The following is a 72,089-nucleotide window of genomic DNA, read 5'->3' on the forward strand; positions in this document are numbered from 1 at the left end:
TCTTTTACAATTGACACCAGTGAAAGGTGAACCGATTTTTAAAACCTTAGGCCACAAACTCTGCCGGAAAACTGTTGGTAGCATAAGTAATGTTAACCTTTGGCAACATTTGCAATACAGAGAATTAACTGAGATCATGCAGCAATCTGCAGATCTCACTTATGCCAACATCTTTAAAAGTTTTAGAGTTGGTGTATTATCGCAAGAAGCACAAGTTGTATTGAAAAAACGGCATATACATGCACTTTATGGTGATAATGCATGTGCAACTGATGTTGTGGAACAAATAGAGCACAAAAATGTCAATTGTATGGCCTTAATGCCAACTCTTGCAAGCTGTTTCAAATTCAATGAAACAATGTTAAAGAAAGAAATGCAACCAATAATAGAAATTAGCGCCACAGACAAACTAGGCGTACATGGTATGACAGTACCCATGTGTGAGCAAGCCACAACAAGACTAAAGAGTTTAGAAAATTCAATCTCCAACACTGCTGGTTTGGAAAAAATATTGAAATTATCCTTAAATTGTAGAGTAATGCTTAAACGTAACCTTGACGTAGAGCAAGGGCTAGTTAATGGAGCACTGGGCACAGTTGTTGGCTTTCAATCATACCCACGTGATAGCAACATTCAGTTTGTAAATATTCGCTTTGATAAAGTTTCAGAAGTGAAAAGGATATGGTGCTCAATTGCTCGATTCCTTCTCTTCAAAGACATGTATGTACGTAGAGAGCAATTTTCTCTAACTCTTGCATATGCAGTTACCATTCATAAATCCCAAGGTTTTACCCTAGACAAATCATTGATAGATATAGGAAAAACAGTGTTTAAGGAAGGCATGAGCTACGTAGCATTATCATGCTTACGTACACTTGACGGTCTATTGCTAATAAACTTTGATTCAAGTAAAGTCAAAGCTGATATTCCTTGCATTCTAGAATACAATAGATTGCGTTCACTGTCCACCCCTCATCTGAAACAATACCCTGTTCCAGATAAAGTAAAACGTGATAAAAGAAAAGTAAATGAAACAGAAATGCAACAGAATTCAACAGCAAATTCCACAAAGAAAAGAAGCTAAAGTTTAATCAATTTCCGCAAACATAGAACAACCTATCAGGGAATGTAAACCAGGGACGTCAGCAAAGAAGCAACAGATAACCGAAAAATGCACTCAGATACAGAACTTGCTGGCCATTCAAATTTGCAAATGAAAGTGGGGTAAGTTGCTATTCAAATGTAGCAATGAATATTCTATTTCAATTGTCACCAAATGTTAATAATATTTACCTGCACAGTACAGACCAATTGTGTTTGCAAATGTTAGTGCTGCATAGAAATGAAACAAGCAATCCTGACAACACATACAGTGTTCATGGAGTAAGGCAACAATTGGACAACTGTGCTGGAATGGTGAGATTCACTATGAACTCACAAGAAGATCCACAAGAATTTCTAATGTACATACTATTAGTATTTGAAAACAAAAGCATACCTGTAAATGAAATCTTCCAAATTTCGTACATGTGGAAACATACATGCCCTCTCTGTAGCAAAGTGATACAGGAAGAAATCCCAAATGAGCGATTTGTGTATGTTTCCATACCAAATTGTGAGAGCATTTCATTTCAGCAACTTGTACAAAATGCAAACCATGGCAGATTATGTACTATTTGCAATTCAGACAATCACTCCACCTTACTGATACAATCACATAGTACCTACATAATACTTATGCTTATACATCATAAGGCAGATGGCACCAAAAACAACTGCAAACTGACTGGATTCACACACGGTCAAGTGTCACCTGGAAAGAAAACCTTTACAACAGTAGGTATAATCTACCGTGCAGGAGCTACAACCAATGCAGGTCACTACACTGCATATATTTAAAAAGAATTGTGGATGGTTCGAATGTAATGATAGCACCATTACTCTAAAGCAGAGATTGCCAGCTAATCTAACAAATGCGTATTTAATGTTCTTCAAGCCAAAATTTACTAAATAATGTTTACTTCAAGATTGTCAACAAATTATGTGAAAGACTACAAACAGTTAGAATACACCCACAGGTATCTAACTACCCAAGAGGATGGAAGAATGACACAAATAAATGACTATCACAGATCGTTGGAAACAAATGCACAGGTAGAATACGCCTACAGGTATCTAACTGTTGTTAAAAATCGGCACGAAGGCAACAAACATAACATTGATCAGAAAGGTGAAGGAAACATGCAAAGGAAACAAGGAAGTAGTTAGGACCATAGTAAACAAAGGTTTTTTTTAATCCGACAAGGATTTTTTTCCCCAGACCCAAAGATTAGAAAAGCAAACACAGAAACTGAGCGCAATGCACAGTACACTTGTTTGTAAACTAAATGTGAGGGTAAAAAAAAGGTAAACTGTCTATTATGCAAAGTATTACATTTTCAAAAAATGCAAACACTAACACACCTTTTTCTTTTATCACAGAAATGGAAAAAGGGGATATTTCCGCCAAGTACGATAGCCACTTAAAAATTGTATGTGGATTCTGAACAAAGTAATGAGTAAGTATATTGGCAGTCATTTTCTACACATGGGAATCTACACGTCTAATCTATGGTACTAATATGTTGCAGTGCCTGTAGGCTGGCCCTTGCATCTTCGGTGAGTAATGTACTACCTACGCCTTACGACCAATGTACAAGGAGTATAGTTCCTATACACAACCATTGCTGCAAATCAACACCACGGTCCTTGTAAATTAGCTCCTTATAAATGTACTTTTCGGACCATCGTCTGCAGCCATGAAGCTAAGAAACTAGGGCGTCAAAACAACTAGCGCATTACACCACACCCATATTGACTTGTAACTCCACTGCTTATGACTTTAGTCTTGGGTGCATGGCCTTTGGGCATGCTGTCAAGAGTCTTGGTCCTGGCCAGAAACACCACAGCATATCAGAACCATGGTGCCTTGTCATCTTACTATGTACACACTTGGTTTTGGGAGCATGGCCTTAGGCCATGCTCCCAAAACACTACGCCCTCCCCACAACCATCTTAATGATGTTGCATAGTACAAGTGTACCAATAGCTCTGATATGGTGCAGTAGTTTGTAGCCACTGGCTACAGAGGTGAGTTTGAGGCCATAGCATTATGAATGTGTGGGTATACAGTATTTGAAATGCTTAGTTACTTACAACTGCAGTGCTTATTACTTAGCTCAAGTACTCTGCATCCTGGCCACTACTAGTACACCATATGACATTCATTGTGGCATATAACTACACTACTACGAACAAATGCACTTTTGGGGGCTATGGCCTTGGGCCATGCACCCATGATTGTAGCCCCTCCCCACAGCCGACAGAGTGATGCACTACCACACCATATCATACCCACTGTACCTTTTAAGTACACTACATATAACTGTGCTGTTGGGTGCATGGCCTGCGGCCATGCACTCATGACTGCAGACTCTCCCCACAGCCACCTGACTGATGTTCAATGCCTCTGTAGGTCTGAAATGCTGCACTGTTTTTGGGCAGGGCCTAAAATTTTAGGTGTATTGCCATACATTTCCATATATGGTTGTGAAGTGGCTTATAACTCCAGTGCTTACCAGTTTCCTGTTGGGTGCATGCTTGGGTGTATGGCATACAGCCTGCAACCATGCACCCAAAAGTATACATCTTGTCCACAACCACCGCACTACATGAAACCCATGTGGGCTTGTAAGGGAAAAGGTTATAGCTTTGTTGTTGGGGGCATGGCCTTCAGCCTTGCACCCAAGAGTGCACACACTCCCCACAACCAGGCAATCGATAGGCATTAGTAAGAGGGTATCCATGGGTGTGACATGCTGAAGTATGTGTGGCCAGGGCCTAGAGTTTTGGAAGTAAGGCCTTCGGACGACGCCCATGCATCCAGGACTCTAAGCCCTGGCCATAACCACCGTAGCATGTGACACCCATGGCGGCGTACTAAAGAATATAATGATAGCCATAGGAAAAAGTAATGCAATCACGGCATGTTGTCAATTTTAATGTTTACTGCCACTACGCGGGTCCTTATAACAGTTACAAGTTCCCTGTGCACTGGACGGACTGAAATAGTGCCCTTATTGGACCCCTCATTTTCTGTGCGTACAAGGTGACCATAGGAAATACATCATATAGAGATTATAAATGTGTTATTTTGTGCATGCCCTTCGGCCCAAGAGTGCAGGGTCTCTCCACAACCACCTCAGTGATGTGTGGTAGTGTTATTTTTCTACAGGTGTGGTATCCTTCAGTGCTTCTGGCCAGAGGCTTCACTCCTAGCTGTATGTCCATAGATCTTACATGGGATGTGTGCGCAGTGGCTTCCACATCTAGTACTTATAACTTTGGTCTTGGGTGCATGGCCTTCAGCCATGCCCCTAAGACTGTACGCACTCCCCACAATTTGCCAATCGAAACACAATACTACGGGTGTATCCATTGATGTGACATGCTGCGGTGGTCGTGGCCAGGGACTACTGTCTTGGAAGGAAGGCCTTTGGCCTTCGGCTGACGGCCATTCATCCAAGACTCTAGGCCCTGGCCACAACCACTGTAGCATGTGACACCCAAGGCGGCGTACTAATGAATATAATAATAGACATCGTAAAAAGTAATGCAATCACAGTATGTTGTCAATTTCAATGTTGGCTACCACTACGCGTGTGTTTTCAACAGTTAGAAGTTTCCTGTCCACTGCATGGACTGAAGTGCTATCGCTATTACACCCCACATTTTCTGAGCGTACAAGGTGTCCGCTCAGAAAATACATCATGAAGTACATCATGAAGACGGACCACCAGAACAAATGCATTGATCACCCATGTCTTACTGTCTGAACATTTCTCAACCCTCTGTGACACAGCAAAAGAGTTTTATAAATAGAGCATGTGTACGCTGGTTGTTGCTCTGCTTTCAGCGGATCCAAGATGTCTGGCGCATCCAAACAATCTGATGCAGAACACGTCTCGCAGCAGCCAATGGGCAGCGACGTTGCATGTCCACGGTCATGACGCCAGCCCCTTAGCCAATCGGTATCTTGGCCGTGGACCGAACAGGGAAGTGTGACCGCAAAGCGGACATAGATATCAGTAATTTTTTCAGACCTACTTTTTGATAATTTCAAAGAAAAGTACTGCACTGAAGGTCACCAAATTTACAAAAGCACGCTTTCGGGACCAAGCCACTGCCCCTGCCGCAAATTTGGTGCAAATCCGTCCAGCGGTCTGAACTGTAGCCGTGCGCAAAGTTTTTCCCCCATTCAGTCTATGGGAAAAAATACATTTTGGGACCCGCCCTATAACTTTTGCCCCCCTGGAACAAGCATCTCCAAACTTTGCAAAAAAATTCAGAGTGGCCGATATACTCTTTTTGCAAAGCTTGGTGAGGATTCGTCCAGGTGGAGCAAAGTTATAAGCCGCCCAAAAAGTGCTCTTCCTATGGAAAAAGCAACTTAACAATAACTACACGGCCACTACCGTGGCCGTGTAATTTATGTAGGAAAGTTCATTTGAGCCAAGTCACACATTCCACAATGCCACCTAGTAGCCATCGCTGGAAGTTCACCCCCAGTTCTGAGCCACAACAGCGAGACATTGTGGGTATGACAAATTAACTCAAATACAAACATATATATATATATATATATATATATATTCAAATTATAGTGCAGCGGTCGTCAGTTGAGTATCAAGTTTCATAGGAAACCCGAAAAATGAATTGCTTATATCTTTTGACTCGTATGGCAGATTTGCCTAAAATTTTGCTAACAAAATTGTACTTACGCCCCCCTGTCCAACCCCGATCCATAAATTGTGCAGATTTAATGCAACAAAACACTTGAAATCCAGCGGTTATGGGAAGTCATGTACAGCTTAACTCAACGCTTTCCCGTTGCAAAGCCCAGGAGCAAATATATATTATAGGAGAAGGGATTCACAATGATGTACAAAATGCATTATGGGGGACATTGAATTATGGGGGACATCAAAAGGAACATGCTGAGTTAAGCTGGCCATGATTTCCCACATCCACTGAATTTCAAGGGTTTTGTTGCATTAAATCTGCACAACTTAACTGCACCGTAACTAAGATTTTTTTTGTGAAAAATATATTTATATATGTGTGGGTGTGTGTATTGAGGGGTAAGGGGAATTGTGGTGTGAACGGCTGGGGGCGGGGGGACCGTGGAAGGGAGCATGTGGGAACCCCCATTTAAAAAAGCACAAGTTATTTTGTCCTAAGTGATTAACCACAAAGTAATTCATTTCGGAAAAAAACACTGTAGAACGCCGTGCACAGCGCAGCGTGGTCTTCTTTATTCACCGTGCCAGGTGTCTCCCATCCACTGCGTATTACATGCACTGGCTGCTGTTATTTGATGCTTTGCAGGAGGAGGTGACCAAGATTGGACTGTGTGTATGTTTTGGACCTTACTTTGTGATGTCAGTGTTTTATTAGGTAATTGGTGTAGTTGCTGTGCATTATCCAAAGAGAGAAGCCCGCTTGCGGCTCCAAATGGGTAAGGGTCCTTGACCACCAAATAATACCTGTGGAGGCCCCAGAAGCCTTTTTACCACTCCAGCCACAATGAAATTAAAACCCTGCACCGGTGGGAAACAGGAGGGCAGGCTACAGGGCTTTTTAAAGAACTTGAGAGGGCAAATACTGTTACTCATCTCCTGCAACGGACCGAGACACACACACACACGCACCTCCCTAGGGAACTTTGACCCAGCACTGCGATTTTTGCTCCGGTGAGAAAATGGCGGCACTTCAAAAGGCATTGAAAAAAACGTATATTTCTACTGGCACTATTTTTGCACTGATGCAAAGACTGCGTGCTTCAGGTCAAAGGTTCCTGTAATATAGCGCAAGAGCAAACAAAAGGCCGATATTCCCACCCTAGAAAACCGGCCTCTCCACATTCTTTTCCTTTGTGACCGGGTTGCCGCTCTAGTCAGAAAATATTGTGTAAACTAGAAGTTTGCTTTGCCTCGCGCTAGTGAATGACGCCACGCATTCTTTCCACAGTGCCTGCTATACGAATACATTAGAATGCACACGTGCAACATCTTACCCCTGCTGCCAAAGCATTCCTCAAAGCAGCAATCTTTCAATCTGAACGCGCGCTACTATTTCAAACAGGACTCCTGTGGCCACTGAGGCAAACTTATGTAGAGACAAAAGAAGCTGCTTTATAAGAAAGTGTCAAGAATTGGAGGGATTTCTCTTAAATTGACTGTCTGTGACCTCACTCTGCACCGTATACCGTTGCTTTATGGAATTGAATTACTTTGTGGTAATTCACTTAGAATAAATAACCTTGTGGGGAAGTAAATATTATCAGGGGCAGACTGGCCTATCTGCCATTCTGCCACATGCAGAATCAAAATGGACTTTGAATGGCCCTGGGGCCGATCTTATAAGCCACTCAGGGGCCGATTTTATGAGCCACATTAATATCCATGGAGCTTGGCTGGATTTTTGTAACTGAAGTTGTAATTGTTATGTTGCCTCACATAGCCTGCTGCCAGATCACCGCACAGCGGCAAGCAGGTGTATTTATCATTAAAATGCACACAGTGTCAGTCGGAGAACATCATCAAGATAGTAAGTGTTAACTTTGCTTTGATGATCCACCAATAGCATGAATTGTGGGGCTGCCAGTGCCCCCGCCATCCATTGGCGTGGCGCCAGGCAGGCAGCTTCACGTTCCCTTCAAGAACACCAACAATTCCTGTCATGGGGGGTGGGATCTACATCAAGTTTGCTTTTGCTTGACTTGGGAGGGGGGCAGGAGCGAGGGTGACCCAGGGATGACTCTTGATCCTCGCCCTCTCAGGGCAAGGTCAGGGGGCCTGTTGATATGTAGCAGGCTGAGAGTGGCAGCCAATCATGCCCAAGACACCTGGGCCATCATGCGCACTGTGTGTTGCTGGGTGCCACACCCAGCACAATGCACAGATATTCGAAAGGAAGTGTTGATGACAGAGGAGGGAGCAGGCCTCAAGCAAAGCACACCCGAAAACTACGAGGGGCCTATTCCAGCTAACTGGCCCACCCGCAAACTGCAATATAGAGTCTCTGGAGACAGAATATGTGAACGTGGGTTACACACAGTAAGTAATGAAAACATAAAATTGAATGGGCCAGCGGGGGTCGGGAGTCAGAGAAGAGGCAGTCACTCTGAACAAGAACAGTCAAGTGAAGTGTTTGTAATCAATTGTTACTATCTCTGTTAGTCGAGAAAGGGCCAGAGCACTGCCACTCAGACAGTGTGTGTCACGACCCGTGCAATCATCGTGTCAGCATGACTAACAACACATGCAACTCAAACCAAAAGGGAATGTTTGAGCACAGACAAAAACTAATTTGAAAAAGAAAATCACATTTCCAATCAGACTAAACAAGTGTCTTTTGAATGTAAATCAGGTTTTCACAAACACCTGCTGCAGGCAGCAGCATCCCTCCCATTCATGACATATGGTGGTGGGAGCATGAGATGACTTCAACTCGATGCTGTTCCTGGCACTGTATCCGCAGCTGGTATAGAAGTGAGCTGTGTCGTGGTCTGCGTGGGTCATTGCTTGCAACACCTGGCTCAGTGTGGGCTAGACAGCGGTGGAGGGCCAGCCTCTGGGAACACTGAATCCTCAAACAACCTGTTTGTGTGTACATAAATGTGCATGTGCAGGATTACCAATATGAATGAATGCCAGAACCACACGCTTAAAGTAGTGTGGACTCGGCCCATATGGAAGAGCTTCCCTGGACAGACCGGGTGCAGGGAAAGGTGGAAGGTCCTGTCCTGGTGGTGCATGCAGGTATCCTGGCTGATGTGAAGTTTTTGTAAATAGTATTGTTGTGCAGTCTTTCATTCTACTAATTGAAGTGTCGACCTGCTCAAAATTCCCATTCCCATTTTACCTTTATCTTCCTGTCTCCACCCTCTATATTCGATCAAGCCTGGCCCCAAGTATTCAATCGAATCCGATTTCTCATAATGTGGGCCCAGGGAGTGTTAGGGACTTGGCTGTCCATGTTGCTTGTCTGTGCATAAGGCATTTATGGCGCAGCTCAGTTGGTTTGTTGGAGGCAGCCTGACTGATGCTCGCTAGTGGGCACTGGGTTTCCGGTCTCAAGTCCGGCACAGTCTGCACTTGTCTATGCATTTTAAGATAGCCCGGGACGGCCCGGGTCCTCACTTCTTTGGGGTGCTACTCGGTGGGAGGGCTCCACAAATGGAGGAGGTCCCACTACAGTTCAGGCGAATCAGGTGGGACTGGTTCTGTAGTGGTTATCTGCTGTGGCAACGTCAGGACAGGGTTAACAAATGTTCAGACTAATGTATAAAACATTGCTGCTCTGTGATGCTACTTAGCGAAAGAGAGGTTTACGCTGCTGTCAAAGGTGCTACGCTCCTGTCAGTGCTGCTTTGTGTTAAAGGCATGTGAACATGAGGATGTTCTGTGGTGAAAACACTCATTGCTGCCCAGTGGTAAAGACATTTGATGCTACTCAGTGTGTCAGTGTTAAAAAAGCACTGTGAAGGTTGGTTAATTGTAAAGGGTTAAATTGGGTGGGCATGGGAGGGAGTGATGATGATACAGTATTTAGGTGGCTCCAGTGTCACAATAAATATGTGCAGGAAGCTCTATGTTTTGACCTGGGCTGCTCTGGGTCTATGTTATCGTACCTTCTGGCTCCTTCAAGCAGTTAGATTGTATGTATGTATGTCACACTTATCAGGTCATGATCGAGCCTCTCTGAAAGCTCTCTAAAACGGAAAATGAACTGCATTCACGCCACGTGTCTCTTTTTAACCCATGAGCGAATGCTAAAAATGTCTGGAATTCGACATGGACAAACCGCTAGAGGCCAGGACAAAGCTTCATAATTTTATTTAACAGAAATTGAAATTTCCCTTAAACTGTAGTAAATATTGCTGCATGTATGTGTATTTTGTGCATGCCCGTTGACGATGTGTGTCCAATGCACAGTGCTTCTTGTAAGAGCTGATTTCAGACAGTCAATTGTACTTCTGCATTAGGTATAAAGTGTGGCAAGCACAAGTGTGCACTATAATTTGTCATAAAGTAGTCCTTTTCGCTCTCAGTCCAAACTGTTGGCTTTGGAGCCTAGTGTTTGACCTTGCTTCCAAACTTTGCAGCATACAGCTGTCGCTTTCTTTAAACCCTAAGATTGTATTTCAGAATGTACTATATATCCAGAATATGGGGATTGAGGCAATCAGCAAAACTAATTTAATTTTAATAAACTATTTCCCAGAATGCCTTGCACACTGCCTCCTCCTTACCTTTGCAGGTCAAGGGTGGGTGAAATAAAAAGAACATTTGTACTGGCAGATGGTTGCATTTGCTGATACCTGAGGCGTACAATCATTATTCTCTCTTAAAAGCTCGGTTTTGTTTATTCCAATGTTAGTCATAGACGCTGGCATCTAAATGCTGGCCCTTATGCCAAACAGCCTGCTTTAATATATTTTGGGTGTATGGTTGAATGTGCAGATCCTATATTTTATTGTGCCTGTGCACTTGCACAGCTGAATCCCAATACACAAAATGATATGAAGCAATGTTTTCTCCGTGCTTGCCTGGGCATTGGGAGTTTTGTTACAGGCCCCTCAGTAAGGGACCTTTCAGGGGCTGTGTATGGTTCAGATTCAGTGGCAGCATTGAGGATCCTTTCTGAAGTTGCATGAATGCCTGTTTTCTTGGGCCATTTGTGTGCCTGGGAGGAAGCCCGATGGACATAAGGTTTATTGAACCAGGTTTCCTTTGAATGCGTGTTTTCTGGTGAAGGGCATATTTGCATATTTGCTCAGGGTTTTGAACAGAAAACAGGAAGTTGTGGAAAGTGAAAGCTTCTCAATTCACTAAAAGTCTAAATACAGTGATCTAAAGCCAGGTTATCGCTAGTGCCAGCTCTGTAGCACGCTGTGTCATACTGGTATGAGCATCACATGGTGCACTGAGGACAGGGTTTCCTAATTTTCCAGCCAGCAATCACACCTCAGTAGTTTAGGTGTATTACCCCGATTTAACGAGTGATTGTTCTCACACTGTGGACATGGGTAGAATTGGGTAGGTGGTAACCGTAGTGTGGCATTGCTTTAGATTGGGGATTGTCTGAGCGGCATGTGGTGTGTGTGACACCATGGTTGTGAAGAATTGTGGCATTGTTAAATTGTAGCTGAAACTGCATGCTTGCGGACATCACCCTTTCCTGGCACCTTACCCGCAGGAATAGACAACACATACAAGCATTGTAAATCCTGGCCCCTAATCCCATGAGAGATCTATACCTAGACAGACCCAGATGTGGGGTTCATGCATGCTTAGATAAATCCATGTTCAGACAGAAACATTTAATCACACTCTCATGCTGTCTCGACTAAGGGCTTGGTGATGCAGCTGTCCTTTGGTATTAGCTGTGATTCAAGAATGCAGCAGAGCCCATCATTGCACTCTACTCGAGTGCACCCTAGCCCGTTGACCCATGCACAATAATGTATCTTTAACTGCTATTTTCCAATATAAGAATGGGGTATGAATTACAGAGAATAAGGAAGGAAAGAAATAAGGAGGAATGGTAGAAGAGACAAAAACAAGGAGGGAAGAAGGATGGGGGGATGTTAAGAGGAAAGATGGTAGGGAGATAGGAAGGAAACAATGTGAGAGAGGAAGGAAAGGAGGAGAGGAAAGATGCCATGAAAGAAGGTGGAGAGAATGGAAGGGGAAGCAAGAAAAAAAGAAGGAATAAAAGAAAAAAGAAAAGAAAATCAAGAGGAAGGGAGGGAGGAATAAGGGAGTGATGGATGATGGGGGGGGAGAACGGCTTGCTCCTACTAGCTTACTCCAGTAATATAGACCAGCAGGTTGAGCGCTCGCTGGCACTGCTGCAATCTATGCATGATCTGCAGGTAGCAGGTTCAAATCCTGGCAAATGAGTACCAACTACTTTGGTTGGGAATGATTGTATGTAAATATGTGCCAGGTACAGTGCTTTGGAAAACATGCTATTTAAATAATAAATCATTATCAAATGCTGGGGCCATGGAAAAGGAATGTTATCATTTGTTTTCTCAAGTGTGTACACAAAACATTACATGCAACAAACACCATTAACCCTCAATAAATAGCATTTTCTGTACATTTGTGAATTCACGTGATTCACGGATGAGGGTTTGAGGGCCACTTTTTTTAGGTGAGGGCCACTTTTTATGAGGTGTCCGGGCCAATTTATTGTCCCAGTCCGACCCTGAATATAATATATATGTATGTTATGGTTAAGTTGCTAAACTCATAGGAAGAGCACTTTTTTGGTGGCTTATAACTTTGCTCCCCCTGGACGAATCCTCACCAAACTTTGCAAAAAAAGTATATGGTTGGCTCTGAATTTTTCTGCCAAGTTGGCAGAGGTTTCGTGTGGGGTGGGGCAAAGTTATAGGTGGGTCCCAAAATTTATTTTTTCCATAAACTGAATGGGGAAAAAGTTTGCACACGGCTACAGGCCGAACGGCTGGACGGATTTTAACCAAATTTGCGGCAGGAGCGGGGGCTTGGGTCAGAAACGTACTTTTGCATGTTTGGTGGTAATCTGACTGGTAGTTTTGTTCCAAAGAACTGATATGCACATCCCAAAAAATTAGTGATACCTGGGTCCGCTCTGCGGACTGATTTCCATGTTCGCTCCGCGGACAGAAGTGCCATTGGCTCGCATTACGGCGTGCTGTTGGAGAAGTTTTGACGCGGCCGGTGGTTGGCTGGAGGGAAGTGTGGTGTGCGTCAACATTTTTTGGGAAAGCTGCCATGGTGTATCGGAGGACAATGCGGCGGCGGAAGGATCTGAAAAATGTACCGTACAGAATGCCTTGGTGGCAATAAGGGAGGTAACGGGTGGGGGAGGGAGAAGTGGTTAATGTCACATAGGTAGGTAGGTGGAAGAAGACGCAGGAGTGCCTGCAGTTTTCGCACGTACTACGTCAAGTCGCTGGTAGCTAGACAGGCGAATACTTTGTGTGGTGATTGGAGGCAGGTGTCGTAACGGCCCAGTAGCTTGTGCCGCAACCTGTTTGCAGTGGCCTTTTCCTGTAGTGAGTGGTGGTATAGCAATTTTAGAAGGGGAATGAAGTGCACATGACATAGGTTGCATGGGAGCGTGGGTGGCTGTGCTATGCGGATTGAATGCAGTAGTTGGGCACATGGTGGCATGCATGGGTGCAGGAAGTTGCGTTGGGTCGGTGGAAGGATTAGACTATTGGGTGCATGGGTGAAGGCCGTAGAGAGTAGGGCATGCACTGAAGAGCGTACAGCTTTAGCATACCCACCGCAATAACGCAAGTGTGGGTGTGCATCCGGTACAGGGTGCTGCTTGTATTGTGCAGCGTGTGTCCATTGGTTGTAGTAGGGGAATGTTGAAAACTGATTGTGGGTAGTTTGGCAGTGACACAATAGTTTGGGAATGGAAGTGGGGACGGGTATGGTATGTGAAGGAAAGTGCAGAGGGGTGTAGGAGAGAGTGTTTTCTTTGTACTTTATGGTAACTGGTGCAATTTGTTGCTACATACATGGCGGTGCACAGGTTGGGTAGGAGTGCTGGTGGTAGTGCTGTGAATTTGGATAGTCGAAGTTGGTGACATGGTGCAATGGATGGTGCCATTATGTAGCATTGAGAGTGTTGAAGGCCTAGACTGTTGGATGCATGGCCAAAGGCCCTAGGCCAAAGGCCATGCACTCAAGAGGCTAGGAGCTTCCGACACCCGGCAGTAATGCATTTTGGATTGTGCAGTAGTTAGCGGGTGGTGACCTGTAAATAGTGGGTGCAGAGTACAAGGCAGGTGTCGTAACGGCCCGATAGCTTGTGCAGCGACCTGTTTGCGCCGACCTGTTTCCGTGGTGAGTGGTGGTATAGCAATTTTAAAAGGGAAATTAAGTGCACATTACATAGGTTGGATGGGAGCGCGGGTGGCTGTCCTATGCGGATGGAATGTGGTAGTGGGGCACATGGTGGCATGCATGTGGTAACTGGTGCAATTTGTTTGTACATAGTTACATGGTGGTGCGCAGGTTGGGTAGGAGTGCTGTGTATGTGGATATTCGAAGTTGGTGACATGGTGCAATGGATGGTGCCATTATGTAGCAGTGAGAATGTTGAAGGCCTATCCTGTTGGGTGCATGGCCTTTGGCCATGCACTCAAGAGGCTATGAGTTTCCAACACCCGGCAGTAATGCATTTTGGATTGTGCAGCAGTTAGCGGGTGGTGACCTGTAAATAGTAAGTGCAGAGCACAAGGCAGTTGTCGTAACAGCCCGATAGCTTGTGCCGTGATCTGTTTGCGCCAACCTCTTTCCGTGGTGAGTGGTGGTATAGCAATTTTAAAAGGGCAATGAAGTGCACATGACATAGGTTGGATGGGAGCGCGGGGGGCTGTGCTATGCGGATGGAATGCGGTAGTGGGGCACATGGTGGCATGCATGGGTTCAGGAAGTTGCGCTTGGTCTGTGGAAGGATTAGACCATAGGGTACATGGGTGAAGGTCGCAGAACGTGGGGAATACACTGAAGGGTTTACGGCTTTAGCATACCCACTGCAGAAACGCAAGTGTGGGTGTGCATCCAGCACAGGGTGGTGCTTGCATAGTGCAGTGTGTGTCCATTGGTTGTAGAGGGGGAATGTTGCAAACTGATTGTGGATAGTTTGGCAGTGACACAATAGTTTGGGAATGGAAGTGGGGACGGGTATGGTATGTGAAGGAAAGTGCAGAGGGGTGCAGGAGAGAGTGTTTTCTTTCTACATTATGGTAACTGGTGCAATTTATTGCTATATATTTACATGGCGGTGCACAGGTTGGATAGGAGTGCTGGTGGTAGTGTTGTGTATGTGGATAGTTGAAGTTGGTAACATGGTGCAATGGATGGTGAAATGGATGGTCCCATTATGTAGCAGTGAGAGTGTTGACTGCGTAGACTGTTGGTGCATGGCCAAAGGTCATGCACTGAAGAGGCTAGGAGTTTCTGACACACCTGGCAGTAATGCATTTTGGATTGTGCAGCAGTTAGCGGGTGGTGATCTGTAAATAGTGGGTGTAGAGCATATTTCAGACGCAATAGAGCAGGAGAAGTGAACTGCCATGCGTGCATGTGTGGTTTTGCAGGTGAGCACACAGTTTACATGGTAATGTTTTTTATGTGTACTTGGCGATGATGTTGTGAAAAGTAATGCAGTGTGGGAACTGGGTGCTGGGTTTGTATACTGTTAGTATGGAAGAGATATGGTAGAAGTGCACCTTGATTGTGCTTGGTTACTATGGTGTGTGCTGAATTGTTGAAGTAGGGCCAATGTGGTGAAAAAGTTTTGGTTAGGTTGGTAGTGACACAATAATTGTGAATGGGTGTGGGTAGGTGTGGTCGAGGCTGTGATATGTTAGTGGATTCTAGTGACAGGGACCTGTTTTTGTGAATGGGTGTAATGCAGAGGTTCAGTATGTGATTGGTGGATGCGTGTGTAGGTTGGGTAGGAGTGCTGGTGGCAGTGGAGTGTATGTGGATTGGCGTAGTTGATGATATGGTGAAATGCATGGTGCCATTATGTTGCAGTGCGAGTGTTCAATGCCTAGCCAATTGGGTGCAATGCAGCAGCAGAAGTGAGCTGTAATGCGTGCATGTTTTGTTTCGTAGGTGAAGACACTGTTAGAAGATGCTAAAGTTTTTGATGTGCACTTTGCAATGGTGAGGTGTAAAGTCATGCAGTGTGGGCACTGGGTGCTGGGTTTACATACTGTCAGTATGGAAGAGAATATGGTAGACGTGCACCTTAAATGTGGTTGGTTACTATGCTGTGTGCTGATTTGTTGAAGTAGGACCAATGTTGTGCAAAAGGTTGTGGGTAGGTTGGTAGTGACAAAATACTTTGTGAATGGGTGTGGGTAGGGGTGGTGGAGGCTATGGTATGTTTGTGGATTGTCCAGATCTCAACCTGTTTTCGTGATTGGGTGCAATGCAGAGGTTCAGTATGTGATTGGTGGGTGCGTGTACAGGTTGGGTAAGAGTGCTGGTGGCAGTGGTGTGTATGTGGATAGGCGTAGTTGGTGATATGGTCACATGCATGGTGGCATTACGTTGCAGTGCCTGTGTTAAAGGCCTAGCCTGTTGGGTGAATGGCCGAAGGCCGTAGGCCATGCATTGAAGAGCCTAGCACTCGAGGAACCCCACGCCACTAATGACATTTTGACTTTGGATCTGGTAGAGGGTGGTGACCTGTAAATAATGGTTGTGGAGTACATTTCAGACGCCATAGAGCAGCAGCAGTGAGCTGGCAGGTGTGTATGTTTGGTTCCGCCAGTGAGGTCGCTGGTAGAACATGGTAAAGTTTTGGATATGTGATTGGAGATGGTGCAATGAAAAGTCATGCAGTGTGGCCATTGGGTGCAGTGTGTGCATACTGGCAGCATGGCAGAGGGTATGGTTGAAGTGTAGTTTGTATGGGTGCTATACTATGCTGTGTGCAGATTTGTTGAAGTAGGGCCAATGTTGTGAAAATGTTGTGGTTAGTTTGGCAGTGACACAATAATTTGTAAATGGTAGAGGGTAGGGGTGATGGAGGCAGTTGTATGTTTCTGGATGCTGCTAATTCTGACCTGTTTTCGTGAATGGGTGTGTATGGTGTGAGGGAGTTGGGTTGCAGTGCCGCTACGTATGTTACATTTGTGCACAATGTTAACTGCCCACATGGTCGCATGCATGGATTCATAGTGTTGTGCATGGCGAAAGGCGTCCTGGGTGCGCCGCAGGATCATTGTGGATGCTAAAATAGGGCATCCTGTAAGACACGTTTCTGGTGGAGGGGCTTTGGAAGGAAAGGGAACGTGCTCTCAGAGTGTTTAACTGGAAATATGGAGTTGTGTTCAGAAATTATAGTGTGCAATGGCAAGATTCAGTATGTGATTGGTGCAGGCATTTTAGACATTTTATATTCGCCAATAGGCGGCACTAAGTTAACGTTGGAAAATTTGAGTGCAAAGGGAAGAAGTATTGTGCCTGCTATACTGGGGCACGGCCCTAGCTGAAGCTGGGAAAGTGCACGTGCCACATCATGGCCTTCTGAGCATGGAGGCTTCGCGAATGGAACTGTGGGGATTGTTCAATGAGGATGCGAGGGTGTGGTTCACCGGAAGGGGCGGTGACATATTCACCCAAAGTTCGATGCAGTGAGGTTGGCAGAGATGGGCAGATGGCGAGTGCTTGTAGTCGGTGACACCTTTGTCACAATCTGCACAGGTATGCAGTGGAAAGCGGCTTTGATACTCAATTTCAGTTGGAAGGCGTGTAGGCTTTTTGGGGCACAGTTTATGAGTGGGGTTTCGGGTCCATGGATCTTCTTTGCAAATGTGTGGCCCCTGTTGGTACTATAGATGTGGTGGTTGTGCATTTTGGAGGACTACATTTGGCGCACATGTCGTGCTTTCGTTTGCTTGCTTACTTAAAGAGGTTGATGACAGCTGTGATGCAGATGATTCCTGCTGCAAAGGTGATTTTCTCATGGATGCCACCAAAAGGACAATGGGAGAATGCTGGTTTAAATTGTCCACAGCCAGAGGTCGGGAAATGTTGCATAAACAGAAGCATGTGCGACTTGATGTGCAGTGTTGGGATGTTCTGCACCGACTATGAAAGCATTAGTAACCAGTCAGATTTCCAGTGGTTTGAAGGAAATGGCATTTTTTTTACCACCATTGGCAATGCTGTTCTATTTGCCACTGTGCACGAAGCGTTGCAGAGAATTCTGTAGAAATGTAAGATAAGCGTTCATCTTAAGTCAAGAAAAATGTGAGGAGCAGAAGCAAACAGACAGTGAGCAAAAAAGAGAAAAACAAGGAAAAAAACCTGTATGAATACACGTACATAAGAAAAACTCGACAAAAAGAAAAAAAAATATGTGTTTTTAGAGATCCTAAAGACACCATCCCCACCCCTGTTTCACATTCCTCCCCCCCAATCCCCTACTGAACCCCCTCCCCCTCCAGTTTCTAGCACGGTAATGCCACGGATTCCGCGGCACTTTGAGGATTAGACATGGCACATCCAGCTGTTTTTAGGATGGCACCTATGGCATTGGCCATGTGGAGGCTAAGCCATTGGGCAATGTGGTGACTGGTTGTGGTGTGTACATAAACACTGTGACAGAAGGCTCGTTTGTACCGATAAATGTAGGCGGCTAATGGTGAAAGTGTGCAAGGTAAGGGGCATGCATCCTGTTTGTATGCATGCACTGCACACACTTGCTTAACGTTGCTAATATAGATTCCCTGCTGCTTTTGTGGGTTCACCTTTCCCACATTTGTAGTACATGCATTACATAAGACCATATTCTGAAGTTTACAAGGTACGTGGAAGGCATCATGTTGTTATGAATGCAGTGTGTGCATTATATGATATGATGTGTTATGGTATTTTGTGCCATTTGTATCGCGCCTACATACAAGTGTGTGAAGGTGTGCTGAGGAAAGGGAGGTGGAACGGAGGCCACACAGAGACATTGATTCCTCCAGGCCAGCTGACATTGAGAGTACGCAAGTGAATGGGAAGGGGGAGGGCAAAGTGCAGTACATGGAAACAATAAAAAATATAAATATATGCAACTACGGCCCATGCTGGCAAATGCAAGGATAAGTGTAGACATGAAGTGGTGGCTGCACTGCTAGGGTTATAGAAAACAGTCCCCAAGTGCAGGGGTTGATAGAAAGCTAGTGCAGGGGTAGAAAAATAGGGAGGGAGGTGGCCTGGGGCACAGATTATAGGGTGGGTAGGAAAGCAGTGCACAATACTTTTTAGCCAGGAAGTGAGTAGGGGAGAGGAGGGGAAAAAGAAGAGGCACATGGAAAGGTTTTCAGGTGCTTTTAGACCCTACGATGCTTCTCCTCAAGGTCCAGGGAGATAGAAAGCATGTTCCACAGAGAAGCCGCAGCAGAAGAACCACATCTACCAACATGTGGTTGCGTGTATAAGCAAATGACCCTGAGAGAGTACGAGGCGAATGAGGGAAGAGCCGGAGCAAGCAGATATTTAGGAAGCGACAGTGCAAGGTATTGAGGTCCCTGGGACCAGAAGGCCTTTTGCATAATATACAGGGCTTTTAGTTTATTGTTCACAGCCACTGTGAGGTATTGCAGACATTTTAGTCTGGCAGAGATACGATCCCTGCCGTTCAGGCCAAGGGCAAGTTGTCCACTCCTGTTACGGATGAGTTGCTGAGGGCGCAGAGTGGAAGCTGGGAGATTTAAAAAGAGCCTGTGGCAACAGTGTAGCGTACAAAGCACCACAGCCATGCAGACACTGACCTTTTGGAAACTGACTGTAGGTTGCTAAGATACATTTAGTGGTGGCTTTAGTGCCTTCTTTTTACGAGTTATGTAGTAGGTGGGTTAGTGGGGAACAATTTTCAAAGCATTGGCAGAAGTAAAGAACAAAGTTCCTGTTTCGCTAATATAGTGTATGATATGGGTAAATGAAAACGTTGCAAGCACATACCAACATATTGCCACTTTATGGAAGGAGATGTGAGGAACATCAGCATTTTTTTTAAACACGTAGTGGACACTTAGAGGCAAATATCGTGCGCAGAGGCACTTATAACAGAGTTGTGACAATACTGCAAAACAACTGTTCATACCTTTCTAGAGAGCTATAGACCTGCGGGTTGAGAGCTTCAACAACCCCACACTGAGAGAAAGCATCCACAGGCTACAGCCAGAGAGAAGGTCTGAGGAGCTCTTTTGCTATAAATGTGGGTTTGAGTATCCACATGAAGGGGCTTGCCCTGTGATCGGTCAGTGCTGTGCCACGTGTGGCGAAGAAGGCCATTTCAAATCAGTGTGCAGACTCTTCAGGGACAGAGTAAAAAATCGTCCCATAGAGACACCACCCAGACTCAAAGCAAAACCCCACCCCTCCTCAGGGAGCCACCCTGGTACCTCATCCCAGGGATCAAGTCAGGCACCCCTAGACTCCCAAGAACGGGACTCAGGGGAGGACAAGCAAAGAAGGGAGAAGAGAGACAGAAGGAGATACATAATGCGCGCAAGACCCGAGCGACGATCAAGGTGCCATGTACGCTACTTAGTGGAACAATCACCATCTGACTCGGATCCCAGCTCCTCGGGAAGCGACCAAAAGAAGAAGGCCTCGGGGAACCCCACAGCCACCGCACACAGTCCTACCCTGATCATTAAACTAAACGAACAACCTACCGAATTCCTCATTGACACAGGCGCCACAGTGAACGTCGTCAGTGAAACTGTTTTCAAGGAACTGCCCATGAAACCAAAACTGAGCCCCGCCACCATAGACATATACGCTTATGGCGACAAGACACTGCTCAAGTGCCTAGGACAGTTCGAGGGCATTTGTCGGTACAAGGGACATGAGAGAAAGATACCCATTCACGTCTTGGCAACCGAAAGACAGTGGATGTGTGCTGAGCTTCAAGCAGCGGCCGACATGGGACTCATTCACATCTTATACAACATCACAGTCCACAAATACATCGACCCCGTGGAAATAATGAACAACCTCTATCCACGCATATTCCGCGGCATTGGGAAACTAAAGAACAGACCCATAAAACTGCACATAGACAAATCCATACGCCCTGTAGCCCAACACTACTGAGGGATCCCCGTGAATATCCGAAAGAAAGTGGAGGACGAACTGCACAAACTACTCGAGCAGGTCATCATCGAGCTGGCCACCGGCCCTACCACCTGGAGGCCCCCAATAGTGCCAGTTCCAAAAAAAGAATCGGAAGCAATCAGGCTCTGCGTGGACATGAGGCGCCCGAACCAAGCCATACAACGGGAGAGACACTTGGCCCCACGCATCACCGACATGAACCATCTCCTGAATGGGGCCAAAGTGTTCTCAAAACTGGACCTGCAGAAAGGATATCATCAACTTGTGTTGAGCCCCAAATGCAGGAATATCACCACATTCGTCACGCACTTAGGCTTCTTCTGCTACAAAAGGCTAAGTTTCGGTGTGTCCTCGGCCACGGAAATATTTCAGGCCGAGGTGCACAACATTATCAAGCACATACCAAACTGCCTTAACTACAGCGACGACATCCTGGTCTTCGACACCGATGTCAACAAACACGATGAGGCACTAATGAAAGTGTGCAAGGCCCTGGAAGCAGCAAACCTTACCCTAAATCGTGACAAGTGTGAATTCCGGAAGAGCACGTTGAGATTCTTTGGGCACATATTTTCGGAGTCGGGCATGACTCCGGACTCCGACAAAGTGGCTGCGCTGAACAACACAGCACCCCCAGCCAATGTCTCAGAGCTGCACTCTTTCCTAGGGCTCGCCAGCTACTGTATGCGCTACATCAAGGACTTTGCGACAGTAAGCGAGCCACTAAGACTGCTAACCAGATAGGACGCCACCTTCCACTGGACGGATGAGTGCCAAAAGGCATTCAAAGTCCTCAGGGAAAGAGTCGCCAAGGCAGAGAATATGTCTTATTATGACCCCAGTCGTCAAACAGAACTTATGGTGGATGCCAGCCCGGTAGGTCTGGGGGCCATACTGGCTCAAGTGGACCCAAGTGACCCCTCGTGAACACATGTAGCCGCATATGCCAGCCAGAGTCTCTCTGCCACTGAACAGGCCTACTCCCAGGTGGAAAAGGGAGGCCTCGCTGTGGTTTGGCAAACCATTTCGAGTCATCACAAACCATCAGGCGCTACTATTCCTATATGGGAATCCCCAGGCGAAAATGCCACCTCGAATAGCCCGCTGGGGCCTTCGGCTGCAAGACTATTTATTTATTTTATTTTATTACATTTATTATACGGCCAGACCGTAAGGTATCATGGCGTAGTTACAGACAATGTCAAATACAATCTTAAGTTTGAGCACAGTAATAAAGGCAAAACTACACTTATACATTTCTAAAACAAATATATACAAGGCCAAGGGAGTAAAGTCTGCACTAGTCAGGTTCTATGTACATTTAGACTAATTAAATAACCAGGTTTTGAGTGATTTTTTAAATAGTGGAAAGGAGGTTTCATTTTTGATGTTGGTGGGAAGGGTGTTCCAGTGCCTAGGAGCGAGAACTTTGAAGCTGCTCCCGCCTTCTTTTTTCTCTTTTGTATCGTGGGATTTCGAGATTTTGACTATTGCTCGATCTGAGGAGTCTAGTGTGGTTTTTCTCGGTGATTGTATTGAGGAGATATTTTGGTACTTTGTTGTTGATACATTTGTGAGTGATGCCAAGGGTTTTAAAGAGTATTCTTGCTTTGATGGAAAGCCAGTGGTTAGCTCTCCTGATATTGGATATTGGAGATGTGGTCTGATTTTTTTTATGCCTAGTGCCGCTCGTTGGGCTTTGTTCTGCATAAGTTGGAGCTTGGCCAGGTTGGTGTTGGAGGTGCCTAGGAAGAGGATGTTACAATAGTCTAGCTTAGAAAGTATGGGTGCTCTTGCTAGTGTAAAGCAGTTTTTGGCAGTGAGAAATTTGCAGGTAAGTTTGGAGGTGTAGGAGGTAGAGGAGACTATGGTGTTGATTTGTTTGGTCATGGTCAAAGTGGCGTCTAGGTACACTCCAAGTGACTTCACTTGTTTAAGTACCAGAATTGTGGTGCCATCAATGATGAACGATGAGGAGACAGGCTATAGGGAGGCTATTTTAGATGATGATCCTAGTATTAATAGCTCCGTTTTGTCATCATTGAGACAAAGGCTGTTGTTAGCCATCCAGTTTTGGATTAGTGAGTAGATTTTATTAATAAGGAGTATGTCTTGCTCGTGATTACCTGTTAGCGGGATCAGGATCTGAGTGTCATCTGCGAAGTTGGTGTAGATGACACCATGGCATCCAGCGCTGCAAAAAGCAGCTTTGTGTAGGCATTGTAAAGGGTGAGGGATAGGCAAGAACCTTGCGGGACGCCTAGGGGGACTGGTAGTGGGTCCGCTGATTCTTTACCAATGGCCACTCTTGAGGTCCTATCTGCGAGGAAGGATTTGATCCAGTCTGAGGCATTGTTTTACAAGTTGAAGTTGTTGGCTAAGGTGGCACAGAGCTTGTCATGGTCGACCAGGTCGAAGGCCGCTGATAGGTCTAGTAGTATGAGTAGGCATAGTTTGCCTGATTCTCTAGAAACATCCATTTGGATCTTCAGGTCAAGTAGGGCTGTTTCCGTACTGTGGTTGGGGCGGAATCCTGACTGTCGGTCCGCCAATAGTTGGTTGTGTTCTAAGTGGTTTTGGATCTGGGAGTATGCTACTTTGTCGATGATTTTCAGGAGGAATGGGACAGTGGTTATGGACCGGTAGTTGGTGGGGAATGAAGGGTCCAGGGTCGTTTTTTTTTAGAAGGGGTGTTACCCAGGCTTTTCTGATGCTGGCAGGGGCTATATTAGAGCTGAATGAAGCGTTGATAAAATCAGTGATGATGGGTGATAGGGTGGGGCACATAGCTTAACTAGATGGGATGGGAATTTGTCTTCTTTGCAGTTTGAGGCTTTGAGGTTTAACTATAGTATCTAGCACTTCTTTGTTGGATACTGGTGTGAAGTAAAATGGGGTACATGAGGGGGTATTAGTGGGGATGGTGGCAATGTTGGGAGTGGTTTTTTCAGCAGGAGTATTTTTTTACTGTCGATTTTCTTTTGTAGGAGCATTATTTTGGAGGCTAGTCCGTCTTGTATTGTAGTGCACCAAGCTTTACTGGTATTATGTGGTGCTGTAGCTTGGCCGGGATTCTTAAGTTCTCTGAGGATAGAGAATAGCTCTTTACTCTCAGAGTTGGCATTGGTAATGCACAGGTTGAATGTGTTTGCTTTATGAGAGATTATCGCAGATTTGTAGTTTTTATTGGCTGTTTCCAAAGGCCTTTGCTGAATCTGGGCTGTTAGCTTTCCTATGTATGTGTTCAAGAGATCTTTTTATGCGTCTGAGGGAGACTAATTCTTTGTCAAACCAGAAGCATGAGCGTTTATCAGGTTTCTGCGTTTTAGTGGGAACAGGAGCGAGTAAATCAATGGTTTGGGTGAGGCTTTGTTGGTAGCAATCTGCTAGGTAGTTAGGATTATTGGTGTCAGCGATGATATTGGCTAATGCTGTGCTCAGGACAGGGGATAGATTGTCTTCCGAGAGCTTTTTGTTATTTCTGGTTTCAAATGTCTCAGGTGGTTTAGGGCTAGTGGGGTCAGTATTGTTATGGTCCAATGTGAAGCTTGTTGCCAAGTGGTCTGACCACACTACAGGGAAGATGGAGTCAATAGTGACTTGAGAGTTCAGGGTGAGGATCCAGTCCAGCGTTCTGCCTTTGGCATGCGTGGGGTCTTTAATCAGTTGAATAAAGTTCATATCTGCCATGGCTGTGTGGAACGCAGAGGCGTCCGTATCAGTGGGGTCATTGTACCCTAGGTTGATGTCCCCAAGAATGATGCATTTGGTTTTGGGCTTAATGAAGGGCGTAAGCAATAAGGGATGTCTTGGTTGGGGTGGGTGTTTTTATTGGGTGATCTGTATACTACTAAGAAGTTGGTGGTGGTTTTAGGGTTGGGGTGAGTTTGACTAATAGGCGTTTATAGCCCTGTATTTGTTCCAGTGGGCAGGCTCTGAATTGTAACGAGTTTCTAGCTATAATGGCCAGTCCACCTCCTTGGAGGTTGTTCCTGTCTGTTCTGAGGATCCTGTACCCTTGTGGTATGGCAATGGTTAATAGCGGGCCTGCGGCAGGGTGCAACCAGGTTTCAGTGATTACTAGCATGTCAAGTTGATAATCTAGAATGAGATTGTGGATTTCTGTGGCGTGTGCTCCGAGGGATCGTGCATTGATAAGTGCGCCTTTAACTTTAAGAGCGAGGTCGGGGGGTGGTGTGGTCTTAGGTTTGGAGGACTGGGTCGAGTTTTTTATTTTTGTGATTGACTTATTATACTTGTTGTTGGAGTTTTTCATTTGGCGGTTATGTGGCGTGGTCGTTGTTAAAATATTGGTGGTTGCGGTTGTAGTGGGCCTGGGCGCTGGATGGTTAGATCTGGTTCTGGCTCTAAGTCTATTAAGTGTGGTGGTACCCACGGATGGTATAGATTTGTTGTTGGTCTTAGTGCCACTGGGGAGTAGGGTGGGTGGGTGGGTGGGCCAGGCTAGGAGAGGTAAGATAAGATGGAGTGGTGGCGCTGGTCCTTGTAACATAGTTGTAATTGGTTGTGGAGGGGAATGGGGAGAGGGATGGTAGAAATGGGGTCTTGTGTGTGGGTGCAGTGTCTAGAGTAGCAGAGTGCTGCGCGCTGAGTCTGTAGTGGTGAGTGATGAGTGGGGCGTGGCACGGGGAGTGCTACACGCAGCCCGTGGGAGTTATTTCTTCGGCCATGGTTTGTATACAGTTGAGACAGAAACTGGTGACAGAGCTTACTTGCGGTAGAGCCGTATTCGCTGTAGTTTCAGGATTCTCTCTGCTCCGGTAGGTGTGGGGGTGATCCAGGGTTGCCGTTGGATTTGGGGCAGAGGGGTGGAGGTCGTATGGGCGATCGTGATCAGAGGAAGTGACAAGGAGGGTGAGGTAAAGTGTCCCGTGCCGTGCTGCCGGTGCGGGCAGGGGCAGACAGGAAGAGGCCTTTGTCTGCGTGGGCCTTAGTTGGGATGGGCCGGCTTCTGGCTCCGATTACCTCTCCGCCTATGACTGCGTGAATAAGATGGTTGCTAGGCAACCAAGGTAAACAATGGGCGTTTGTGTACAACGGCGGCCATCTTGGGATCAGCTGTGCTGGAGCGTCGGCTGCTCCTCATGGCACACGATTTTCGCATGGCAGGGTGCATGTGTGCCGTGGCCGCTACGGCAATGAAGGGATTACAAGTATGCTGCAATAAGATATTTACCAGCATATGCCTCACAGGAACATCAGGTTTATGGGAGGCATCGGCGGAGAGCCTCTGATGTCCAGCTGCTCCTGCAGCAACGTGGCAATACAAGCAACTCTATTGCTGATGTAGCAGGGCTCCAGCCTTCAAAATTGTGCATCGACCGGGCAAAGGGGATAACCCAGCAGACTTTTTGTTCTGAAGACCCCAGGAGGGGTGCACACCAGAACCCTCAGTGGCGGACAGGTATCTTCGTGAAACGGAAAATGACCCGGCTTGTCAAATCATCGGCAAGGGTCTTGAATCCGGCATGTGGCCAAGGGCCTGCAAGAGGTGAAGAGCGGCCGGGGACCCGGTACACTCCGAGGTAGAACGGCTGGTGCAGGTGAAAGACGAACTGGCGTTATCAGATGATCACCTGCTCATAAAGGACTGCAAACTGGTGATTCCACCATCCCTACGAGCGAAAATCATCGAACTGGCTCATGAGAATCACAGAGGAATGGTGTCGACCAAACGCATGCTGCCCCAGAAGGTCTGGTTTCCCATTACGGACTCCATGGTGGATGAAACCTTGAAGTTTTGCCCCACATGCAGCCCCGTCACGCCGAACCGTCACCCAGAAACCCTTGAAGATTTCGGAGCTTCCACAAGGAATATGGGAAGCAGTGACGGCTGACTTCTTCGGGCCCATCGAAGGAGGGAAATACATGCTGGTGGTAATGGACGAGTACTCCCGATATCTGGAGGCCCAACTCATATCCTCGACAGCTGCCCATCACATCATCCCCGCTCTGGACCGTATATTCTCTGCCTATGGTATCCCGACAGTGCTCAAGACAGACAATGAGCCCACATTCAACGGGCACCAATTCACACAATTTGCAACCTATCTAGGCTTTCATTACCGAAAGAGAACACTTTTGTGGCCTCAAGCCATTGGGATGATAGAGCGCTTTATGGCTAACCTAAGAAGGGCGCTCCAGATAGCCAAGTTGAGGGGGCAGCCCTATGAACAGGTACTGAACCAGCTGATGAGGGACTAGTGGAGTACTCCCCACAGCACCACTGGGCGAAACCCCTCTGAAGTGATGTCGGGAGAGACATTCAGACAAGGATCCCCCAGGCCATGCCAAGGGAGCCGATCTTGACAAGGATCTGAGGGAACGAGATGAAGCCGCCAAGGAACGCATGAAGGAATATACAGATAGACGGAGAGGGCCGCGAGTACCCCAGATCAAGGTGGGAGATGTTGTGGCAGTGAAACAACCACAGAACCACAAGCATACCTCTATCTTGCAGGAACCGCTGCTGGTCACGCAGAAGAAAGGATCCACGGCGCAGGGCCCAGAAGGCCCCATCACTCGGAACTTGTCACATTTCAAGGGCATCCCCTCGCTGGGAACGCAAAATAAAAATGCAAAATAAATAAACGCGCTAAGTGGACGTGAAATTCCCATTGACTATGCCTCGGACGATCCCTATCAGGGAGATTATGAGGACACGGATGACTCGGACCGAGACGGTCCTGCTGAGTGCGAGGTCAGCAGACGCCCACCAGAACTCGTGAGCCCACGCCCTCAGCGAGCTCGGAGCAAGCCGCGCCACTGGATTGAAGAAATGGGTCAGATGCTCACCTGTTGTGAATGCCCTGGTGACTGTTTAAAAAGGGGGGAGATGTCACGTTGACGTTTCCATGGTTATGGGAGGCTGGTGGTTGGGGTGAGGGGAAGTGCCGTGGGAGAACGGGATGTGACGGGTGGAGGGAGGTGGGGCGGGGCAGAATCTGTAGGATGTGAATAAAGGAGGAAGTTAATTGCATCGCTCCGTGTCCGTCTCCTTTGTGTGTGTGCCACGCGCAGTAACCCAGGCCTACCCACGCCTTGACAGTGATGGGCGCTTATGTGGATGAATGTGCAAGTATAACTCATGCATTGTTTCACCGAACATTCCACTGAACGTGCTTTCCAATAACAGCACACGTGCAGGCTGATTTTGTAACAGTACATATGAAGTCTTGTGGAGAACTGACATTGTAAGATGCTGAAGTCTTGGAGGACATTGGTGGATGCGTGTGTGAGTACTTAGCAATACCTAATAAGGACCTGGTGGGAAGAGGATAGTGGAAATGGAAGAGGGACTAGTCATGATTTACTGGGGCAAGGCTATTACGATATTTTGTGTGGCGCACATGCTACATTCTGCGCTTTTGAACATGCTGGTCAATGGAAATGCGATTGTTGTAATTGTCCAATCAGGTGACAAGAGTGTGCGTCACAGGAAAGGGCGGCCATATTTTGTTTCATTACTGTGTGTAGTGAGGCTGGCAAAGATGGCCAGACGTACAGTTTTCATAGTGGGTGATCGCTTTGTGCTAGATCTGCTCCAGTATGCCATGGAAAGAGGCCTTAATGGCAATTTGAATTTGGACAAAGTGGAGACTTTGTGGTGCGGTGTCGCTGTCAGTACTTTCGACCATTTGCTTGCAGAATGTCGGCGAGTGGCCAGTTTAGGTACTGTACATGTTGTGGTAGTGCACTTTGGAGCATTGCTTTTGGGTTCCATAGCTTGTGCAAGTGTGTACCGTCCACTCAAAAAAATGATTCAAAAAGTGCAGCAGATTTTTTCCACTGCGAAGGTGCTTTTCTCATGTATACCACCAAGTCCACTATATAACTATCCCAATGAATGTTGTCGGCAGCCAGAGGTGGGAAGGCATCTTATCAACAGAAACATGTGTAACATTTTGCATGCTGCTGCGAAATACTCCTGTGACATTGATAACATTAGTGATTGATATGTGCACCTTCTCAATGGAAATGGCATTTCATTGTCGTCCAGTGTGACATTTGGTTTTCCAATCTACAGGCTGCACTGAAGACAGTATTGTAAGAATGTGAGGCGCAGTGCAAGAAATAAAAACAATTATAAAAGCCTGAAAAAAGAATTATTACTGTGGAAGTTGTTTTCAAAAATAGAAGACAACGACTTTTTAAGAGCCACTACTACAAAGGACATCCCCTGTCCTGGTTGACATTTATTCCCCTATTCCCGCTCGCACACACCGGGAAAAGTCTGTGCAAATCGCTACAGTTGCAGGGTTGTACCTGTTATAACACAAAATAGAAAGTAGTTATATTATTAAAACATATTTTATTCCTGGGTCTGAGTCCCTACTACTGAATTTCTTGCCCTGTGAGTGAATAACTCATACCCCCATGGTATTACACACCCATGCCTGGAATGGCGGTGGTGTGCCGACTACAAGGGTATGGGAATCCTTGCTCTCAACTCTCTCATTACTTTCCTCAGTCTAAAAAGTAGGTGTACATTTTGTGGGGGTCGGTGTCTTAATCTATTAATATTGCCTCCAGTCTATGTGTCTTATAGGTAAAAATGTATTGATTTGACCAGGGGGGGTCAAGTCAACCATTACAATGAAACAGCTAGAACAGAATTGTGCTGTCAATCAATAGGGTGACTTAATCTTGTGTTGATAGATTTAAAATGGTATGATATAATTCTACAAGCCCATTCCTCAAAATGTCATAGGGTCTCGGAGTTGCGGTCATCAACCTAACAACTCTTAGTAAAAGTCAACCGGTTTCAGCGGTCTTTATCACTAGCCGCTTTCTTCAGGACGTAGAATATAGCATTCTCATTGACAAAATGATTTCTTCACATGTCTCCACATCTTGGACGGTTTTGAGAGGTGCTTCGGGTTACCCACGGGCGTTTTGGCTTGTGTCCCGATCCCTGTTGGGTTAAAAAATGGCCAAAGGGGGGAATTTTGTAAGTGCGGGATATACTAGATAACAAATAGATATAAGGAACAGCCATGCAGGTCAAGAGGTGTTACCTGTGATGGTACTTTTTGGTTCTCTGGTTGTTGCGGATGCCCCTATGTTCATGGTCACTTCCTACAACCTAAAGGATAAATAACTTGATATGTATTAAGCTGTACCAACTGTTTTACAAACTAGTTGTCAATGCTTAAATGTGTTGGTTCAATTCGTATTTTGCTGTAATACCTGTAAAGTGGGATCATCTCAATTTCTGTGGCCAATGGGTCTGGAAGCTGGATGCTTGATTAGTCCAGTCTTCTTCTTGACTTATGATTGAGTACCTCTGCAGAGTAAAAGCCAAAGTAGGAGCATTTACTCTAGGGTTTGCACACGTAAAATACCAAATACGAGTAAGTGTCTATTTTAATTGCAACAATACGTACATATTTTATGTCCACAAGTATAATTGACTGAACTGGTACTTAAATAATACACTACCAAATACAACTGTGTTTCTATTTTAAATACAACGTTTCGTGCGTGTTGTGTGTCCACAAGTTCTTTTGACTAAACTGGCGATTAACTACTACACCAGACCAAATTGTTCTCACTAGTAGCTGGCAGGTGAGCACCCTACATATTGTACCTTTGGCACAGTGGATTATATTGCTGGGCACAGCCTAACGCAACTTGGTTGTTGCCCAAAGGTACGCGTGATGACTAATCGGCATGTGTAACAATATACGTATCACTCGCTGTCTAAGTAAATTGCACCCGGTGTTGTTCAATTAAAATTCATCACAACGCCTATGGGGCGCGAGCGATGCGGGAAAGGACAGAGCATTTGTGCTATGATAAGAGTTTCCGCTTACTGTACATGTCGTAGCTACTGCTCGCTTACCTGCTATGCGCTGAGTCTTATATGTCGCGGACAGTCTGCTTGTTAACAGGCTGCTTTTGCACTAGATGCGCTATCGTCCGCCATCTTAATTCTCGTGTATGTAAGGCGTGGCCAATTGCGGTCACGTGTAAATACAAGACTACAAAATTCCCACAATAGTGCTGGGAATTGTAGTTGCCTTACTGACTTCAAACACACTGGTACTGTTCGTGTGTGTATGTATGTGTTTAAACAATTCCAAACATAATCGCGTGTTAGTAAAGAGCTGCTTGTGTGTTTTGATCGTGATTGAAGGCTATGCCACACATCAGAATTCTTACATATGACTGAGAAAGCCATATATCTTGCAAAACGGCTAACTGTAAAGATCTGCATATTGAGATTGTAAAATTGTTGCAGACAGTGCACACATAAGTGGCATTATTCGTTATAGTTGTGAAATATGTGCGCAAGTACTTCATATAGCGCACTGATACCCAAGGTGGACAAAACTTTATATCTAGTGGAACTACCTGTAATGATCTTGTTGTCGAGAGTGTGCCCATGTGTAGTGGTGCCTCTTAATTTTATATCCCACGTTGTGTATTAAGCATCTGTGTTTCGAATCATAACAATGCAAATAGCTAGCATCTAAGGAAAGCATCAAGATACGTGCTCTCTTAAGGTAAGGAGTTTATTGCTCTACTGGTGTTCTCAATCTAGAATGATACTAATCATTGTACGGCCATGTTTTGCCAACAGATCTCTTCATTTAAGCCGATCTTATGGCTTTGAAGTCTGTAAATCCACATTTGTTCTCTTCGTAATAACAGTGCTGCTATATTACCTCCTCTTTTGGGTAATGTCACTTTCTCTAAAATCGTCCACGTGATTTCATTTTCTGAGTGTCCTTTTGTATTATAATGATCCACCAGTGGGGCAGTGCATCTCTTTGTTCTAATGTTAGATCTGTGTTCACATATACGGGTTTTAATAGAACTTATAATTTTGCATGGACAGAGGATTTGATATACCACATTGGCTGTGTTACAATTTGTGAACACCCTCTGTTCCCACGGGTGTTTCCACCCAATGTCCACTGTGGTTATCCGTTTTGTGAATTGGCACACTGAGCAGTTGCCACATGGGCCATGTTCTACCGTTCTTGGTGTGTTCCAGAGGGTATTGGTCTCTGGAGGTTTGGTTTCTTGATATGTGTGTGTGAGACTGTCCCTAAGGTTTTTCCTTCTTTTGATGGCAAACAGTGTTGCTGGTAAATTGCTGTCATCTACATTTAGTAAATGCCAGGATTTTTGCATTTCTTTTTTAAGAAGGTTCACCACAGGGGAATGGTTGAAGACTGCTGTGATTACATCCGATCCCCTTTCTCTTTTTCCATGTTGTGTAAGAGTAACTTCTCTCGGTATGTTCCTTGCCCTTTTGCACACTTGTCTTATGATTTTTATGGGATAAATCCTTTCTCTTAAGTTGGATGAAAGTATTTTCGCCTGTACATCATATTCTTCTTTGGTGGTACAGTTCCTCCTAAATCGGAGGAACTGCCCAAAGGGCAGGTTTTCCTTAAGGTTCCTTTGATTGAAACTAGAATATTCTAAAAGAGAATTTCTATCTGTAGCTTTGCGGAACATGGTGGTTTCAAAAGTGTTTCCTGTTCTTTTGATGCTGATGTGGCTTCAGTTTTGCTTGCCCCGTGAGTGAACCTTAGGAATGGATCTAATCCATTCACCCATGTGATGAAGTTGGTGAGATTGTTGTGGTCTCCTTCAAATAACATCAAAATGTCATCAATGTAACGACGCCAACTTAGGATATGTTTAGAGAAAGGGTTGTTTTCGGGATAGATGTATTTGTCTTCAAATGAGGCCACGTACAGGTTAGCCAAAGTGGGGGCAAATGTCGCTCCCATGGCTTTCCCAGCTATTTGTTCATAGTAAGTGTCCTCCTTGATGAAAAAATTCTTCCTAAGTGGAATTTCTGCTATTTGAAGGATAAGAATAATGGGCATATCTAAATTCCCTGATTTGTCTGTTAAGATCTTTTCAACCACTCTTAAGGTTTCTTGTTGAGGAATCCTAGAGTATAATGATTCTATGTCCATAGTTACGATGAAAACATCCGGGTTGTCCAGAGTGAGGTTCTCGAAATACGTGAGGACAGCTGTGGTGTCCTTCGTATACGAACGCATTTTCAGAACCTCATCTTTGAGGAAAAAATCAGCGAATTGTGACAGAGGTTCCAATATGGAGCCGATACCCGACACTATCGGTCTCCCTGGTGGTGGTGAAGTCCCTTTATGAATATTTGGGAGCGCATAAAAAGATGGGCATTTCGGATATTTAGGACTTAAAAAGTCTGCTTCTTTGGCGCTGATGTGGCCTTCTGCCTCTGCTTCCTCGATGATGGGATTGATCAGGTTCCTTAGTCTTTCTGTTGGGTCACTCCCCAATTTTCTGTATGTGTTTACATCATTAACTAAAATATTCACCATCTTATCGTAATCTATTTTGTTCATGATGACGATAGCTCCCCCTTTATCGGCAGATTTTATAGTTATCTTCTCATTCATTCTTAATTCGGACAGAGATGTTGTTTCTTTCCTGGTCATGTTATTAAAGTATGTAAGTTCCTCCTTCTCAATGTGCTCTAATTTCTTGAGGATGACTTTCTCAAAGGTCACTGATTCTGCTGTTATAGCATGGGGGGAGGATAGAAGGTCGATCTATTGTGTAATTGAGTAACGTCTGGCATTCCCTCATAGGTGTTTTTGGAAAAATATTGTTTTAACCAGATTTTTCTCATGAGCTGTGTCAGTTCAATTCTAGTTTGGAAGGGGTCATGTGCTGCTGTGGGCACATATGAAAGCCCCTTTTCCAATACTTGTAACTGGTCTTGTGTCAGTGTTAGATCTGAGAGATTCACAACTAGAGAGTTTATCCGGGGGTACCCCTGGTGTTGTCTTATTCTTGGGGGTGGTTTTGTTCGTACCACCCTCTGCCACGATTCCTGGTCACCCTGGGGGACTGATCTTGCCACCACCCTCTGGGTCTGCCACGTCCTCGTGGGACCTGAAAACCCCGAGTTTTTCCTCCTCGGTTTTGTTCTTGACCATCAAAGTAGAGTGTTTTATTGGATCTACCTGTATCTTCATCGGAGCTTCCACTTGAAAAATTCCAATTACCTGGTCTAGGTCTGTTCTTTGGTTGGAATTGTCTGCCTCTTATAGAGGCATTGTGATATGGAACATTGGTGTTTTTTTCCGCTTCCTGATAATATTCATTAGTTGTGCATGGGTATTTCTTCTCATGGGAAAATGTCATGATGCCCTTTTTCAATTTGATGACTTTCTTGTTGAGGTTCAATTATTTGAACTCCTTAATTGCTACATCTAGGGCTGCCATGTTTTTCAGATAGTCTCCTACTATCATCTTGGTAGCAAGGGCATCTTGTTTTATGATTATTTCATTCATCAATCTTTCCGACACGGTTTTAGCAGTGTTTATTATTAGAATGATCCTATCACGCGTGCATTTGTGCGCTATGAAACTCCAGTCTTTGCTGAATTGTAATTCTTCCAGGAAGATTCTGGGCTCAATTCTAATAATCAGGCCATTCGGGGCAATATGTGCCCTTAGATATTCCATCATAATGGCCCTGTGTAACTCAGTTCTTATGAGTTTCTTCCGGAGGATCTCTAGCTCATTCCACTCATCGCCCTTTGTTGTTATTGAAGCCTGTTGTTCCATTCCTAAAATCGAGGGATTGGCCAGAATGCCTTCTATGAGCTCTTCTGCAAAAGCTAAATATGTAGCTTCTGCCATTTTCTTCAAATGGTTAAGTTCCTTTGTTATCGCTTGGTAGACCACGAGGTCCCTTGCACAAATTTCCCCCAAAGTCCTTGCTTATTCTGTTTTTATAGTGTCCTTTTGGGTACACTGACTCGCGGATTGTGAAGCCGCCCGAAGAATGTACCCGTAACATAAGCCCCTTTTGCACATGGTCACCTTATATGGACACAATATTGCGCAATAAGCTTTCTGGGTGGTGAGTGCACACACAGACTCTGGTATACAGTATATTTGTCAACCTAAATGCAGAGGGTGAGCTTATGCCTGTCTGTTGTACGAACCACAGCTTATGCTTTGTGGGTGAATTACACATACATTACTTGACAGTGAATGGAAAACATAGTCCGGTGGGAGTTATGTGGGGAGTGTATCATGTGGGTTTGTATGCGTATGGAGCAGCTACAGTGATGTGATTGCTTTGATTTTCTGTGTTGTTTGTGCTGAGGGAGGCAGTAGGCCAGGTAATGCCTCTGTTTCTGATCTCTTGCATAATTGTGTATTCCATTAGGCAGACACCCATGTAGGCGCGTTATTTTTTATTTGGTCCGGAAATGGAGAAAGCGCGGTACATTGTGAAGAGGTGTATTTTTGTCTTTTTACAACTTGTGCCATTGTGTTACTGTACAAATAGGAATCTATCGTTTCACAGCCCACAGTATTCCCCACAAATACCGTTCCTGTTGATATTACTGTTGATATTACTGCATTTCTGAATTCTACACACTCTACACACATTGCCTTGCTGCCCTTTTAGGAAGTATAGGAATAATGTTTGTGGTTGTTTTGTGCATTTGTCTCTTCAAAACGCACTGCAACACGCAGAACCATCTGTTTCAAAAGCCACACATTTCTACCTGTTTCCATTGTAGTGTTTTCCACAGTACAACAGTTCCTTCCATTTAGCATACAATTGTGTGGCCGGTATACGATGCGCGTCACACTGCCTCCCTTTATTGGCACTTACATTGTGACAATCTGAAAAGAGCTTTATATCATAATCAGTGACAAAATATATTGCTAAAGGGACGTTATGGTGAAGGAGTGGTACTACAAACATAGCATCATTGTTAAATACACTATGCTAAAGCAACATTATGATTATATTGCCCTAATAAAAATCTATGAAATTCACTAACAAAAAACGTTGTTAAAGGGACATTATGGTTAAGGCGCACTAGCAAAAACCTATGAAATTCAATGGAAAAACGTTACAGGGACATTATGGTTACATGTAAAACCGCAAAACCCCAGAAATTCACCAGTTATGGTAAGCTAAGAAACCACAACTCACGCTACCACTGTGCACTGCAAGGACTAACACCCATGACATCAAAGATGACATCACAAATGGCATTGATGACATAACTGATGACATTACATGTGTGGCTCCTCTTTTTTTTGTTCAGTGTCATATATACACCGGGTGCTTTTTGTCCCTGGGAGTCAGAAACGAAAAATGTAAGAGGTACTATCTTTGTTGACCTTACCCTTCTCATATGGTCTTAGACTACTTTCCTCAGGGTTCAGGCACATGATATGATACATATACATGGGGGAAGAAGTAAGCCTGAAGCACAGCAAGCATTTCTGTGCATGAAGATAATCAGTTAGTATATGAACACTTTGTGGTAATGCTGCTACTGTGTTGCTAACTGTACTGTCCTTGTAGATGTCAATATGTGTATGCGTTGTTGTCTCTTTATATTTTGTGTATATTAGTACCATTATGTAGTAAGTGAGGCATTCTTAGCTACTTAGTACATGTTGCACAGTACAGAAAACCTTTAAACAAAAGCATTCATCATACACACACATTCCACAACCCCACCTAGTAGCCATCGCTGGAAGTTCACCCCAGTTCTGAGCCACAACAGCAAGGCATTGTGGGATTGACAATTAACTCAAATGCAAACCCATATATGTATATATATATCTATATATATATATTCAAATTATAGTGCAGCGGTCGTCAGTTGAATATCAAGTTCCATAGGAAACCCGAAAAATGAATTGCTAATAACTTTTGACTCATGACGGATTGCTCTAAAATTTTGCAAACAAACTTGTACTTATGCCCACCCCTATCCATAAATTGTGCAGATTTAATGCAACAAAACCCTTGAAATTCTGCGGATGTGGGAAGTCATGACCAGCTTAACTCAACCCTTTCCCGTTGCAAAGCCCAGGAGCAAATATATATTATAGGAGAAGGGATTCACAATGACATACAAAATTCATTATGTGGGACATTGAATTATGGGGGACATCAAAAGGAACATGCCGAGTTAAGCTGCCCACGATTTCCCTCATCCGCTGAATTTTAAGGGTTTTGTTGCGTTAAATCTGCACAACTTAACTGCACCGTAACTAAGATTTGTTCAGTAAAAACAAAATAAATATATATATATATATATATATATATACATATATATATATATATATGTGTGTGTATTGAGGGATAAGGGGTATTGGGGTGGGAACGGCTGGGGGCGGGGGGACCGTGGAGGGGTGCATGGGGGAACCCCCATTTTAAAAAAGCACAAAGTTATTTTGTCCTAAGTGATTAACCGCAAAGTAATTCATTTAGAAAAACACACAGTTGAACGCTGTGCACAGCGCAGTGTGGTTTTCTCTATTCCCAGTGCTAGGTGTCTGCCATCGACTGATTATCACAGGCACTGGCTGCTGTTATTTGAGACTTTGCAGAAGGCGGTGACCAAGATTGGACTGATAAAAAAAAAGTGACCCACATTCATGAATAGCAATTCTGGATTTTTAAAAACGAACCATTTGAGTAGAACACAAGTTTGCATTTTCTGGGAATCATTTTGAGAAATGTTGCTTTTTACAACATATGAGACCACTAACACTAATTAAAACTACCAGTTGCACAGTCAATAAAGTGGCCCCCATCAGCCCAGAAAACCAGCACAGCCTGATTCTCAGGCCAGCCCTGCACTGCCTCATCTTCCTATTGGCCAAGCCTGGGTCTGGTGGTGACTTTTGACTGTATGAGCTTGTCTAGACCTATGATCGTGTCTTCTACCAACACCCCTACGTACCTTCACCACCCGGGTAATCCCTCTATGCCAACCCCAAGAATGTACATGGTGACCACAAGCTTCAGTGCTTTACTGATAGCTAGACAGCAAAGCACAATATTGACCACCCGTGCCGAACCCGTCAGAGAAATTCAAGTGTATCCCACTGCCTACAGAAACCAAACTTGGTGACTTCAATTTCCATCTAGACCCTCCTTGTTCGTCCTTTTTGCTTTTCTGTAACCTCTGTGACTCCCTCTCACTTTCTATCCTCCCCTCTGGCCCGACTCACTCGGCAGGGCACACACTTGATGTCTTGATCACCTCTGACTTCCCTCTCTCAATCCCTCTGACCACTCCTCTCACCTGGAGCGATCATTCCCTCATCTCCTCTCATCTCTCGCTCTCTTCCCCCAGGTCAAGCCTACCCCAACACTGCCACCTACCTTCTCTGATATCCGGCCCATGAAGCATGTGTCAGTTGAGACTTTCGCCGTCACCTTCTCTCCTCCCCCTCACCCCCAAATATGATGGCTCACATCCTGATACAGCCCTGTCTCTACTCTACTCTTCTATTTCTGATACTCTTGGTGCTCTTGCCCCTGTCATGTGGACGTGTTTGAAGTCCAAAGCCAAGTGCAATTCCTGGTATGACTCTGACCTAGCTACACTTAAACGTAAGTGTAGGGCGGCTGAGAAGAAATGGAGGGCTTCTTGTTCATCCTCTGACAAACTGGCCTGTGGCCTGCTCCAAAGGCAATACCGACTCTCTGTCCTCTCCAAGAAGAGAGCCCACATTCAAGCCTGTGTCTCTGCGGCATCTAACAACTCGGTTGAACTCTTTAAAATCTGCAAGGAGCTGGCCAACCCTGCTGCAGTCTCTACCCCTCCTGTTGCCTCCCAGGCTCTTTGCAATGCTCTTGCCTCTCACTTTATCTCAAAAACCCAGGACATCCTGTCCACCCTCTCTCCCTTCCTCTCCACCCCGCTCTCCTTCTGTTCATGCTGACCCTCTTTCAGCCACCCCCTCCCTCTTTCTTATCTTTTCCCCTTTTCTCCCCTGATGAGGTCGCTAGACAAGTCCGATCTATTGTAACAGCCTCTTTCTAAATCTGCCTACCTCTTCTCTCCGCCCTGTTCAGGAGGAGAGAAAATTACTGACGGGCCCAATGGTCAGCACTCAACCCCCGAGAACTTGTAATACTGGATAGCTGCACCATGTGAGGACAGGGTGCAGGATTCACATACTCCAGCACATCTCAAAAATCAAGACTCAGTAACTTGGCAAAGGGAAGTCCGTTTAATGATACATACATCATGTCATGATGCCTACCCCCGGGCATCCGGACCAAGCCCATCAGCCCCGGGAGCAGGCATCCAGGTGTTTACTAAAAGCCCAGCAGCCCCGGCTAGGGGCTGTCTGGGTACAGTCCTGGCGCCATTGGCGCCAGGCTCATAGAGGAAATCAGTCCTGGCGCCATAGGCGCCAGGCTCATGTACATTACTTACCTCATGCAGACCATGCTGCAATGGAGTCAAGCCAACATGAGGCCTGAATGGGACTACTTTACTTCAGGGACTATTTTTTACTCGGGTGTGGTTCTGGGGGAACTTCTTACCTGGGACTACTTTGAAGGCTATTTAAACCACGCCCGAACAGCAGCACATGCTTCGCGTTATTCTGCATCCAGCAGCGTAACGCTCACCGTGCCTGCAGTCAGCATCAAGTCTTCTGCCACGCCCGCCTCGAATCCAGAGCTCCTAGAAAAAGAGGAAAGAAGAAGGAAAGGTTAGAACACGGACATTATTTTAATTCCTTACCTGATTCCGGATCCATCACGTCTTCGAACTTGGAAAGGACATTATTTCTGCACGTGTCGCATCGCCAGCTGCAGTGCTGCGCCATACTCACCAGTCCTCACAGCATTTTTTCGATTCGCCGCTGCCTCCATCATTTTCTTCGCCGAACTCCAGCATCTAGGGGAACAAATGAATATAAGGTGAGCCGAGAGAACCAACAAATACAATCTCTTTTCACCACCATAGACTTACCTGATTTACCACCGGAGGCATTATTCTTTAACAACCCGCAACTTCTTACGCCGCACCTGTAAGGAGAGAGAAAACAACAAGTTAAATACACGTATCTTTTACCGGACAGTGTTGGGTAATACAGACACTTACCTGAACGCCATCAGCTGCCACAAGACAATCTTCTCTTGGACCCAGCTGCAACACAAAAAGGGAATGGGACAAGAGTGAACATCGGACATATTGAACTCTTTTGACTTTATACTTACGGGTTCTCGCCAGGAACATCGGAGTCAATATTCATCCGGAACTCTTCCAACGCCTTCGAACCAGTGAAGTAACTGGTATCTACGCGCCCCTGCATTCCACGCAGGATGGAGAGCTCATCATTCAAAAACATAAGGTGAGATTACTGAAAGTGAACATCAGAGGTGATTAGTGGGGAGAACAGCGGGGTGCCATTACTAGAATCCACGGGTGGCTAAATCCCTTTCTCCACTTGCAGGAGAATACTTCTACAGGTCAAGCAGACGAGATTAGGCAGGCCAGTCCAGTCTGTCATCTCTGCACTACGCTTCACGTTGGAGGAGACCGCAGCTGTCAGGGTCCGATCAAAGCCCCTGTGGGAGCCAGGTGAGCGTAACACATCAGCATATGGAAATCAGCAGCATTGCGAACACCTGTCTCACTCCGACTTCCTCGAACTTCAGTCGACCATCCATTTTAATAGGCTAAACTCATCATCATTGATGTCTAATTCTACAAAAAATCATCACGCAATATAATTGGTTGGGAAAGGTAACTTAAGTATAGGTGTTATATCTGTATATGACAATAGAGCATGCAGATTGGTTAACTCTTATCTGGTGGGTGTCTACGCCCATCCCTCTACATCACACGTGATGGACGTCACTATAAGTACGATATCCTATTGGTTACAGTGTCTATAGGACCCTAGATTACATGATCCATTGGGATTGGGCAAGTTACACCCCTAACCATAAATCTCCACTTTAATTAGCAGCATGCAGGATGGACACCCAGGTGCCTAGTGTCCCAAGATTCACCCTGCCTGCCTTCCATCAATCAGTGGTTTTAGGGCGATGTGTCAATTAGTTGGCTAAGGAAAGCCTCAAAACTGTAGTCTCTTATCAGGAAAAGTTATCGAACCCCTTGGATCTGGGTGACATCAGACAGTGGTACATCTTCGCGCCTGGCTGGTCACGTGTTGCTGCACCGTGAATCTGCTTCAGTTTCCAGCTTTTCATATATTTAATTCTCCATGTAGCTCCCACCTGCCCGGGCCTCCTTATCTTGACCTTCACAGGGCAGGCTGGTATGCTCTGAAGTTTCGATTCTCCTTAGCTGAAGCTCGCCTCCCTCTCTTGGGTTGACCTCGATTTCCCAGGCCTGAGCCATCCTTTGTTGAGTTTCGATTCCGCTCTTTCTCCTGGCTTGGGCTTGGATATGAAACCCGACCAGTTAGGCCTTGGCTGCCTGGGCGTTCTTCTGCTTTTACAAAATGGAGTTGCACTTCGTGCCTTCTTGAGGTAGATATATGGTTGGCGCTTGCCGCTCTATCTTCTACTAAGCATTGCAAGCAGTATCGATTTCTTAGCATCTTGCGTTTCAAGCCTATTTACACATGTTTAACAGGTTCAATTCTTTCATCTTAGTTCTTTTGCTATGACGTTTCTTACGTTTTAACATTATGTTGTCCTTCGTGTCTCTTGCACCTGTTTTCGTGGATACACGCGTTCGCGTGTTGCCTTTTCTCATGCGTTAGTCTGTCCAGGCCCTTTTCTCATCATTGCTTGCCTTCCATCAGGGCTCTTTGTGTCTCCTCATGGACAGTCTGTAAATACTCATCGTTTCGTATCAGCGGCTGGTATGGTTGTCTGATTGGGTACTGTGCTGCCCAGGGTTGTCTGCTTATCGGCATTTCAACAGGTACTGATCTTCTAATGTACACAGGGCAGAGGCCCAATGCGGCTCTCTGTTGGTTCAGTTGCTCCTCATACGTCACATACCTTGGCGAGTATTTTACTGGCAACTCGCAATGGGGGGCAGGGGTGCAGGCCATATCTGGGACCTCCTCTACAGCCCTCTGCAACTTATCCAGAACAGGACTGCGAGACTGGTCCTTGGCCTCAAACCTAGGGATCGTATCTATCCAGGACTGAAATCTCTGCACTGGCTCCCAGTGGCTTTGAGGATTAAGTTCAAAACCCTCTGCATTGTCCACAAGGCCTTCTGGGGCCTGGGGCCGCATTACCTTCAACTCTCTCTTCCTAAATATCTCCCTTCTCGAGTTCTTCACTCATCTGCCTCCAACTCCCTCAGGGTCAGTCGCTTCTCCAAGCAACAAGTTGCTGGTAGATCTCTCTCTTCGGCTGGGGCCTCCCTCTGGAACAGCCTTCCTGCCTCCCTGAAACTTGAGGAGAACCATCTCCGGTTCCGGAAGCACCTGAAAACCTTCCTCTTTGCTTCTGCTTTCTCTCCCCCTCTCCCCTGCAAAACTCCTGGCTGAAACTGGATACCTTGCCACCCTTTCTGTACTCGGGCCCAGGCCTCGCCAGTTGCACACCTGCACTGCCTCCCTGGCAACCCCTGCACCTGGGGACTGTTTTCTGTATTCCTACAGTCCCCCTACCAGCACCTATGTCTGCACTTAACTTGCACTGGCCACCAGCTAGCCACTTTTTATTTATCTTATTTATTCTACTATCCCATGTACTGCACTTCCCCTCTCCCTTCCCCCACGCACTTTTCTCTTTCCCCCTTCTCTTGCACTTGCGCGATCTGAATGTCACCTGGCCTAGTAAGATTGTTGTCTGTCTTCCCTTTGTTCCCCTTCCCTTGCCTCGTCACGCCTTGAAACACTTGTGTATAGGCGCGTTATAAATGCCATATCATATGATATAAGAACTATCATTGACATAATTGTTTTACACTAAAATGAACTCTCAAACACAGCATTAGTTCTCATGGACGAAGAAAAAGTGCTTGACACAGTAAATTGGACCTTTTTAAAGTTTAAAATGCAAAGAAAGGGATTTAGAAATAGCTTCCTTAGGGTGGTCACTTGTCTTCAGAATACAGAAATGGCGTACATTTGGGTGAATAATGAACTGTCTGACTCATTCATTCTTACAAGGGGAATAAAGCAAGGTTATCCCTTACTGCCCTTCTTGTTTAATATTGCTTTAGAGCTATTGGTAACTTACATATGCTGTGAACAAGGAATCTGGGGTTTGAAATTTGGATTCAAGGAGATCAAGGTAATTTCTTATGCAGATGATATGGTGGTTGTCCTCTCCAACACAAAGGTAGGTAGTACAATCTTGATTTTTTTTTGTTGAAAGGATGGGTAGGCTCTCAGGGCACAAAATCAGTTGCGATAAAACGGGGTTGTTCCCACTTTCTATGACTTGCAGGAGAGGGGACCTTACTGATTGGAACTGCAAATGGTCCGACTCTCATGTGAAATACTTAGGAATTTATCTGATTAAATATATAAAGAAGGTGGTGGAATTTAAAGTGAAAAAAGTAGTAGAGACTTTAAAAATGGACATAAGGAAGTGGGATTAAGGTGTCCCTCTTACCAAAAGTACTCTGTTATGGAATCCTTGCCTCTGGTCTTCTCCAAAAAAATTATAAGAATGATAGACCGAATTTTCCAGGACTTCTTTTGGGGTGAAAGCAAAATACCAAAGATTCCAAAATTCATCTTATTACGTAGTACTAAGGAGGGGGGTTTGGTTATCTACACCTTGAGAAGTTTTATAGAGGATTCATATTGAAGAAGGCAGCACTATATCTATTACCAGAAAATGGACATGAGCCAATTTGGCTATCGATTGAAAGAGATAGATTGCCTCGATTCAAGTTGAACAACATTTATTCAATGGGGAAAATACCTCGAACAATTGGTAAGCTGCCTCTACTACTGTGACCAGGGAAATGCTTATTTGGTGGTTGATATGGAAACTAAAATTTAAACTATAAGGCCTCTGTTTGGTACAATTCTGGTCTGCAGATTGCTAATAAGACCCTAAACTGGTGGAGCTGGATCTCAAAGGGGATTTTAAGCATAGGAGATATAGTACAGGATTGTCAGATATTACCATTTGAGAAATTACAACCAGTATTTAGTCTGACTGATGGGGAAAGAAATAGGTTTTCAGTACTAGAATCTCTCCTGAGACAGAGACTAAATATGCTATCTATACCAACACGTTGTGCTATGTTTTCTGCTTCACCATGTATCGTATACACATTTTTAAATCCAATGCCTATGAGTTGTCCTGTTGATGAATCTTGGAGAAAGTTAATGGACAAATGGGAGGAGGAACTGGAATGTAAAATTACAGACAGCAAATGGGGACAAATGTGTGTGTGGGTTATAAAAGTAAATTGGACCTCAAGTTGAGAATCATACATCAGAAAACTTTAGGACGTCTGTATTGGACGCCAGTACGCATGTGTAGTTTGGGTCTGATCGACAATGATTATGCTGGGAATGTGGAAGGGCGAAGGGCACACTTATTCATATGTTGTCGAACTGTTCTGGGTCATGAGGGTTCTGGAGGGATGTGCTAGATAGATTAGATACAATATTATCAATGAACTTCCCTGGGATGCCTCTGCAAGTTCTATTGTTATCAAATACGGGGCGATGTGAAATTGTTCGCCAATATAGTCAATGGATTGATAAAGTCTTAGTGATAGCAGCAAAACAGATACTGAAAGTGTGAAAGACCAGGAAAGAAAACACAAGTTGATAATTGGGTGAATGACGTACTGATATTATCTGAGTTTGAGAGAGTTATGTTTCAGAGACTAGATCGAGAAGAGAGATACTTGAATCTCTGGACACCTTTTAATAGCTTAGATGGTCGATGAATATTTGATTGGCTTACAAGTGATTTAAGTTATACTGAGTTAGTGAAAAGATTCCTGAGCAATAAAACAATGAGACCCTCCCACCCCTGTTTTTCTTTTTTGGTCCTCTTTTCTTTGAAACTGTATGAATGTTTGTCTTGTTATTGTTTGATGTAGACAGCGGATTTACTATTGATGCGACTATGTCTATGGAAAAGTAGAATTTTGTTCTGATCCACGTAATGTAAAATTGATTCAGTAAGGTTAATATTGGACTTGATATAGTTGCTTTTGCAGAAATGTATCAATTAATGTTTATATTGGTTTAGGTGCTCACTGTTATAATCCTTTATCTTCGCTTTTGAAAACGTTCAATATAGAATAAAGAGTTTAAAAAAAAAAAGAATGTCTCATCTCCTGGTCATTTCGCTTTATGCCTTCTTTCTCATGGCTTTTTCTCAGGGGTTTTGTCGTCTTTCCTTTTATGCTCACGATACAAATGTCCCTGGTTAGAAATAATTTTCTTATACTCCTCTATGGTTTCCTTCTATGGTCAAATGTACAACTGTATCTAGTATTCTCTAGTTTCCTTGTATGGTCAAATGTACAACTGTCTCTAGTTAGAAATATGTTTCTTATACTCCTCTGGTTTCCTTGTATGGTCAACTGTACAACTGTCTGGTTCGAAATATATTCCTTCTGAGACTCTTCTCTGAGATTTTCTTGGTGTTTGCTTCGGGAGCTCTTGTCGCTCCTCCCAACTATTCATGGGAGTTTTATTTTCTGTACTGGTTTGTTTAAAACGTTTATCCTTGATATATTCACTCACACTCTTGCCTGTAATTTTATGAGGCTCACTTTCCCAAGAATCAACCTCTCTTAGGTTTGGTATCCTTTTAGGTATATTTGTAGTTTGCTTCCTGCATTTTTCTTATTGGGTTGCGTCTCCCTTTTTTGTATTCACTTGACAGTTTTAATTCACAACACTGTATCAGGGAGTGTTCCCACCTGTAATGAATCCTATGGAGTCCTCACCAAAACCCTGCCTAAAGTCTCCTATGTGGCCAGGGGAAGCCAGCCACTACCTGATCCTAACCCTGGGGGGGTGTTATCAGGGGGAAGGATCACATGGGAGTAGAAGGCTGTCAAGGGGAAGGTATGACTCCACTAGGAGAGACGCTGTATTCATCTTCTTCTGAAGTTGACCATGAAATCATTCGTATATATCTAGTGGCATATTATCAATCAACAAATTCCTCTAACATCAATGCGAAAAGGACCTGTTATCAAAAGTCAGTTAAAAAATATAAATTTGATACCTCAGAGACTCAGGAATGAAAGAAATTATATTGAATTTCTGGTGAGACCAATATGGCAGCGTAGAGGCAAGCTATGTGTGCCCCGCACCCGAAATGTAAAATTGTGTATTTGTTCCCACCGCATCCCCAATCTCTTTGTGGCAGGCTCTAACCCTTAGAGGGGTGAAGGTGCCCAGGGCGAACGTCCATATCCAGAGCATTTAAGAAGGCAGCAAATACAGACAGGCACCGGCGAGGCGAGCCTGGTGCAGTGAAGGGGGGGCCGGGGCCAGAGAAGGAACTGCACCCCATGGATGAGAGTGCAGCAACACGTAAAGAAGAAAGGCGACCGGCTTTCCTTCCCAGGCTCATAAGTGCTCGGGCAGGCACTGAGAGCGTGGCGACCTCACACAAGAAGAAGGTCGGCGGCTTGCCTTCCCAGGCTCATAAGTGTTTGGGTGGTGGGGCTGCGGTAGAGTGCAAACATACTGACAAGAGGACTTATCATGGATCAAAAGGGTTGATGGAAAAAACAGGGAACTCTCTCCATGGTTGCTTCTCTTTTGGGGGTGATACTGGAGGCTGAGGAGGGGGATATAGGGCATATGGCGAAGATAATGTTGGTAGCAGCCAGATGATGTCTTGCTCAGGTGTGGAAGAAACCGACCGTGCCCGTTGAAAAGGACTGGGTAGCTAAGGAGTTTCTTAGATGAGTCCTGCACTAATATTGGGTACCTTTCTTTGAAAAGTATGAGCGCTGAGATACAGGGTTGGTAAAGAGCGGGGAAGTGAAAGATGGTTGAGGTCGAGGACACATGGCAGTGGAATATCTGGTCTCATAGCCCCGGGAATGACATGAAAGGAGCAAACTATAGGGAAACAGAACCTGATGAGGGAATGAAGACTAACTCGGCCAGAGGGCCACAAAACCATTTGCGGTGACAAATACTTTCTTGGGGTGCGGAGCCAGCCAAAGGTAGGGGATAGAGGCTGGATGGGGGGCAGCAGGAGGGGGTATGGAGGGGTTAAGGGGGAGGGGAGACGTGGCAAGGGGACGGGGTGGGAAAGGATTAGTGGGAGATAATGGGAATGTTTGAATGTTGCCTGAGAGGCAGTTATGGACCCGAGCTTGGGGACTGCATTACATGTCGGAGCTTAAAGATGGGGGTGAACAAGTGGATATGTCGTGGTAATGTGGCGGGGCTCATTCAAAAAGTTTGCATTGCTTTTTATTAAGAGGGCAATAAAGTTTCATTTAAAAAAAATGAACATGTCAAAAAGTTGTTACATCAGCAGTATATTTTTCGATTACTTTTTTGGCGAAAATATTTAATTGAAAAAACGTATTGAAAAATATAGGGTGGGTGGGTATGGGGATCTAAGGGGTGGGGGGAATAGGGAGTAAATAATAAGAGAGGGGGGACACCTCAATATAAAATAATTTGATGAGTTTTTTCAAGAAAAGAAATTCAGCAAAAAACGAATTGAAAAAATAACCGGTGATGTAACAACACAGAACCTCCAAAATCTGTCTGACTCCTTCAGACCGCCACAGCTGTCTAAGGTAAAAATAAATGGCCCTTCTCCATTGAAAAATAGTTTTCCAGAAGGAGGTGCGCAGGAATGCATATCTTACCATTGAGCCTACGGGTGCCGCTACAAAGCAGCTGCTGGGGGATGTCAGTAGACAGTCACAGGGGAGGAATGTGTGCGCTATACTTTTTGGAAGGGAGCATTAAGAAGGTGAGGTTAATTAGCAGAGCTCAAATTCAGAATAACCTGCATCACTGTATCACTTACAATCAAAACTAGTACAGATGGTATTCTGTCACCCATGGACTGAGAACCTCTTCCATGCTCCTCATCCTGGTTATCTTTTGTAATAGTGATTGCACCCCCCCTTCATCCAGTTCAGGCTCTGCATAAATCACTCGAGGACGCGATTGACTATGTGGCACCGCCAAGAGACGCTGGAACAGTCTGTGGCATTTGGGCAGACGCAGAGGAGGCACCATCGGTAGAGGAGGCAGACTGGGCACTGCTGGGTGAAGAAACCATATGAGCTATTGAAGAATTGAGAATATTTATCTCTAAAACAGATTGTTGAAGTGGGCCCTCTCCTGGCGACTGTGAACTGAGAGGTGCCACTGGGTTTCGTGGCAGAGGCGCAAGCATAACCAGAGGCCTCTGCATAAACTGCTATGGATCTTTGTAGAGCAAGGAAGTTTGCGAGGTCAGAATGGTGCATGCGCGTCTAGCTGACAGCAAAGGAGTCTAGTCCACCTGACGGGCAACAGGATATCTGGGTGGCATCTTAGATGCAGAGTCAGGAATTACAAAACCAGGATCGAATGTTTATTGCCACAATTTGGTAACAAAAGCGCAAACAATGTGGGCCTGAATCTCAAGAAAGTGCCGGGTCTGACTTGATTTAACTGTCTTGGTTATAATGGCACACTCGTGCACTTCTGTGCAGAGGCGTTTTTATGGGAGGGCAAAAGGGGCACTTGCCCAGGGCCCCCATCTTGGAGGGGGCCCCTCAGGGCTGCCTCATCTGAAGAAGTAAGATTCCGTTGTTCACCAGTGTTAAATAGCACACGTCAGGATATTTTATGGGGTGCTTCTGAGGCGATAAACCCACAGCCTTTCTATTTTGACAAGTACATTCTGCCTTGATGGCTGTATACGAATTGTTCGTTTTACAACTGTTCGAATTACAATTGACCTTTTCACAATTGACCGAATTGTGAAGGTCAATTGTAACATATATGTGGGGGGAAACCTCCCGCAACCCCCACCCAACGCCAAACCCCCCAAAACCCCTATATATATATATATATAACCAAACCGATATATATATATACGGTCAATTGTGAAAAGTCAATTGTGACCCTTTAAATTCGGTCAATTGTTCATTCGAACAATTGTAAACGAACAATTTGGGTAATACCGCCTTGATCAATTCATCATGTATTGTTTTCTGTGTTCACTGTGGTATACATAGTTTGTGTGTTCCTTACGGCACAACTCTGTAGCATTCTTTCTGTCCTGTGGGAATTATGTTGATCATGTGCCATAGGCAATAGTGAAATGCATATTGATCAACTGAGTGCCACAATGGTTCAGAAGTTAGCTCAGAGTGTGAAGCACCCATTGCAGAGATATGTGTTCATATGCAAAAATAGAACATCACATTCCAGCAAGGATGGCTGAGCCTTTCCTATGTCTGAAGTTTATAAACCTGCCTACATATGTACTTGGTTTTGCAGAACATCGTCTGCTGTTATCAGCAATGTACCTGAACCAGGTAGGGGTTGCTATAAAAACGAACATATCATCCGTATGGTGAAGGTCTAGAAATTGGTTTGTTCAGATAGGGTGTTGTAAAACCTAGGCAATCGCCTCCAACAATGGCATAAACTTAGTTCAAGAGTTGAATAAATATCCAATTTCAAGACTATGGAACAAAAGCGTTCATGCTTGTATCCTGGATTTGCCAGCAGACGACACAGTGATCCTGGTCAAATCATCCAAGATATCTTACATTACTGTGCTGTCTTCTGTGAGGTTTGCCTTCTTGCATGCTGCTGGTATCGTTTAGCCCATTACTTGCTCTTTCTCCTTATATAGTCCATTTGGGTGGAAGGGTTGGTAGACAGAAGAGAGTGGACCAAATGTTGCTGGCTTCCGACAAGCATATTTTAAGATCTGCTTGTTTGACACAAAAACGGTTTGCTCTTTGGTAAAATCAAAGGTTTTTATGCACATTTATAAATGAAAATGTCACAAGCCATTGTTGTGGAAGTATTTAAAGCTTTAAAATACAAAAGACAAACCCAGATTAAATTTGTTAAATCACATCGATTGGTATGCTGGTACTTATATACTTCCCTTGATGATGGAGAGAATGAAGCTAGAATCATTCCCATTTTGCATAACACCCTTCTGTAATATTCAAAAAAGGTAGCAGGCGCCCCTCTCCAGAAAGAACATGGCATGATAACCTGTTCTGTGGGTTTTTCCCCATTTTGAGAGTTCGCAGACATTGCTTTTTGCTCACTGTACCTTTCACAGATGGGAAATAACTATTTGCATATCAGTTTATCCCACCCACATGGGCAGTCCAGCACTGAAATGCTATGGCAATTCCTTTCTGAACAAGAATACCACCAGCAACCCCATAAACGTGTTTCAGCCTTGTTGGGCCTCATCAGTGAGGTGGAGCTGTGCCTCTCTGAGCACCGTGGAGCAGGGAGTCCACGTCTGTGTTGTCCCAGGTAACTCAGGGAGACCAACCCCAAGTTATTTGCAAACATTTTTCAAAAAAGGTAGCAGGCACCCTCTCCAACAACGCTGAAACATGTGTATGGGGTTGCTATTGGTACTCTTGTTCAGAAGGGAATGGCCATAGCATTTTGGTGCTGGACGGCCCATGTGGGCTGGACAAAGACTGATTTGCAAATGGATATTTCCCATCCGTGAAAGGTACAGTGAGTAAAAAGCGTTGGCTGTGGACTCCCATAGTGGGGAAAAACAGAACAGAACAGGTTATCATGCCATGTTCTTTCTGAAGAGGGGCCCTGGTACATTTTTTGAAAAGTATTTGCAAGGAACTTGGGGTTGGTCACTCTGAGTTACCTGGGGGAACCCAAACGTGGACCCCCTGCTCACTGTGCTCAGAGAGGCACAGATCCACCTTACTGATGAGGCCCAACAAGGATGAAACATGTGTATGGGGTTGCTGTTGGCACTCTGGTTCAGAAGGGAATTGCCATAGCATTTCGGTGCTGGACTGCCCATGTGGGTGGGACAAAGACTGATATGCAAATGGATTTTTCCCATCTGTGAAAGGAACAGTGATCAAAAAGCGATCGCTGCGGATTCTCATAGTGGGAAAAAAACCACAGAACAGGTTATCATGCCATGTTCTTTCTGGAGAGGGGCGCCTGCTACCTTTTTTGACAAACCCTTCTATAATATTTTGCTTAAAAATGGTCATGTTTGGTAATGTGATTTGTGTACTCTCCAAGTCTGTTTTTATAAAATGAGATTGTTTTAGTTCATGGTAAGAATTAGAAAAGAAAGTGTTCAAATGCAGAAATGTCAGAATTGGCACACATCCGAGCTTCATGCCTTCACCCCTTAACCAATGTGTGTTCCTGGGCATCTCATTTAATCTTGTATTGCCTAACCTCTCAATGTTGCCAGGCCCTAAACCTTTCAAAATTGTCATCCCTTCAGAATGATTTCCTCCTCATGGAATGATCTTGATGAAAGACTTATTCATGGTTTCACTGGCTATAGGGTTGCTTCCACTTTGATAGTGTGAGCCTATTTATATCGCCTTTGATATCTAATGGCAACACTATTTGAAAGTCTTAGTTACTTACCTGTAACTGTATTTCTCCAGCATTGGTATCTTTCATAGATTCAGATGCTTGAATATTCCCCGTCGTTAGACTGGGAATCCTCGGTGATAAATTTAATAATAATTTTTTTTTTTTTTTTTTTAAATATATACACACTGCTACCTAGCAGTGCATGTACATAGCCCATTATGGCCAATGAGCAATTTCATTGTGTAGTCCCTCCACCTCACTTTGGTCCTTTATGGCCCCAGCCAATGAGGTGGCAGGGCTTAAGCTCCGCCCCCGGCAGCCATCTTCAGATTTTGAACCGTAGAGATTACAGTATGATGGATGCCGAGCATAGGAGCAGCCTCTCAGGGGAGGCGGGCGGGCGCATGTGAATCTATGAAAGATACCAATGCTGGAGAAATACAGTTACAGGTAAGTAACTAAGACTTCTCCAGCATTGGATCTTTCATAGATTCAGATGCTTGAATAGAATACCAAGCAGTTAAAACATGCCACCATAATATACATATATGCATAAATACAGAAAAACATATTTCTGGTCAAACCTTTACCATGCAGCAACAACACGGCTACATACTTCGGGAAAGGTGGGAAAGGAGGCTGATCCTACCTTATACAAAGAGATGGCGGAGCACTGCCTGTCCAACTGCAGCTTCTTTGTTGGTATCTTCAGTCAGGCAGTAGTGTTTCGCGAAAGTATGCAGAGTGCTCCACGTGGCGGCTCTGCATATGTCCTTCAAGGCCACCCCTGCGTGGAATGCTGTTGACGCCGCTCTTCCTCTGGTGGAGTGCGCAGATGGCGGTCTAGTTAAAGGGTCGCCTTTCAACTGATGGCAGTGGGTGATGCAGGACGATACCCAGCGTGCCAGACTTTGTTTAGATATATGCTGACCCTTGGTACGGCCAGAGAACGAAATGAATAGCCGGTTTGAGGAGCGGAACTCCTTGGTTCTTTGCAAGTAAAACTTCAACACTCTAGCAACGTCTAGAGAATGTAATGTCTTTTCCGCTTCAGAAGCGTGATTCTGGAAGAAGGTTGGTAAAACAATGCGCTCAGTGAACGACATCTCCGAAAGTACCTTGGGGAGGAACTTCGGGTGAGGCCTTAAGATGACGCGGTCCTTCTGGAACAGAGTAAACGGAGGTTCTGAAGACAAAGCTTGCAACTCACTGATCCTTCTGGCTGAAGTGATGGCTATCAGGAAAGATGTCTTCCAGGACAAGAATTTCATATCGCATCTGTGTATGGGTTCGAAGGGAGGTTGCATGAGGGCTGTTAAGACGGTGTTGAGACTCCAGTCTGGAACTGGTGTAGGTGTAGGCGGATAAGTACGCATCAGTCCTTTCAGGAAGATCTTAACCGCTGGTAAGGAAAGTAAGGCTTGCGTCTCCGCGGTTACTGTGTAGGCCGCTATGGCTGACAGATGGACCTTGATAGAGGACAGTGAGAGCCCTGACTTAGCCAGGTGCAACAAGTAGGGCAGAATCTGATCAACCGAGGCCGAGAGGGGATCGATCGCAGAGGTCTCGCACCATTTGGAAAACCTGGTCCATTTCCTGGTGTAGGTAAGTTGCGTGGACGGGGCTCTAGCGGCCCTGATGATATCCCAGCATTCTGATGGTAACTTTAGGTGCATCAGTTTGCGCTGCTCAGGAACCATGCTTTGAGAGACAGGCTCCTCGGGTCGTGGTGGAGGACCTTGCGGTTCTGTTGTGTCAGTAGATATTGATGTGATTTGAGACGAATCGGGGGTCGGCAGGATAGGTGCCTCAGCGTCGGGTACCAGACTTGCCGTGCCCAATCCGGTGCAATAAGAATCAAAGAACAATCCTGTTCTTTTACCCTGCGAAGTACCCTCGACATGAGGGGAATGGGTGGGAAGGCGTAGAGGAACTTCCCCGACCAATCCACTGAGAACGCGTCTCCCAGTGATTGGTGCTCCGGGTATCCTGAAGCAAATCTCTTGCATTTTTTGTTGTTCCTGGTGGCAAAAAGGTCGATCTGCGGATGGCCCCATAAGGCAAAGATCCGTTGGGTTTCTTTTTCGTCCAGCTCCCACTCGTGTGACGCTGTGTACTCTCTGCTTAGTCTGTCCGCTAGGACATTGTCCACTCCTGGAAGATGCTCTGCCCTGATCTGTATCCCGTAGCGCAAGGCCCATGCCCATAGCTGTTGGGCTTCTTGCGACAGGATCTGAGACCTCGTGCCTCCTTGCTTGTTTGTATAGTGCATGGAGGTCGTGTTGTCTGTCTGGACTGTAAGAACTTGACCAGCTATAACCGGTAGGAAAGCTTTCAGCGCTAACCTTACGGCCCTGAGCTCTAACACGTTGATGTGGAGCTGGGACTCTTGTGCCGACCAAAACCCCTTGGTTTGGAGGTCCGCCAGATGAGCGCCCCAGCCTGATAAGGAAGCGTCCGTCCGCAGCAGGAGGGTCGATGTCGGTGCTTGAAACGGCATTCCCTGCAGAAGATTCCTCGGAACATTCCACCATCGAAGGGCCTTGTGCAACGTCGATGGAATCTGGACAATGTCTTCCCAGCATCCGAAAGCTTGTTTCCATTGGTGGTCCAGAGCTTCCTGAACCGGTCTCATGCGAAGCCTGCAGTTCGGTATGAGGAATATGCATGATGACATCATGCCCAATAGGGATTTGTAAGAGCGTACGGATGTTGTCTCTTTCTGTAGGAAGTTCGAAGTTGAGCGTAGAATCGCTGCTATTCTTTCTGTGGATGGCCTCACTCTGGGAATGCTGGTGTCGAGTTCGGCTCCCAGGAAGAGAGCTACCTTGCTGGGAACGAGGCAGGACTTCGTCTGGTTTATGGAGAAACCTAACTCTTTTAGGAGGTTGACAGTCCTCGACACTGCCGAGCGAGCCTTTGCAGCGGAACTTGCCTTTATCAGCCAATCGTCCAGCTATGGAAAAACGTCCGTTTCTGCCCTCCAGAGACTTGCCGCTACCGGTGCCAAGCATTTTGTGAAAACTCTCGGAGCCGATTTTAGCCCGAACGGGAGCACTTGAAACTGAAAGTGGAGCTCTCCCACTGTGAACCTGAGGAACTGTCTGTGCGCTGGATGGATCGGAATATGGAAGTATGCGTCCTCCAAGTCTAAAGTGGCCAAGAAGTCGTGCTTGTTTAACCAAGGTAGCACCCCTTGTAAAGCTACCATCTTGAATGTTATGCGCTTGATGAATTTGTTGAGTGCCCTCAGGTCCAAGATGGGTCTCCATTGACCGTTTTTCTTTTTGACGAGGAAGAATCGGGAGTAGAAACCTTTTCCCCTCTGAGAATAAGGTACTGGTTCTACTGCTGCCTTCTGGAGCAGTTTTTGCACTTCGGACATGACCTGTCTTAACATATGCACTCTGCGAGATGTTGGAGGCAGAGAAGGAGGTTGGTCCAGAAATTCTAAGGTGTGACCCTTTCGGATCACCTGCAACACCCATCTGTCCGATGTAATTGACTGCCAGCGCTGGAATAACTGGCTCACCCTTCCCCCCACCGGGGTGTGGTGAAGGGGGGGAGAAAATTGGTCGTCAATTTTGCTTGCCTTGTGACTTCCCTTGGGCGGAGCCACGTCTGCCTCTATGGGCGTATCTGTTAGATGACTGATATTTATTGTCTTGGTACGTGCCGCCTTGTGCTTTTTGACCATAGGAGGAACGACCGTATCCTCTGAACTTGGAAGATGAACCTCTAAAGGGACGAAAAGACCGATGGTCCTTACTTTTGTCCTTTAAAGAACTGATGGCTCTGGCTGTGTCCGTGTCTGTCTTGATTGCCTTCAAATGGTCGTCTATCTTTTTTCCAAAGAGATCTTGGCCATCAAACGGCATGTCTAATATCTGCGCCTGGACTTCAGGTCTCAAGTTAGTAGCCTTCATCCAGGCCTGCCTTCTGAGCACTGTGCCTGATGCCTGATTCGGCCACATCAACCGCTGCGTCGATCATGTGATCCGATGTTGCTTCACCATCCGCGATTATCGATTTTGCCTCCTCCTGGAGCTCCGGTGGTAATTGCTTCGCCAAGTTAGACATGTGGAGCCAAAGCTCGCGATCGAACCTTGCGGTCATGGCCAGCGCATTGCCCGCTCTGATTGTAAGGGATGCAGAAGATGATACTTTCCTGCCCATGGCTTCCAGTTTACGTCCGTCCTTATCCGGTGGTGCCGACAACGGTGAGGAGGGGTTGGCGAGTTTCTTTCTGGCCGCCACTGTAACAACCGAGTCTGGTTTCGTATGACCCCTCAAACAAAGCGGTGCCGAATCCGGAGCTTTATATTTCTTTTCTGGCCTGGACACCAACGCCGGAGTCGATAAGGGCGTGGATAGGATCTTGGATCCGGAATCCCAGATGGTATCGAGGAGAGGAATTGTGGTCACTGTCCTCCTTCGTTTGTCCCTGTGCTCATAGAGCACTGATTGCCTTTCCTCCGAAGAAACCTGAATTTTAAACAATTCTGCGGCTTTACCTATAATGGTGTGGAAAGAGACGAGATCATCCGGCGGTGAGGCCTTGCCCGGCGAGTCTCTCCTCCTGGGCTTCTCGACTACGTAGTCATCCCACTCACTGGGTGCGTCTGGCTCCTGTGTTATTTCTCCTTCTTCTGGTTCCGAGAATTCTCCAAAAGGATCCTCCTGCCAGTCTGATACCGAGATGGTGGACGGTACCATCGTAGGATCCACGTCCGGAGATCGCGGTCTGTGCGATGACTGTGGTGACGGGACTCTTGTAGGTGAAGCACTGTGGGTGCTGCTCCTCGGTCTTCGAGCAGGTGATCTCATCCGCGTTTGCGGTCTACTCCTGTGAGGAGAGCAACCAGATGTGCCTGGAATCGGAGATGACTCTCTAGGAATAATTCCTGCTTCTAAGGGATTAATCGGGATTTGCTTCTCCCTTTGCCGTTTGTAAAATTCTTCTACAATCCTCTGCACGGATAACATGAGTATCGGGTCATGAGGATATTCGGATTCTCCCGTGGACGGGTGCCAAGGAGGGCTGTATTGTTTCGGTAAGGGACCGATGGACTCTTCCACCACTTCCGCATCAGAGAATTCTTCCTGAAGAATTACATCCGGAAGTTCTGCCATGTGCCCCAAAGGTGAAAATTGCTGTACCAGTGGTTCAGTCTCAGTATTCTTCTCAATGATATTGCTTTCAATGACAGGAGTTTCAAATGTGGACGGCAGTAATTCCTCCGTAACTGCCGAAATTTGTGGTGCCTCTGAAGGTATTATGGACGATGCTATCTTCGTCGATGACTGAGATTTTCCCGTCGACGAGGGCTTCGCTGCCGACTGAGATTTTCCCGTCGACGACTGAGATTTTCCCGTCGACGAGGGCTTCGCCGTCGACTGAGATTTCCCCATCGACGACTGAGATTTTCCCGTCGACGAGGGCTTCGTCGACGACTGACATTTTCCCGTCGACGAGGGCTTCGTTGGCGAATGTGGAGTATGTTCCGTGGACGACTGCGTCATGGATGAATGCTTCGTGGACGAGTGGTGTTTCTTGCTCGTCGACGATTGCTTCGTGGTCGACATGTCCGATGATGATGATCTAATTGTCGACGATGTCTTAAGCGTCGTCGTCGTCGATGATGGTTTCGTCGACGGCATGGCCGATGACGGGCCTTTACCTTTCCCTTCATTCGTGGACGGTTTACCCGCCGACGACTGCCCCCCCCCCCCCCGTTTTTTGCAAACTCCTCCTTACCTCTGGAGGCAGATTTTGCTGACTTTTTCTGGCTTGGTAAGTCAACTGGAGGCAGAAAGGGTATCAATTCCAGCTTCCTCTTTTTGGACTTGGGAGAGGAACTCCTTTCCACTGAAGAGGCCCTTCTCTTTGAAGTTTGTCTCTCAGATGGAGTGCTGGATTGGACAGGAGCTGTTCTGACAGACTCTTCGTCCGAAGATTGATCCCTGGATTCCAGGTATGAAAGGAGTCTTCTATGCCTGTCATGAAGGGTCTTGGTGGAAAAAGTTCTACAAATCTCGCATTTTTTAATGTCATGCGGATACAGACAATAAATGCAATGCTCGTGGGGGTCTTTGTAGTAAACCAATTTCTTCTTACACCTCGTGCAGTCCCTGAACAGGGAAGGCTTCCTGACAGCCTAAGGTGCCTCCATTTCTGAAGAGAAGTTCAGTCGACGATTTTGAGAGGAGAACAACACGTTTTGTCTCCAAGGGTAATTGAAAACAAAGCCCCTAAGAAGGGGTACAAGATGGAATATATTATTCCAAATATATTCCACACAAAAGTAGAAAGAATTTGAAAAAGCTCAGAGAGCTTGAGGATTCCCTGTGTCTGTTAGACTGCGGTGAAAAATCTGAAGATGGCTGCCGGGGGCGGAGCTTAAGCCCTGCCACCTCATTGGCTGGGGCCATAAAGGACCAAAGTGAGGTGGAGGGACAACACAATGAAATTGCTCATTGGCCATAATGGGCTATGTACATGCACTGCTAGGTAGCAGTGTGTATATATTTTAAATAAAAATAAAAAAAAATTATTATTAAATTTATCACCGAGGATTCCCAGTCTAACGACGGGGAATATTGAAGCATCTGAATCTATGAAAGATCCAATGCTGGAGAAACCATATCTCACTTCTAATCTCAGTCTGTCTGGATACAGACACCTTCCTGGTAGCTTCTAATCTGCCTCCACTATCCATGCTATGGTATGTGTAGCTTTCTCCTTCCTTCCAATTGGTCACCTCTATCCATGCATGAGCACGTTTGCATTCTCTGAGGCAGCTAATGTGAGTTCTCTGTCTATTATGGGTTACATGTACCTTTTACATGCAGTCCTGCATTATTACTACAGGCTGCACACCTTCCTGGATGTGATTGATAAAAAAGTATCCAATACGTACTAGCACAGTAACCTCTTCGTAGACTGCTAATGTTGGTCTTCAAATGCTACTTTTGTATCATTCTGATTGAAGCCAGAACAAAGCGCGTAAAGGGACTTAAAGGAGTAAACAGGCGTATGCTGTGAGAGAGCCTATCAACCTGTAGGTTGTGAGTGCAACAGGTGGGGGGCAGGAGGGCACGACCAGTATTCTTGAACCCTTAATTCCTTTGGTTTGGTGCAGGGGGGCCAGGGACGTCATTTAGGGGTCACCAGAGGTCACAACTGTGACCTCTGAGGTCTCCCTTGCGACCTCTAAAATAAAAAACCCCAATAAAAACCCTTTTTTTAATTGCAAGCTCCTATGCTGTGGCAAGCACCATTTGGCTTTTTGGTTCTGGAGTGTCTGAGTTTCTTGTTTAGGCCCCTTAAAAAAAAAAAATAATAAGAACCTGAATGCCACAAGTCTAACACTTTCAGCACTAACCCTAAGTCAGAAAGAATAGGAATACCAAATAATGTGTCTTTCTGGAATTCTATACAATAATTGCTAGACTCATTATTGGTTTGTTTCAGGCACACTTCAGGGGGTGAGTCACTGATTTAGTCTGTTCTTAAATGCCTCAACCCAGCCTTTCATCCTTCTGAGGTCGATAAATGAGTACCAGCACAGGTTGGGTGATATTGGGTGTATATTTTTTCTAAATAAAGCGCTTAAGTGCAAGTGCTAAATAATAACACATCATTATCATTTGGTTATGAACGTCTACTTGCATTCACAGTAATTTGATAATATGGGCCTATACACACTGATCTTAACGATACATATGGCGATCCATTCTTGTATGAAATGTACATCACATTATAGTGATATCGTAACCATATTTTTTGTAGTGTAACTGTTTTGTCAATGGGTGAAAGGTTGTGTTCCATCGCTTCCCACAATATCACTTTGCGGTGGTGTCAAATGACATCACTTCCTGTGATGTCATCAGGGGGTCAAGGATCGTGTGATGTCACTTCTGCTACCCCTGGCATTTTGGTGAAAAGACGTCCATGAGGGGGGCCCCAAAAGATGTCCATGCCCAGGGCCCCACAAGTGCTTAAAATGGTCTTGCTTTTGTGGCGTCAGTTTTGTCCCCCATTTTTCATTTCTGTTATGAGATCCTGTCCTTTTAGGGGGTGACAACCTTTTGTGCATCGGTCCGAAAAGTATTCAACAATTCAGAGGAACCCTCAATATCAGTAGCAAAATGACCATTGTACACAGTCCTAGACAGTGCTTGGCACTCAGCTCAAGGTCGACTGGTTTAGCTACATGGTGCTGTTGTGGCCTCTCCAGGGAACCTCCACTAACGGGCCATTTTGAGTCCTTGGCATAATTGCAGGTACCAGCCCAATTACTCAGAGTCTCCTACGGTTTGGCAGTAGCCTACCACCACAGAACCCTTAGGGTCCCTACTTAGGCCATATCCACTTGGGAAAGCATCAATGGGGGGAGGGGGGGTGAAGAACAAATGTGCAGTGGTACTTACCCTTGTTCTTTTTTTGTCCTTCATGACCTGAAGTACTTCCAAGCACTTTTTTTTTCATAAGTGTGACACAGAGTAAGCACAAGTTACACCTGTGGTCAGGGCCCAACCACTCAAAACAAAGTGCAGCTAGGTAAACCAGGACCTTTCAAATTGATTGCTAGCTTAGTGAAGTTAATTTTGAAGTCTTACCGTCCCACCACTTTAGTGGCACGGTCCATCTCTCGGCTCTTAGAACATCCATAACTTGGAACCGTATTCAATGCAACTCCCTGTGTCCTCCACGCAATCAAGGCAACGCCATCGCCCCACGACCGCAGGCCTCAACTGACTCACGTCAGCTTAAGGTCTTTCCTGGCAGTCAAATCCATGTGGGTCGCTGCACCAGATTTTATTGATACCATATTAACTCTTAGTTCATGAGACTGTTATGTTTAGAATTGGTTTTGTTATTCAGTTCGTTAAGTAAGGAAGGTCCTTTTAATTTGATTGCTAACTTAGCAATGGACACTACAGTGTGATTGTTTCTTGACATCTTTATATTAAGCAATTCAATTTGGATTTTTAAACTCTTACCACCCGGCCACTTTAATGGCACACTCTGGTGCTCACTCTGACGGCTCTTCTGACATCCATAACTTAGAACTACATTCACTAAAGCTCCTGGCGACTGCGCAATCAAGGCGATGTCATCACCCACAACCGCAGACCTTAAATGACTCGCGTCAGTGCTTTCTGCTATCACAAGCCTGTTTTGGCTGGTTCTTGGGCGTTTTGGCATGGGATGCTGCCCATTTCTGGAGGGATCATTTAATCTCCTGCTATTCCCTTTGTGTATGTTTTTTTGGGATGGTAGGAAACGAATGTTGGCACATTTTAAATCGGTAGGGTGACAAGTTTTGCATTGGCGCCAGATTGGCTGGCAAGAAGATCCAACTCTTTACCATACCTCTATCTTATATCTTACTGAGTCCTATGAAGTGTTAATCAAGCAACAATTTTATCTCTCTTAGACATAATCCTGGATCTATTTCCTTAAGGACCCTAAATAAGATTCATGAATACATTATTCATGGTCACACGCCCAAGTCCACAGGTATTTCTATAGGCAGCAGGACAACCGAAGTTAGCACAGCCTTAGTTAATGCTAGATCGGCAATAAGTCACGCATTACAGTTGCATGACCTGTTGGAAAAAAACAACTTGGATTTTTGTTTTTAACAGAAACTTGGTTCAATGAAGCATCTATTGCCTTGTTTCATGTTTTGGTTCCCTGAGATTATTCTATCAAATGGATAAATCGCTCCATGCATAGATGCAGGATGTTTTAATTGAGCAACATCTAATTCAGGGGAGATTTTCACCCACCCCCAAACCAGACACGCACAATTTTCCCTTACTTACTGAAGTTATTTTTATGAATCCAGGACCCCCAATTTAATAACATTGACTCCTTATAGCTTCCCTCCCTCAAGGAAGATTGGTAAGGTGAATGGGATAAATTCCGTGAGGTTGTCAAAGCCAATGGCAGAAGTCATTCAATATGTTATGGGTCATTTAGGCTGATGCCTGTTGACAATCTCACGGTATTGATCCCATTCACCTTACCAATTTGCCTTGATAAAGACTCTCTGGGGTTGAAACACGTGTCGGCTGACCTTCACTTTACAGACAATGTGTCTAGACTATGTTTCAATGTAAATAAAAATACACTTGTAGAAACCACAGCTAAAAACGCGTGAAGATCCTTTGATCTCAAAAGTCCTAATACTCATTTTGCAAGGTAACCAGGACATCTCGAACTCTTTTCTCAAGAGGTATTGGGTTTACCTCTTCCAACCTGTGATCTTTCAGAACCTGATAGAATCCAAGCAAACTACTCACTGAGCTCAACACAGGAGTGTTCATTACCTAGAACCCTGCCTTCTTCTCTGTCCACATGTATGTAGGCTAGATTCCCTTCAGTGCTGTTTTGATTTAATTATCGTGTAAACGCGTACCTTTCTCACTTTCAATGGCAAACTTTATACAGTGAGGGAATGGGTAGCTAAATATCACCCTCTCCTTTTTGTCTGGATCAACTTAGCTGTAACAGTATTCTACTCAATGGTATATCCAGGATGTGACTTCACTTGCTTTAAGGGTCTCGGTATGCACACAGTGAGATGGTCCTATGCTCTTCTGTGGTTTTACATTGCACAGAAAAGGAGTTAAAGGATCTCCTTGTATGCAGAACATAGGTTCTATTTCATTGATCTATAATTCCAGAAGCACATACGCTTACGAAATATTTACTTATTTCCCAGGATGTACAGTCAGTTGCTATACCCCCAATCCTCAGTACTTATAAAGAACAGGACCAAGGTTTACTCAAATTCCCATTATAGTATCACTCCGCTCAGGATTGTTTCCCCTTTAGATCATACTTGCATATTAATTTCTTTTGGCTTTCTCTAGCAATCTATTTCTTCTCCCTCCTGTTACAAATTCTTCTTACCCTCCATCTGTCAGTGATTAAGCGAGTGAGTCTGTCAGTCTTCCTCAGTGAGTGCATGTTGAATCTTATTTAGAACAGTAACCACACCTTTTTGAGGTGTGTATACTTGCCCAATCTAATTGGTCAATGCATATGATTGGACAGTGTTCCAAAAGTGACATCACAGCAGACATACCCCTCCGAAGTCCTTGGGCATATTAATGAAGGAGGCAGTCTGATGGGAGTAACTTCTACAGCCAGTTTCCTTCCATTTAATGTCAATTCATCTCAGGGATTTTTTGCATTAAATGTAACATTCTCAGATAATACATTTCAAACAGGCTACCACTTTGCTAATTTGCAGACTAGATTCCTCTTGCTGGAACAAATCAATTGATGTAATTTCTATCATGGTAGGACCAATGGTTAATTACTTACAGATTTTGGGTTAGAATCTATTGATATGTTTCTGTACAAATCATTTTTCTATCTCAAAGTGAAAGGCTCATCCCTGTGGATGCGATGACATGACACGAGCATGCACCATTTCTTTGCAACAAAATGCAAATTCACCTAATTTGCATACTGAATATTACCTCACACAAATTCCATTTTTCTACCATCTAACAGAGCATTTCTAGCTAAACATTGCACTCTGTTAAAGAATTATGGACAAAATAGATAATTCCACTAAAATAAATGCATTTTTCCAATTATTAAATAGCATCTGCAGTTGGGGCTGTCACCAACAGAGCATCTGGAGTCTTCCGTTCTTTAGCTGTTAGTTCAGGGCAAATATTTCCGACCCAGATACCTGGCGGTGATCACAGTCTTTAGAGTTTGGTTCTTCAGGGCTTTATGTCTTTTGTTTCTGCCCCCCTTGGCCAGTGTAGATATTTCAGATTAACCTTTGTTTTGCAAGGTATTTTCTTTTTCTGTCTTCATGAGGGCGAGATAAGATTAGACCACAGATCTGCTGAACCCCCATTAGTTCATTATCTTAAACACATCATTTTTTTTTTACTAGGTATTTATAATGCGTCAATACAGCAAATGGTATCTCAAGGCACAACAAGACAAAAGGGGGAGGGGGAACATGGATGAATAAACAAAATGGTCCTAGTAGGCCTTGTGTCATTTGGATTGTGCAACTGCGAGGGAGAGGGGGAAGTGCCAGGGAGAGCGGAATGTGGAAGTATTAAGGAGGGAAAAGGAAGTGCAGGTCAGAGTGGCTGGCATGCAATTTGCTGGTGAGGGAGGGGGGGGAAAAGGGCCCATGGGTTAGGCGAGTGCTAAGGGGATTCTAGGTGGACAAGCACTAGGGGGAAATTGCAGAGTGTGCATGGGAAAGAAGGTCCACATGTGAAGTGCGAGGACGGGGTTGGGTGGGCTCAATAGGGGTGCAAGCCCAGCCAGGCTAATACAGGGGGAGGGAGCCTGAAAGGGCAAGTGCAGGTTGGAGGGGGGTCAGGGGAGACCAAGTGCTGGGGTAAACTAGTCAAGGAGGGCCTGGTGCCCTGTATGAATCAGAAGGAAGCAGGCAGCCAGTCAAAAAGAGGCATAGGAGGACATTAGCAGGGGAGAGGGAGAGGAAAGAAGGAAGAGAAAAGGAGGGTCTTCAGAAGCTTCCATAACTTAAGAGATCCAGCTCAAGTCTGAGAGGGGTAGGGAGGCCATTCCAGAGGGAGGCACCCACGGGAGAGAGAGATCTACCCCCCACTCTCTGCTTAGAAAAGTGTCTGATCTGCAGAGAATTGGAGGTGGCTGAGCAAAGGGCTCAGGCAGGAATGTGTTTAGGAAGAGAGAGTTGGATGTAGCGGAGTGCCAGTCCCCAGAAAGCCTTGTGGATGATGCAGAGGGTCTTGAATTTGATACTCACAGCAGTCGGGAGCTAGTGGAGAGATTTTAGGGCTGGAGAGAAGCAGTGCTGGGGCTTGCGGCCAAGCATAGGTCTTGCAGTCCTATTCTGGATTGGTTGAAGGGGCGAAGGGAGGATTTAGGTAGATTGAGGAAGAGGCTGTTGCAGTAGTACAGCCTAGAGAGGACCAGAGCTCTAGAGACATTGAGTTTCTGGGGTAAGGTGCGGAAAGGGAGAATGCCTCTGCGAAGGTGCAGCTGGAAGTGGGCCTTCTTGGCAAAGTCTGTGATGTGAGGAGAGAGAGAGAGGAGTCGACGATGACATCTAGGTTTTTTGCCTCACAAGAGGGTGAGGGGAGGCGGCCCATGGAGGGCGGCCAGAGAGTATGAGGAAAGGAGGGAGTTGAGGTCCCAATGAGAAGGATCTCAGTCTTACCGGAATTAAGGCAGAGATAATTAGCAGCACACCATCCCTGAATAGCAGTCAGACAGTCAGGAATGAGAGAGGAAGAAGAGGAGGCAGTGGAGGGAAGCTTGAAGGAGAGCTGTGTGTCATCATATTCAGATGCAAACCATATAAATGATGGCTTGGGATATATATATATATATATATATATATATATCAGGCCCAGCCTTGCTGTGACCACGATGCAGACCAGTTGTTATCTTTATGGCTAAGCCTACACCAGTTATCTCTGTGTGAAAGCATAGGATCTGTTTTCATATTTCATTTTGGGGAAGGTAGCATGGGCAGAATACAAATGTCAAAGCTCAACCTATAGCTGATGCTGGATTTAGTTTGCTTTCTCCATTAACCAAGATGCTGAAATGCACTCGCACACTAAATTGTTAATGACAATTAAAGACAGATCTTTTATAATGCTTAATGATAAATAACTTCAGACAAGAATTTGAGGTGCAGGGGAGAAAGACTCAGCCTTGGTATCTAGGCTGGAATATACTAGAGAACAGAAGAAATCCAAATCTTGGAAAGCTGCGTCCCCTGCACACTGTCAATGAGGCAATAAGCCTAAGGAGATGTAAAAACAGGTCTGACTGGTTTCAAGAAGACTTTCTGTATATTTTACACACATACAGTGTATACAATTTTTAGAATGACAGTGATATGTAGTTCAATACATCCAAAGAATGACATACAATGATTCTGTTAGTTTTTGGAGGAAAAGATGTCTTCTCCTTTTTTATTATTTTCAGGTTGGCCCAACGCGTTTCGAGATTCATATTCTCTTCATCACTGGCATAAATCTTCAATAATTATTTCACTTTAATCTACAAATAATTAATCAAGCATTAATTACTTTTCACAGAAGGTCAAAAGAAGAATAATTAACCAAGTTAAATCACTTTCTATAAAAAACAGACAATTCTTAAAGAGGGGCATCCCCTTACAAGTTCCTCAATGAACCTGACCTTGCTACGGTACAATTGTTAAGAGTGCAATGATTTGATTCATGTTGTACATTTGGTACCGAAATATTATGTCATGTGAGACCAAGATTGAGAATAATGTAGTTTTAACAAGATTTCTACACATTAAGAACCTTTAATTTACATGGATATGCTATCTTGAGACATAATAATGCCTAGAAAAAATTCAAATAAATAAATAGAGCCTGAATATAAAGTAGGGAAGAGATGGGAGAAGGAGAACTCACCCTTCTTCCGGTAAGATAGTGGATAGAAGTCCACGGAGAGAGCAGTGGTTGCTGAAGGTAGTCTAGTCAGGAAGCTCCGTTCTCCTATGGGAGAATAAGAGCATAAGTGCCTGCAGTCCATCTAGGCTTAAATAATAGCCCCATGATGTGAAAGAGAACTTACTTTCAATTAGATGATAGAAGAAGCAACAGTCTACGGCAGGATTGCGGTCAGGAAGCCCAGCTCTCAGACCGCATCTGCCACGGACTGTTTATTTATACTCAATGATGGAGCCTTGACGCCACTCGCGCATGCGCGAGCGTCGTCACAACAACTATGAAGACAGGCGCGCGAGCGGCGTAATGTCAGGAATACGTGTGCGTGGAAGGCGTCAATGACACGTCACCCGACACCCTGTAATCAATATGAATGTAAGAGACGAGACGTGATAACATAACTGTTGTCACGCGCTATTCAGGTCTGTGAAAGTAGAATGTTATAAAGGCTCACTATTTACTGTGTGTCTATGAAAAGAATGAAGAGAAGTAATCTAAAAGGTATTATGTTGCATGTCAAACTTCAACAGCCTACTGCCACAAAATAATGGTGTAAACGGCTAAAGTTGCATTAATGAAAAAGATAAGAACAATGGTTTGATCATTGCAATAAAAACAATCCAAGTACACTGGAGAGCATTGTTGTGATTCAATGTTGACTATCCAGAATATCCAACTTTTACATATCAACATTTCAAAGAAAAGGAAGAACAGACACCTGTACAAATTGTCTAACCCAAAAACGGAAGGGTGTACAATCTATTGTCAATACCATCCTAAAAGGTGTTATAATCAGGGAATCCTAGAAACAAATCATCAGTTATTAAGGCAAGCATTGTGTGAATGTGAAAAATAGCCATGTTTACAGAAATGGACCTAAATAATAGTCCTCATTAAGGACCAGTGGGGTCATTGCATCAAGTTTATTTATCCAGAACAGTTCTCTCTGGGCCAATAGTTTAGGTAGATTACCTCCCCGGCTGAGGGGATGTAGAACCTTCAGAATCACTAATCGCATATGACAGACATTGTGTCTTGAGTCACGGAAATGTCTGAATACTGGTGATTTTATGTTCTGTGTCCTGATGCACGATTTGTGTTCCGTCCATCTATCCTTTGCCCTTCTGTTTGTCTTGCCGACATAGTATTTCCCGCAAGGGCCGCGAATTGCGTAGATGACATTTTTGGTGTCACATGTTGCGAAGTGCATCAACATGATTTTTTTACCAGTATGCGGGTGACGGATGTGGTCTCCTTTAATTAGGTTATTACGATGCTGGCAATGTAGGCAAGCAAAAGTGCCAAATTCTGGTTTACTTAGGGTCTGTGTTGTTGATTTGCTCCTTTCCGCTCTTATCAATTGGTCTCTGAAGTTCTTTCCACGTTTATAAGCCATCATTGGGGGATCTGGAAATAAGTTGGATAAGGTTTCATCTGATTTAATCAAGTTCCAGTTTTTATGGTTGATTCTCTCAATTTGATAACTTTGGCTTGAATATTTGAGCGTATGTATCAGATTTATTTCTTCTTTCTTTCGATTGGCCTGTAAGAGTACATTTCTGTCATGTGTCTCAGTGCGTATGATGGCTTTGTCGATAATCCCTGGAGGAAATCCTCTTTCTAAGAACCTTTTCTTCATGGTATTGTATTCTTCTTGTAGTGTGTCTGTTTCAGAGGTAATTCTTTTGAGTCTTAACAACTGACTGTATGGTAAATTGTCTTTGAGATGTTTAGGGTGATGGCTTGCATGATGCAGACAACTGTTCACATCTGTGGGTTTACGGAAGATCTACGTTTTCATATGCGTGCCAGTATATTCCACTGTGACATCTAGGAAATTAACCGTAGGTTTACCGATATCCATTGTAAAGCCAATTCTTTGGTTACAGGTGTTAAGGTAGTTCCAGAATTCAAGTAGTTCCACTTCTGTACCTTTCCAAATTCCAAATATGTCATCGATGTATCATAGCCAGGTTTGTATCTTATTCTGCCATCTGAGGTTGTCCAGTACGTGTGTTTTTTCAAAGTGGTACATAAAAATGTTGGCATAGGATGGGGCTACTGACGACCCCATAGAAGTACCTGAGATTTGAAAATAGTATTGTCCGTTGTACCTGAAATAATTGTTGTAAAGTATGATATGTAGCAGTTCTAGTGCGAAGACTTTGTTGATGTTCACATCTCTGTGAGTCAGTAGGAACCACTCCATGGCTTCTATACCTTCCGAATGAGGGATGGAAGTGTATAAACTATTTTCATCCATTGTAAACAGAAGTACAGTCTCATCCTCCAACTGTAGTGCTTGTAAGCTCCTCAGGAAGTGAGTGGTGTCTTTAAGATATGTGCTGATCGATTGAACTGCCGGTTGAAGAGCAGTATCTAAGTAGATGGCAAGCGGTTGGAAAATGCTGTCTGTCCCAGCGACAATAGGACGGAATGGTGGATCTTTCAAATTTTTATGGATTTTGGGGAGTCCATAGAACACCGGCGTGACGGGATGTTTTTGAATAAGGTAATCTGCTGTTTTTTCGGAGATCCAATTCGCAGTTTCAGCCTTGTCCACAGTTATCTGTATAATTGAGATAATTCCCATGACTGGGTCGTTGTCTAGTGGTTTATAAGTCCGCAAATCTTCCAGTAGTTTCCGACATCCTTTGTCAGAGTGAGGTATCCATCAGGACGAGTGCTCCACCTTTGTCTGCCTGTTTTAGTGTCAACGTGGTATCTTCTGCTAGTTGTTTTATTAATTTCAGTTGGTGTTTCCTGATATTGCATTTCCTAGGCTGGGCGTATTTCAGACGTTTCAAATCTTTCATAGTTCTTTGTTTAAACAGGTTAATGAGAGGGTGATTGACTTGGGGATGGAATGTACTCTTGTTCTTTAACTCCAGATATCTTGGCGTGTCTTTAGATCATATATTCTCCTCTATGTTGTTAAAGAATACTTTCAATTCCATTTTCCGTATGAGTTTAAACAAGTTCACTTCTTCTTCGAAGAACGAGGTAGAATTTGTTGGAATGAAGGATATTCCTAGGTTGAGTGTCTGAATTTGAGCAGAAGTCAGCGGTTTGGATGATATATTGATGACCAAATGTTCATCCATTTCTTTTTTTGACGCAGTTTCCTTCTTTCCTCGTCTTGTTTTCTGTTTCCTAAAAAAGGAACAGGTCGATTCTCTGGTGTCGGTCTACTACTGGTATCCTCTGGTTGGTCTACTGCTGGAGTATTAGCAGAGGTTGATGCTGCTGAAGGATGAGGTCTATAATCGATTTCTCCACTTAGCACTTCGCTGCTATCCGTATTGCTGTCTGGTGTGTTATGAGGTTTCTGTGGTCTTCTTGGCTGAGGTCTGGTATTGGCATAGAACTCCTGCCAGGAATAGACGATATCTCTGCCGTAATCTCGGGTGTCACGGCAAAATGTTCTGATCTTTCTTTGCTCAATGTCCTGAGCGTGCGCGAGTGACGTCACGGCTCCATCATTGAGTATAAATAAACAGTCTGTGGCAGATGCGGTCTGAGAGCTGGGCTTCCTGACCGCAATCCTGCCGTAGACTGTTGCTTCTTCTATCATCTAATTGAAAGTAAGTTCTCTTTCACATCATAGGTCTATTACTTAAGCCTAGACGGACTGCAGGCACATATGCTCTTATTCTCCCATAGGAGAACGGAGCTTCCTGACTAGACTACCTTCAGCAACCACTGCTCTCTCTGTGGACTTCTATCCACTATCTTACCGGAAGAAGGGTGAGTTCTCCTTCTCCCCATCTCTTCCCTACTTTATATTCAGGCTCTATTTATATATTTGAATTTTTTCTAGGCATTATTATGTCTCAAGATAGCATATCCATGTAAATTGAAGGTTCTTAATGTGTAGAAATCCTGTTAAAACTACATTATTCTCAATCTTGGTCTCACATGACATAATATTTTGGTACCAAATGTACAACATGAATCAAATCATTGCACTCTTAACAATTGTACCCTAGCAAGGTCAGGTTCATTGAGGAACTTGTAAGGGGATGCCCCTCTTTAGGAATTGTCTGTTTTTTTTATAAAAAGTGATTTAACTTGGTTAATTATTCTTCTTTTAACCTTCTGTAAAAAGTAATTAATGCTTGATTAATTATTTGTAGATTAAAGTGAAAGAATTATTGAAGATTTATGCCCCTGATGAAGAGAATATGAATCTCGAAACGCGTTGGGCCAACCTGAAAATAATAAAAAAGGAGAAGACATCTTTTCCTCCAAAAATTAACAGAATCATTGTATGTCATTCTTTGGATGTATTGAACTACATATCACTGTCATTCTAAAAATTGTATACACTGTATGTGTGTAAAATATACAAAAAGTCTTCTTGAAACCAGTCAGACCTGTTTTTACATCTCCTTAGGCTTATTGCCTCATTGACAGTGTGCAGGGGACGCAGCTTTCCAAGATTTGGATTTCTTCTGTTCTCTAGTATATTCCAGCCTAGATACCAAGGCTGAGACTTTCTCCCCTGCACCTCAAATTCTTGTCTGAAGTTATTTATCATTAAGCATTATAAAAGATCTGTCTTTAATTGTCATTAACAATTTAGTGTGCAAGTGCATTTCAGCATCTTGGTTAGTATTAGTTTCCCACCACGGTGGGTTGGTATCTCTATATTGCACTAGCACCTACACAGAATATGTCATTCTCGAGTATTAGTACATTGACAGACAAATCAGCTACAACATTAACCTTCTCAGACGAGGAAGCAACCAGAATTTTAGGATTAATCAAGGACACAAGTAAAATATCATCAGCTGACAACAATCCAGACCGATTAATCCAAAAACTAGAACGCCTGATTCGACGAGAAATCTCGCAAAAACTTCATGCAACCACACTCGCTCAGTATTACAGAGCTAAACGAATCCCGCGAGGCTTGAGAATTTACCTTAAACCAACACTTTGTAAGGAAAACAAAGAATTTGTAATTAGATGGGAACACATTCTCAACAAGTGTTCACTGGACTTGATTTTGCTTACCATTGAAGAATGATCAAAATCCATCATAACGCTACAACAAGAAATAGAGGAAGTCACAGTACAATTATCAAAACGGCAACTGACTTGAAACAAATCTTGGAGGATACAAATAATAAATTGGATTCCTATAAACAGGACATTGAGCAAAGAAAGATCAGAAAATTTCGCCGTGACACCCTAGATTACGCCAGAGATATCGTCTATTCCTGGCAGGAGTTCTATGCCAATAACAGACCTCAGCCAAGGAGACCACAGAAACCTCATAACACACCAGACAGCAATACGGATAGCAGCGAAGTGCTAAGTGGAGAAATCGATTATAGACCTCATCCTTCAGCAGCATCAACCTCTGCTAATACTCCAGCAGTAGACCAACCAGAGGATACCAGTAATAGACCGACACCAGAGAATCGACCTGTTCCTTTTTTAGGAAACGGAAAACAAGACGAGGAAAGAAGGAAACTGCATCAAAAAAAGAAATAGATGAACATTTGGTCATCAATATATCATCCAAACCGCTGACTTCTGCTCAAATTCAGACACTCAACCTAGGAATATCCTTCATTCCAACAAATTCTACCTCGTTCTTCGAAGAAGAAGTGAACTTGTTTAAACTCATACGGAAAATGGAATTGAAGGTATTCTTTAACAACATAGAGGAGAATATATGATCTAAAGACACGCCAAGATATCTGGAGTTAAAGAACAAGAGTCCATTCCATCCCCAAGTCAATCAACCTCTCATTAACCTGTTTAAACAAAGAACTATGAAAGATTAGAAACGTCTGAAATATGCCCAGCCTAGGAAATGCAATATCAGGAAACACCAACTGAAATTAATAAAACAACTAGCAGAAGATACCACGTTGACACTTAAACAGGCAGACAAAGGTGGAGCACTCGTCCTGATGGATACCTCACTCCATGACAAAGGATGTCGGAAACTACTGGAAGATTTGCAGACTTATAAACCACTAGACAACGACCCAGTCATGGGAATTATCTCAATTATACAGACAACTGTGGACAAGGCCGAAACTATGAATTGGATCTCCGAAAAACCAGCAGAATACCTTATTCAAAAACATCCCGTCACGCCGGTGTTCTATGGACTCCCCAAAATCAATAAAAATTTAAATGATCCACCATTCCGTCCTATTGTCGCTGGGACAGACAGCATTTTCCAACCACTTGCCATCTACTTAGATACTGCTCTTCAACCGGCAGTTCAATCGATCAGCACATAGCTTAAAGACACCACTCACTTCCTGAGGAGCTTACAAGCACTACAGTTGGAGGATGAGACTGTACTTCTGTTTACAATGGATGTAAATAGTTTATACACTTCCATCCCTCATTCGGAAGGTATAGAAGCCATGGAGTGGTTCCTACTGACTCACAGAGATGTGAACATCAACAAAGTCTTCGCACTAGAACTGCTACATATCATACTTTACAACAATTATTTCAGGTACAACGGACAATACTATTTTCAAATCTCAGGTACTTCTATGGGGTCGTCAGTAGCCCCATCCTATGCCAACA

Source organism: Ambystoma mexicanum, chromosome 4q (genome assembly GCF_040938575.1).
Source record: "Ambystoma mexicanum isolate Mex_15411 chromosome 4q, UKY_AmexF1_1, whole genome shotgun sequence".
NCBI lineage: Eukaryota > Metazoa > Chordata > Amphibia > Caudata > Ambystomatidae > Ambystoma > Ambystoma mexicanum.